The sequence below is a fragment of the Otolemur garnettii genome, unplaced genomic scaffold (genome assembly GCF_000181295.1).
Source record: "Otolemur garnettii isolate 467f Iridium unplaced genomic scaffold, OtoGar3 scaffold00019, whole genome shotgun sequence".
NCBI lineage: Eukaryota > Metazoa > Chordata > Mammalia > Primates > Galagidae > Otolemur > Otolemur garnettii.
Window position 1 is genome coordinate 8,081,250 of NW_003852414.1, and position 72,089 is coordinate 8,153,338.

A 72,089-nucleotide genomic window follows, 5' to 3' on the forward strand; every position below is an offset into this window, starting at 1 on the left:
ACAACTATGGCCCAGGATGAAGGAGGGAGGAGGGGGGATTGGAGGGGAGGGGGGGAGGTCAGATCAATGGAGGGGTGAATGGATCACACCCATGGTACATATTGCAAGGGTACATGTCAGATCTATTAAGTGTAGAGTATAAATATCTTAACATAATAATTAAGTAAACGAGATGAGGTATGTATTAACCAGTGTGATGTAAGCGTTCCTAAGTCTATATGAAATCAGCACATTGTACTCCATAAATGCATTAATGTATACATGATCTATGTGTTTATGATTTAATTAAAAAAAAGAAAAGGAGAAATTGATAAATGTAACATATGCTAGTGAGAGTATTCATTTTCAAGCATAAAGACTACTGTGGACAACCGGCCAGAAAAATGGCAGGAGAGAGTCACCTACAAGGGGAGAGAGGAAGGGGATTGGCCTTGCACAGACAATACTGCATGCCCGGAGACAGTGAAGCAATGTCTACAAAATTCTCTTAGAAAATAAAACTAGACATGTATCTTCACATACACAAAGGCAACGATAGGTAAGTCCTTTTTTTGAAAAATAAAATTTGGCAATTAAATCAGTTCAAGCAATAAATAAATCAAAATTAAGAACTCAGAAATTGAGGAGTCACAGTAAAAACTCCTGTAAAGGAGTTTACAGAAAGTATTGAATCCATTAAAACCACAGCTACAGACATAAATAGCTGCAACAATTTTGGCCACAGAATAGAAGATAAACTTAAGAAACTGTAACAATGTAAAAAACAATGGCACATTTTACCAAAACTAGAGGTTGAAGGGGAAAAGAAAAAGAAAGAAAATTCTCTCCTTTCAGGTTTAAAAGTCCAAAGTTGAATCATGACATAGATATCTAGATGTGTCATGGAAAATTCATTAATTGTTTTAAACAAGTATTTATTGGGTATCAAATATGTCCAGGTTTTCTTTATTCTAGATAGTGGTGATAGAAAATATAAACAGCTGGAGACTTAAAATTAAACATATCTGTCATGTCAGTAAATAGAAACAGAATAAACTTTTTTCAGGTAATAAAAATTCATTTTTAATACTGGGGGGGAAGAACAGTACAGAAAAATACAGAATCTGATAAAATACCCAACCCAATATTCAACACAGAAAACTAAGGTTAGACTATCAAAGGTTAATGTTTGTTTCAGTATTTATTTATTTATTTATCTGAGACAGAATCTCACTCTATTGCCCTTGGTAGAGTGCCATGGCATAGCTCAGAGCAACCTCAAACTCCTGGGCTCAAGTGATCCTCTTGCCTCAGCCTCCCAAGCAGCTGAGACTACAGGTGCCCTCCATGACTCCCAGCTAGTTTTTTGTAGTTTGAGTAGACATGGAGTCTCATTCTTGCTCAGACTGGTCTCTAACTCCTAAACTAAAGCAATCCACCACCACCACCCTTAGCCTCCCAGAGTGCTAGAATTACAGGTGTGAGCCACTGTACCCAGCCTGTTTCAACATTTTAAACAAAATAAGTAATACTAATGTAGAAGTCCTAATCATTCCTTTTCCCAGGCCCACTTTTCTCCTTTTCTCTTCATGAGAGGGAAAACACTGATGAAGTTGGTCCATCCCGTGTACATATTTTTGTATGTTCATTGTAGATGTATATATTATTGCATTCCCAATACATAGTTCATTTTTCATGTACATGAATAGTACCTATATTAGAATGTCTTTTACTTCAACCTTCTGTTTTCAAGATTTCTCTATGAAGACAATACAATTCCAACACACTCTTCTTAATTGTTCTTACGTATTCTGTCATATAAGTGTTCCATTTGCTTTTTTCCCACTAAAAATGACTTTATGTGGAAAGCAGGTTTTCAAAAAAAGCTTCTAAAATACCATGTTCATTTTCTGAGGTTGGAACATAATGGATGTTAAACAGAATAAATTATAAGAAGACAGTGATTCTTAGACTGAGTAAAAAGGGAATCAGAGTCTATGGGTCAAGATAACCTAGGCGATGCTATGGAAAAAGCAAACAAAATTTTGGCAGCCCAGCAAATATTCTTTCTTCATATAGTGCTTAGGCTGCTTTCTGTGCAACAGCTAAGAATTCCAGGGTGCCTCTTTATAGCACCTTCTTCTAACATGAAGTATTAGGTTAGAGCACAGAGAACTGCACACTGATTATGAAGTGTATCAGACTAAAAGGCACACATGAGCTTCATAACTCTTTAATCAGAACTTACATGACTCTCGGGGCTGGGAAATAGAATTTTTTCTTTGTGTTCAAAAAGAGGACAATAAGAAATATTGGTGAGCACAAGGAATCTGTACCTCAGTCCTCAGTGCTATACATAAAAAGTGCATCTGAAACAAAAGGGTAAAGAAATATGAAAGAAAATGTGATAAAAATATACAAGGCAAAGGAAAACCAAATAATGTACGTCTATATGTCTTGTTTTCTTTCTTTCCATTATTTTTAAATTATTTTTAGAATTTTTATCACCTGAAAAAAATTTTATTCTATTTCTATTTACTGACACGACAGATATGTTTAATTTTAAGTCTCCAACTGTTTATATTTTATATCTTCACTATCTAGAATAAAACCTGGACATATTAGAGATAGAATCTTGCTATGTTCTCCAGGCTGGATTTGGACTCTTGAACTCAAGGAATCTTCTACACAATTATGTAATGGTTTATAAAGGCCTTCTTCTTTTGCTGTTGTGGTTGAGACAGAGACTCACTATATTGCTCCAGGCTAGAGTGCTCTGGTGTCATCCTAGCTCATAGCAACCTCAAAATCCTGGGCTCAAGTGATCCTCCTGTCTCAGCCTCCCAAGCAGCGGGACTATAGGCACCCACCATGACAAAAGGCTAGTTTTTCTTTTTTTTTTTTTTAGAGAGACAGAGTCTCACTTTATTGCCCTCGGTAGAGTGCTGTCATGTCATAGCTCACAGCAACCTCCAATTCCCGGGCCTATGCAATTCTCCTGCCTCAGCCTCCTGAGTAGCTGGGACCACAGGTGCCTGCCACAACACCCAGCTATTTTTTGTTGCAGTTTGGCTGGGGCTGGGTCCAAACCTGCCACCCTCGGCACATAGGGCCAGCGCCCCACTCACTGAGCCACAGGCACCACCCTTTCTATTTTTTTTAAGTAAACAAAAGGATAAACAAATTGTGGTATGTGTATACCATGGTACACCATGCAGCTATAAAAAAGATGGAGACTTTGGTTTTCCTATTTTTAGTAGTGACGGGATCTCTCTCTCACCGCCTCACCTTCCCAAAGTGCTAGGATTACAGGTGTGAGCCACCACACCAGCCTATTTCTTTGTTTATAATCTCGACCTCATATTTGCCTTTACTCCCTGACTAAAACATCCAATAAAATATCGTTTAAAAAAATAAAAAGCTAAGAGCAGTCATTATTGCCTTTTCCCCAACTTTATAGGAAACATGCTCAATACTTCATCAATAAGAATAATGACTACCTGGAATTTTTTAATAGAGGTCTTTCATCACATCAAGGGAGCTTCTTTCTACTCCTAGTCCAACTCAGATGTTGTATCACAAGTAAGTATGAATTTGCAATAACTCTGATATCAAAAGCCAAGAAAGGTGTTACAAGAAAAGAGGGGAGTACTTGGAAGGCGATCATAGTGATATTCAACAATGAGGTATGTAGTACTTTTTCCAGGATGAGTTTGTGAACTTAATTGTCAGACCTCATCACTTCTTTGTTGTTTCCTCCTGAATTGGTAGAATTCTGCAGTGAATCCATCTGGGCCTGGAGTTTTCTTTCTGGAAATATTGTTTTTTCAGATTTTTTTAAAATACATATAAGGCTGTTCAGATATTTTATTTCTTCTTGGGTCAATTCTAGTATATTTTCTCCTGTAAGAAATTTGGTCATAGGTGTTGCCTGTGGCTCAGTGAGGAGGGTGTGGGCCCCATATACCAAGGATGGAGGGTTCAGACCTGGCCCCTGCCAAACTGTAATAAAAAAATAGCCAGGCCTTGTGGCAGGTGCCTGTGGTCCCAGCCACTCGGGAGGCTGAGGCAAGAGAATTGCCCAAGCCCAAGAGCTGGAGGTTGCTGTGAGCTATGATGCCACAGCACTCTACCAAGGGCAACAAAGTGAGATTCTGGAGGTTTCTGTGAGCTATGATGACATAGCACTCTACCGAGGGCAACAAAGTGAGACTCTATCTCCAAAAAAGAAAAAAAGAAATTTAGTCATTTCAACTATGTGGTCAATTAATTGTTTTCATATCATCATTTTAATGTCTTTAATAGTGTCTCTTCTTAATTTTATGATACACATAGTTTGCATCATATTACTTTTATTTCAATCAGTGTAGACAAAGGCTTGTCAAGTATATTAAATTTTTCAAAGAGTCAACTTTTGGTTTTATTGATTTTTTTCCACTGGATAATTCACTGATATGTGCTTGCGTATGTGTGTTTTGGTTTGGGGGTTTTGTGTTTATTTGAGACGAGGTCTTGCTCTTCTGTCTAGGGTGGAATGGTGCATAGCTCACTGCAGCCTTGAACTCCTGAGCTCAAGCAGTCCTCTACCCTCAGCCTCCCCAGCAGCTGGGACTAGAGGTGCTCACCACCACACCTGGCTAATATTTCTATTTTTATTTTTTAGAGGTTGGGGTCTCAATTTCCTGGGATTATCCTGAACCCCTGGGCTTAAGCAATCCTCTGCTTTGACCTCCCAAAGTGCTGGGACCACAGACGTGAGCCACTGCGCCCAGCTGCTCTTATGTTTATATCTTCCCATCTTGTACTTAACTTTGGATTTAGTTTTCTCTGCTTTTTTCTATCTTTATAGGGTGGTAGCTTAAATTACTGATTTTAAACCTTTCCACTTTTCTAAGATAGGTTTTAAAGCTATAAATTTCTTTCTAAGCATTGCTTTAGCTCCATCCCCAAATTTTGAAATAACAGGCATTCATTATTCATCTCAAAATACAGTAGAACCTCCACAGTTAGCTACCTCCCTACACTGACCACCTCATTAAGTTGACCTAATTTTCATAGATTGGACATGCACCACATGTACGTATCAGTGCAGTAGGCCTAATTCCTTATGTTGGCCACCTCTGTATGTTGACCAGTTTTTTATAGACCCTCAGGTGTTCAACTTACAGAGGTTCTACTGTACATATTTCTTATTTATTCTGTTATGAATATGTGTTTGTGTGTATATACTTGTAACAAAATAAGGCAAAAAATACTCCTAACAATTACAGTCTTAGTTTCTGCAACTAGTCATATGTTTGCAGGTGGTATTTATGATTACCTTCTTCCACTACCCATTCCATACCATGTTCCCTTTGCCCTCAGCAAGCACCTCAGCTAATTGTGGTTCTTTGCATGGTGGGATAATTCAACCCTTTATTCCAGAAGGGTTTGTTTGAGCCATTAGTAGTTTTGCCTGAATTGAGTTGTAGTTTTCCATTGTCTTTAATCACACAGCAGTACAGAACTAAGAAGCACCCTATAAGATCTGCTGTATTCTGGACATGCTCTTCCTTATCTCCCGATATACTGGCAGCCCAATTTCTCCTTGGTAATCAGGATCGAGCACTCCAGCCAGTACGATAACTTCCCTTTTTGCCTATTAATTCAGGTAGCTGCTATTGGAATCACCACCTGGTTAAGTTTGTACCCTAAGTAGAGGCAGTTCTGATGACTTTCACTTGGCCTTTCCATAATGCCCTCACTCCACAGGTCATGGAACCAATGTAGAGATTCTTCTAGTTGCTGAGTATATCTTTTCCAATTATGCATTCTGGAACTGGGGGAATAACCGTGGATGGGTCCTGTGACTGGGAGATGAATCTGAACTAAAACTCTATTTTTCACCTAACCTCCATAAGCCCCAGCTATGACTGGCAGACCACAGTGATATTTTGGGTCTCTGAAATTTGGGGTCCTATCAGCTCAGAGATAGTGTCCGGTTATGCCCCCTAAATATGATTTTTTTTTCCTTTTCTCAAATTCAGTCACCTTAATAAAAGACGTAAGTCTCTTCAGGGAAGGATATGGGAAAGAGTTACAGTACAAATTTCCAGCAGGATACTGAGGTCCTTCATTAAGGAGACTCAACCTCCTCTTCATCTAAAACAGCAGTTCTCAACCTGTGACAGGAACCATATTAAAGGGTCACGGCATTAGGAAGGTTGAGAACCACTGATCTAAAGGAATCCTAGGTCTGGAACCTGGCTCAAGGCCCGAAATAGTTACCAAGAACACATCTATTTTAATTATTCAAGTTAAACTTGTACACCTGAGTAGAATTTTTTTGCTATACAAGTCAAGTAAAAAGTTAGTGGACTGTCCATCTATTTAAAGCCATAGGTTTTAAGTCAGAATATTCTGATTATTGCTTTGATTCTGCTGTCCATTATGGTAACCACACTCATCTCATTTTGGCAATGACACCTGTAACCCCAGGATTCAATTGTCCCCATTGCATTTAGGATCCCAATTCAGTAGCAGAAGTTCCCATTTTGTTTTTGGCTTACAGACAGGGTAACCATAGAGCTTTTCAAGAATACTGGGCTTCCTTTGCAAATTTAATTCTCTAAGATTTGGTGAAAGATGCATCCTCTGAACCTTCTCAGGTGGATGAGCAAGTCTTGCATAATAAATCAACTCTAACATACCAATTTCCCTAAGACTTTGGATACCTTTTTCTACAGGATGACAAGGCAGTTCTAGCATTTCAGTTTCATTTAGTGTGAGCCATTTGGGGTTCATTTTCAGCCACTCAACCAACCTATTAAAGCCCTTTCTAACACTTTGAGCTGCAACATTAAACCTAGAATCTCTGTTTAGCAGATCCATGTCAGTAAATTCAGCTTTCTCCAACTTTATATTCTTTCTATCATTATCCTACACCCTTAATACCCATCCTCACAAACAGTCTATCTGTGTAAATTGAAATTTTTTCTATCTGTATAAATTGGAAAAATCATGTGACTCTTTTGGTGTATATAACATAATTCCTCATGGGTCACAGTTTGTACCGAAGCCATTAAGAATAGCTGGGACTTAGATCTAGGTATAAGTCTAGGGAAGCAAAGGGAGTGCCTGGGATAATATCTCAGGATAATCAGAGTATCTTTCAAGGCAACAGATTCTTTAGGAAAATCAGGGTTAACCTCCCCAGACAGGGTGAAAGGGCTGCTTACATTAGTAAAGAAAAAACTCAGCAGAATTTAGGGGTTTGAAGACTCCAGTGAACTTCATCACGATGTTCGCTTATGTCCTCATTCTAATTTTCAGGTCCTCATTCTTTCCCAACTTTAACTTTAATAGAAAACATCCTGCAATGTTGGAAATTCAACTTCCATCATAATTCGGCCATCACAGAATGAGACTTTGGATTTGGTTTTCAGAAATCTCAGTCTTATGCATACTGGAGACAAAGGTTTCCTTAAAGGCCGATATTGAAACATTCAGTTGATTTAGGCAGAACTTGAGCTGGGAATTTGAAGCTCTGAGGTCATCCTTTTCTTATTCCATTTTCTCCAGTGCAGTTAGGAACAACCAGTCAACTATATTTTTCTTTTTTTTCTTTATCTTACTTATACATGTGTATATTAGGTTTCCACTTTTGCCTTCACAGAATTAAAAAGGCTAAATTTAATGACAAGAACAATGCTTAACATAAGGCCTGAGAAGAAAAACCTCATAAAGAACAAATGAAGATAAATACATTCAGAAATCAGATGATTGCTGCAACAAAATATTAAGCAATAATAATAGTAATAATGCAAAGAAAGTAACATTCACATTGTCAGATGGGAGTATGTCTATTATAGAATACTTTGATCAGTTAACTTATTATTATTATTTTGTTTTTTCCAAAGTATCAAAAAAATAGACAACTAATATTTATAAATGAAAGTAAAAGATAATTTCAAAAAAACAGATCATGCCAAATCTTATAGACAATAGAAAAAGAAATACTTCAGAATCATTCTACTTAATTTGGATACACCTGATATTAAAATTGGAGAAAATATATTATTATAAAGGGGAAATTACAAATATATTTCACTTAGAAATGAGGATGCAATATGATAAATAACATATTAATATGTTGAATTAAAAATTAATGTTTAAGTAATGTACTTTGGTCAAAATTAAATACAATTTATAGGAGAATTAGTCACTATTTTCTTTCTTTTTCTTTTTTCCTTGCCCACACCCCCTCCTTCCTTCTCTGTCTGGGCTCCCCTTCCCCCATGCCCCACCATGTCATTAATTGTCATTAATTGTCTTCATATCAAAGTTCAATACATAGGATTCTTACTTCTTTATTCCTGTGATGCTTCACTAAGAATAATGTGTTCCACCTCCATCCAGGTTAGTACAAATGTTATAAAATCTCCATTATTTTTGATGGCTGAATAATATTCCATGGTATACATATATCACAGCTTGCCAATCCATTCCTGGGTTGAAGGACATTTAGGCTGTTTCCTCATCTTAGCAATTGTAAATTGGGCTGCAACAAACAGCCTAGTACAAGTATCTTTATAATAAAAGGGTTTTTTTCCTTCTGGATAGATGCCCAGTAATGGGATTGCAGGATCAAATGGGAGGTCTAGGTTGAGTTCTTTAAGGTTTCTCCATACTTCCTTCCAAAACAGTTGTATTAGTTTGCAGTCCCATCAGCAGTGCAAAGGCATTCCACACTCTCCACATCCGCGCCAGCATCTGCACTTTTGAGATTTTGTGATATAGGCCATTCTCACTGGGGTTAGATGATATCTCAGGGTGGTTTTAATTTGCATTTCTGTAATAATTAGGGATGATGAGCATTTTTTCATATGCTTAGTAGCCATTCGTCTTTAGAGAAGATTCTTTTCATCTCTCTAACCAGTCAACTATATTATAGTAGTTAGTTTAACTAGTATGTTAAATATATACTATATTTAGTCATAGTTAAATATATGACTACATCAAATATGTAGTCATCCAGAACCTCGCCTTAGTAAGTATGTGATGAAGGGTATCTGGTGGTGATAGTCTGTATATCTGCTGCCACATCACATCATGGTCTATCAGAGCCCTTCTTACTGAGTGATTTAAATATAATCAGACTAGAGAAGCAATTCCAGAAAACCTAGACTCAATTAATAAAACTCAACCTTAAGAATCCATTCCCCTAGGCTAGAATAACCCTTGGTTGCAAAATACATATCAACCAGGGTCTTGCAGAGAAACAGAACCAACAGCATGGTGCTCTATATTCTCTTTATATCTACTTATCTATCTATCATATTTCAAGGAATTGGCTTACACAGTTGTGGAGGCTAACAAGACCAGTATTTGGAAGGCAGGCCAGTAGGCTGGAAATTCTTGGTCAGAGCTGATGTCACAGTCTTAAGACAGAATGTTTTCTTTTTCTAAGAAACCCTGTGCTTTGCTCTTCAGTTATTTCAAATGACTGGATGAGGCCACCCACATTATGAAGCCGAAGTACTTTATTTAAACCAAACTGATTATAGATGTTAATAACATTTTCAGGATATCTTCACAGCAGCATCCAGATAAGTATTTGATTAAATGACTGAGTACCCAGCCAAACCGGCCCCCCAAAACAACCATCACACATGGATGCTATCTTCTTCACTTCATTCAGAGTATCATTCTTAGAGAAACATTTTATAAGAGGAAACTAATAAAGCAAGTCATTCTAGTTGATTATCTTGAGTGCTTTGCCAAATCAAAGGAGATGCTGCAAAATAATAGGTCTTTTCATTACATTTCATTCATTGCAGAATATAAATTTGTCCAGAAGAATGAGATTTTTAAAAAAACGTTAGAGGGCTTTTTTTCCATTCTACTTCTTTTCACAAGGAGAATGCATGTCCTGAACGTTAGTAGTCAGAGAACGAAAATAATAACCACGTCGAATTTAACAGGTTCACAAAAAGCCTTAAGTGAAACTGCTACTGGGTGAACCCAAGAAAGGTAAAGGCCGCCTCTCCGGATACGTGTATTTTGTCATTTGTGTGTATACCTGTGACCCAGCCAGATTCTCCGCAGAAATTTTGAGTCCTGAAGGCAAGCTCGAATTTGATGGCCTTGGTGAAGTGTTTCCTGCATTCACTGAACTCCTGGGAGGCACGCCACAGATTTCGGGCTAGTGAGACCGAGGGCCAAACCACGTGCTCCCCAACGATGCCTCGGGCCTGAGGGCGCGAGCAGCCGGAGCTCAAACAGACTTCCTCGGAATTTCTCCAGGAAACCGTCGGGTGGGGTGGACATGGAAGCTCCGTCCAGCCCCTACTTTTTATCCCAGCATCCCAAGTGAGAACGTCGCCTGTGCTTCCCAGAAATGAGCCTCAGTCCCTCCAAGGTTGAGCAGGCGGAGCTGGAGAGGCGGAAGGTGGCGGGGGGCCCCGAGTCTGAGGCGAAGTCTGAGTCAAAAGTGCGGGTTGGTGAGAGCGCCGCGTCCATGGCCGCGGTGCCGGATCTGAAACGGGAATCCGTGTTGAGTCGGGCTTTGGAGCAGCTCCCAGCACACCAGCTGCTGCTCGACCCAACAGCGCCGATGTCGCGGGCATCGCAGCTGTCCCAGCCGTCAGAGTCACCCGCGCAGCTGTCGCAGCCGTCAGAGCCACAGGTTCAGTCCTCCCAGCTGGAGCAGCCGTCCCAGCCACCCGCGCAGCCGTCGCAGCTATCGCAGCTGTTGCAGCCAGAGGCGCTGGTGTCGCAGCCCGCAGAAAGGAGCGTCTTACCCCTGCCCAGGCTGGAGGTCCCGCGCCGCAGGGGCCACTGGCCGAGCTCCAGCCGCTGGCACACTGACTGCCTGGAGGCGCCGCTCTCCCGAGCCTTCGGACGGCTGGGCTGGGAAGTGGGCGCGCACCCCTGGCTCTTCCTGCTGTTGCCCATGCTGCTGACGGCCGCGCTCGGCACCGGCTTGTACTACCTGCCGGTGGGAAAAGATGAAGATCTGGAGGAGCAGTACACGCCGATTGGGGGCCCGGCCAAGGCGGAGAGGAGCTTTGTACGGGAACATTTCACCACCAACGACTCGTACAGCTTCTTTCACTCCAGGATAAGCTCCGAGGCCAATTTCGCTTCCCTTCTGGTGGTCTCCGACTCCGACACGCTCCTGGAACAAGACATCTTGGAAGAAGTGACGAGGCTGGACGAACAGGTGCAGTCTCTGAGTGTGCAGGTGAACGGGAGCCGGTGCGGGTACGAGGACGTGTGCGCCAAGTACAAGAACTCGTGCGTGCCCCCCAACCCGCTCCTCTACGCCTGGCAGAACAACAAGGCGCTCAACCTGTCAGCTATCACCTTCCCCAACTACGACCACGAAGGCCACCCCCTCTTCCTGACCGGCTTCTTCGGAGGAAACGAGCTGGGGAAGAGGATAGGGAAGAACCACGTACTCCAGGAGGCCAAAGCCTTGCGGCTGCTGTACTTCCTCAAAACCGAGGTGCTGGAGGACCGGCTGAAGAGCAGGGAATGGCTGACTCATTTCCTGAACCAAATTAACACAATTAAGAAAAATCTGAACTTGAAGAAGACCGAGGTACTTGGCGGGTTAGGGTTTACAGGGAGGCCAAGAGAAGGGGGGGGGGGTAGGAATGCTCACGACGGCCCTCCCCGACTAGGTGGTGGTACTTAATCTGACTTTCTTAAATTAGCACCGAAGGCTGCCACACATCACGGACCCTCGGGAATATTCTAGTCCATAACACAAATCCTGTACCCACCAAGTTGATCTGTTCGGTACCAGATACTGATCTTAACGTTTAATTTTGGGGTTTGGTTTCCTAATCAGATTCTGGCACTTGGAAATTTTTACTTTTACTTAGTCTTCACTAGTTTTGGGGAGCCTCATAAAATTTGTTTGGAGTTCATTGGGATGAAAAAAACAAACTAGCTTAGCATTGTCAAGTGAGCTGTAGATAAAGCATCTAGCTGAGTGTGAGAAACATACTTCCTCTTCAGTAACCTTTGGGTAAGAATATTTACAAATACCAGCCTGGTGGAAGTTAAATGCCACCTGGAAAAGACCAGGCTTCCTTGAAATGATACTTACGCAATTAAACTAGTAAAAGAGATGCCAGGAGCAGTGGCTCATGCCTATAATCCTAGCACTCTGGGAGGCTGAGTCGTGTGGATTGCCTGAGCTAATGAGTTCAAGACCACCCTGAGCAAGAGCGAGACCCTTTCTCTAAAAAACCCGGGCTTTGTGGCAGGCACCTGTAGCCCCAGCTACTGGGGAGGCTAAGGCAAGAGAATCACTTGAGCCCAAGAGTTGGAGGTTGCTGTGAGCTGTGACACCAGGGTACTCCACCAAGGGCAATAAAGTGAGTCTGTCTCAAAAAAAGAAAAAAAAAAGTAAAATTTAGAGAAATTTAGAAATCTAATAAAAATTTAGAGAAAGCTACAATTTCTGCCATTATTAATGAGGACAAGATTTCATAGTTTTTTTAATATAAAATTCAGATTCTGCATATTCAGGAATTATAAACTTTGGATTTTGAGAGAAACTTTGGAAAGTGCACCATAGATTTGTGGGAAGAAGCATGTCTGCATTATCTTCTTTATTCTAAAATCATAATCCATGTATTTTGACCTTTTATTGAATTGTCATGTCTCAATAAGATAGTGTTTCAATAGCATTTGTACTCACACATGAATACTGGAATTATAAATTATTTACCTGAGTATATTTTCGTGGCAGGTGGTCTACTTTACATCACTTTCTAGACAACTGGAATTTCAGGCAACTTCTATGACAGTGATCCCTTTGTTTCACTTGGCATACGTTCTAATCATACTATTTGCAGTCATATCATGCTTCAGGTAAAATGATTTGATTAGTTGTTTAATCTCATACTTTGTAAGAAATATTGTGGTAAAATATATATTATTATGCAACATAAAACATGCCAGTATAGCCATTCTGAAGTATACAATTCAGTGACATTACATTCACATTCTGTACAACTATCACAAGTGGGTTTTTTTGTTTTGTTTTGTTTGAGACAGAGTCTCACTCTGTCACCCCTGGTAGACTGCCCCTGGCATCATAGCTCACAGCAACCTCAAACTCCTGGGCTCAAGCAATCTTCCTGCCTCAGCCTACCTAATAGCTGGGACTACAGGCACCTGCCATAACACCCATCTGTTTTCTTTCTTTCTTTCTTTCTTTTTTTTTTTTTTTTAGTGTCATAGGGTCTTGCTCTTGCTTAGGCTGCTGGTCTTGAACTCCTGAGCTCTAGTGATCCTCCTGCTTTGGCTTCCCAGAGTGCTAGGTTTACAGGCATGAGCCACCAGCCACAACTGTTTCCAAATATTTCCCATCACCCCAAATGGAAACTCTGTCACCACTTCACAATGGCTCCCCATTGCCCTCCCACAAGTCCCAGTTAACCTTTACTCCACTCCATGAATTTGCCTATTCTCCTGATGTCATATACGTAGAGTCATACATTTGTCCTTTTGTGATTAGCTTATTGCACTCAGCATAATGTTTTCAAGGCCTATGGCATATATCAGAACTTCATTCCTTTCTTACAGCTGAATAATACTGAGTCCTCCAACTTTGTTTTCTTTTCAAAACTATTTTGGTCATCCAAGATGCCTCAAAATTCCATATGAATTTAAATGTTGACTTCTCTCTTTCTGGGGGGGGGGGTAAGATTGTTGGAATTTTGACAGAAATTGTGCCAAAGTTGTAGAGAGTTTTGAGTAAGACTGGATGTTTTAGCAATACGTAGTATTGAATCTTCCTACCCATGAACTAAGGATCTTTCCATTTATTTAGGTCTTCTTTAGTTTCTTTTACCAATGTTTGGTAGTTTTCAGTGTGTAAGTCCTTCGCCATCTTGGTTAAATTCATTACTAGGCATTGTACTCTATCAGAGCTATTTAAACGGAATGGCTTTCTTAATTTCCTTTTTAGATAGTTCAGTGCACACCTATAGAAACAGCTGATTTTTGTGTGTTGGCCTCCTTTCCTGTAGCTTTGTGGAATTTGTGTATTAACTCTAGTCATTTCCTTGTGGATTTGGGAGGATTTTAATCTAGAGGTTCACATTATCCACGAAAGGGGATAGTTATGTTTCTTCCTTTCAAATTCAGATGCCTTTTGCTTCTGTTTCTTACTGCTCTGGCTGGCACTTCCAGTACAATGTTGAACATCAATGGTCAACATAGGCATCTTTGTCTTGTTCCTGATGTTAAAGGAAAAGCTTTCAGTATTTCACCTATGAGTATGATGATGATTTTATGATTTTCATAAATGCCCTTATCATTTTGAAGAATTTCCCTTTTTTGCTTAGTTTTTGAATTTTTATCATGAGCATCTATTGAGATGATCATGTGTTTCATTGCTGTCCTTTGTTCTGTTAATGTGGTGTGTTCCATTGATTGATTATCCCCCATTGAACCACAAGATTTTCCCTGTTATTTTTCTGGGATAAATCCCACTCAGCTATGGGATATAATCCTTTAATATGCTACTGAGTTGGATTTGCTAGTATTTGTTAAGGACTTTTCCCTCTATATTCATAAGAAATACTGGTTTGTCATTTCTTGCAGGTAGCGAGGACAGTTGTGTACTATCAGTAGAATAGACTGTTTCTTCCCTTTTTTCAGTTGATAACGTTTACCCACGTGTCAAATACTCATGCTCATTTGTCTCATCTCCAAGTGATAGGGAGATCTTTGGGCTTCAGGTTCTTGAATGCACATGGCTTTGCTGATTTGTCAATCAACAAGGGCTTTAGTTTCTATCCAGTTGAGCTAGGACAAAGAACTCTGAAACATTCTTTGGAAAGTTTTTCACATTCACATTTGTTACCCCATCAGTCATAGCCTTGAAAAAGAGTCTGCACCAGTCAAAGATAAAGATATTGTCATCTTTGAAGCCTCTGGTTAACTCTGGGAACTTTTTTTTTTTTTTTTTGCGGTAGTCTACCTCTGTCACTCTAGGTAGAGTACCGTGGTGTCATCATAGTTCACAGCAACCTCAAACTCCTAGGCTCAAGCGATCCTCTTGCCTTAGCCTCCAGAGCAGCTGGGACTACAGGCACCTGCCATCATGCCAGGCTAGTTTTGCTATTTTTAGTAGAGATGGGGTCTTACTCTTGCTCAGGCTGGTGTCCAACTCCAGAGCTCAAGCAATCCTCCTGCCTCAGCCTCCCAGAGTGCTAGGATTACAGACATAATCCACCACCGCCAGCCAAGTCTGGACCTTTTTAATGAACTCTTTCACAACTTCTACTGGAATTTCATTGGATTCACCACACAAGACTTTGTGGGCAATCTCATGCTGCAGTTAAATTTCTCAAGCCAACCACTTGTTGCTAGGAAATCTGCCATCCAAATTCCTGCATGCATTTCTTAGCAACTTCTTGAATCATCAGCCTGGAGATTCAGGTGTTAACTGCCCTCATTTGTTTGAACCAGCTCATTGTGTCTTCGTTGACATCACTGAGGGAAGTTTTCCTCCTTTCGTGCTATAGGTCTCTGCTTTCTTAACCATATCTCTCCAAGTACTCACGTTTATGTTTTTGGATGTTGCTAACTGTATCTTCTAACACCAAAATGTTCCATCATCTTCCTGTGGCTGTTACTTTCCAGAAGTGAAGATCAACTTTTTCTCAGCATCTTTGAGTTCTTTCCTTTGGGCCATCATGTCTCAATTAACTAGAAAATTTTTCAGTAACTGTAGGATGCACCTACAATTCAGACCAGTCCATCACATTGGAAAAGTCTTTCACATGATAAACAAAAAGACATTAAGCCTGATACAACACATGGTAGTAATAAAACATGATAAAAGGCTTGGTGCCTGTGGCTCAAGTGGCTAGGACACCAGCCACATACACTGGAGCTGGCAGGTTCAAATCCAGCCTGGGCCTGCCAAACAACAATGACAACTACAATCAAAAAACAGCAGGGCATTGAGGCAGGTGCTTGTAGTCCCAGCTACTTGGGAGGCTGAGGCAAGAGAATCGCTTAAGCCCAAGAGTCTAAGGTTATGGTGAGCTATGATGTCACAGCACTCTACCAAGGACAACATAGTGAGACGCTGTCTCAAAAAAAAAAAAACATGAAAAATGAATTTATACTAATACAACCAAGGGGCAAAGCCCAATCTTCCACCCCTTGGTGTAGAGTGAACTCAACTAGTCAAGTTATCAATGGTAAATTAATATATCTGGTCTGTGAAAATTAGGTCAGCTTATGGAGGTTGTCAATGTAGGGAGATGGATAACTATGGAGGTTCTACTATATTTTCTTAGTGAGAATTATGGACTGAGACACTTCTTTGAATTTTGTTTTCCTTCTTTTTTCTAGTTCCACAACATATTATTGATTTTAGATCTTTTTTCTTTTTAATGTACCTTTTACAGTTATAAATTTCCCTCCGAATACTGTTGTCACTGTTTCCCATAATTTCTGGTATGTTGTATGTTCATTTTCATTAGTCACTAAGTATTTTCTAATGTCCACTGTGATTTCTTCTTTGGCCATTGGTTAATAGCGTATTGTTTAATTTTGTGTTATGTTTCAATTTTCTAGTTTTCCTTCTAATATTAACTTCATTCTATTGTTTGAGTTCTCAAGATCAGAAACTAAAATGTGAAAGATATCAACAATCAATAGAATTTAGATGGAGAAGGAACCCCACAAATTATGTTATTATTCTAATTATTCTACAGTCACCCAGAGAGCCCTTGTCGGGGTCCCTTCATGGTCACCACTTACGGGACTAGCCAGGTCTCCGGCCCCCTGCTTATCTAGGTTCTAGACAAGGACTGCTATGCTGTCACCTGGCTCAGAAACAATTTCTCTTAGCTGCCTGAGGGCTATCTACTTTACTAGAAGGGAGAGAGAGAGAAAAAGTCTTTGAGGGAGTAAAGCAGTCTTTGTGCCTTACCTTGCAAGTAAGATGTAGAACTCTCACCAAACATTATACATCATTTTTTTTCAAGTGTAATAGTTTCTAATGCAGCCTATCTCTGCTAAGTAAATAGAATCCAGAAATTGCCCATTTTGCTACCAGTGATGCCCAAATCTGCCTGCACAGTGGGGTCATATGAGGACAGTTTAAGATATATATGTATGCAGTTTTTGCAGGTTCATTACAAACCTACTGAATCAGAACCTGCGTGTGCTGTGTCCCAGGTGACCTAAGGTTCTAAGACTCTCCATCAGTGATTCTGATAAACTGCTTAAACTGAAAGTCCTTTCTGAGGACTGGGATATCTGCAAATGTATTCATCAAATTTCTTACAGTGTTCTTTCAAGTCTTTCTTTCCCTTGTCTCTTGAACATTAATATGTTATTTAAAGAAAGTCAACATTACCTCCTTCATGTTTACATGGATGGAGCTGGAGAATATTCTTCTTAGCAAAGTGTCTCAAGAATGGAAGAAAAAGTATCCAATGTACTCAACCTTATTATGAAACAATTTTAGCCCAAAAATATAGGGAGAGGGAGGGGAGAGAAGGGAGGGCAATTGATGGGATTACATCTATGGTTTATCCTATGGGGGTACATGTGAGTCTTTCTAAATGTAGAATATAAATGTCTTAACACAATAACTAAGAAAATGACATGAAGGCTATCTTAACCAGTTAGATGAAAGTGTTCCAAACTGCATATAGAAACAACACACTGTACGTCATGATAGTATTAATGTACACAGCTATGATTTAATAAAAAATAATAAATAATAAAGTCAACACAGTAGCTAGTCAAAGTAAAGTTACCATAACCAATAAAATACTTCACTCCCTATCCCTTGAAAATTTCACCTAAAAAATCCAATAACTGAAAAAGAATGTCATATGTAGCTTTTTAATCTATTGAATTTTTTATTTCAAATTAACATGAAGGTACAAATGTTTACGTTACACTGCTTTCAGTTCTAAGGTAAAGTTCAAGTTGTAGTGGAGCTGTTCACTCAGGGGGTGTGCTGAACACCCTCACATTGTGCACATTAGGTGAGATCCTGCCAATTGCTCTCCCTCCTCCTCATTCCTCCTCCCTCCCGCTTGCTAGACTATATTTGTGTTTTATCTTTCATATGGGTATGTAGTTGTTTATACATTGGTTTCATGTTAGTACTGAATACACTGGATATCCTTGTTCCATTCTTGAGATGTCTTACTAAGAAGAATGTGTTTCAACTCCATCCAATAGATGAGCTTGAACTTCACTCATTTTTCTGGCTTCAAAATTCCATCCTTGTTACTTTCTTACCTTGAACTCTATAAATCATTATTGTTTTAAGAAAGTGTTACAATAAAACTGTATTATGTCAAAGGAATTTGCTTTCTCCCTGGAAAATGTGTTTGTGTGTTGCTTTGAGGCAGATCATCTTGCCTGCAGATCATATTCCTAGTGTTTTGAAATCAGTGACTCCAATTCTTCAGTTGTGTTTCCTAAACTCCACTTCCAAACTTAGTTTCTCTTTCCCAGTAAAGTATCCAGTCATTTGTTAGAAGCAATTTATAATGAATAAAATCTAGAACTAGAGGTTTGTTGCCAACATTTTAAAATGTAATCATCAAGCTTTGTGCAGTGGCAGTTTCGTACCCAATGAGGTTTATCCAAGGCGTGATTATTGCTAATTAAAATGTAATTGTCATGATTGTTGGAGAGGCAAAAACATGGAAAATTTTTAAATGTTTTGTACAAGCTGGGCATGGTGGCTCACACCTGTAATCCTAACACTCTAGTGACAATGAGGTGAGTGGATTTCTTGAGCTCAGGAGTTTGAGACCAGCCTGAGCAAGAGCAAGCCCCCATCTCCACTAAAAATAGAAAAACTAGCCAGGCACTGTGACAGGTCCCTGTAGTCCCAGCTACTTGGGAGGCTGAGGCAAGAGGATAGCCTGAGTCCAAGAGTTTGAGGTTGCTGTGAGCTACGATGACGCTATGGCATTCTACCCAGGGCAACAGAGTGAGACTATCTCAATAAATAAATAAATAAAATGTTTTGTATATATTCCCATTTCTGTTGGTCTCACAAGGAAACAATCATAGGTTGGGGCATTCAAATGTAATGTATTTCCTTGTTTTCTTTTCCAAGTTACTAGCGATTTCCACAGAACCCTCTCCACCAGTAGAAAGGAATCCTGAAAATTATTTTAAAGACTTTTCATAGTCTTTATGAACCATAGCACACATTGAACTAGCTTTGAAATACGGCAACTATTTGGTATTGTGTTGACGGCTATATGGAGTTCGGCATCAGTAAAACTTAACTAGATATGTTGTTATATTCCTTTTTTTTTGAGACAGAGCCTCAAGCTATCACCCTGGGTAGAGTGCCGTGGCATCATAGCTCACAGCAACCTCCAACTCCTGGGCTCAAGCGAGTCTCCTGCCTCAGCCTCCCAAGTAGCTGGGACTAAAGGCACCTGCCACAACACCTGGCCATTTTTTGGTTGCAGCCATCATTGTTGTTTGGTGGGCCTGGGCTGGGGATTCGAACCCGCCACCTTAGGTGTATGTGGCTGGCACCTTAGCCACTTGAGCCACAGGTGCTGAGCCATGTTGTTATATTCCATTCACATTATTCTGAAGATAAGAGTGGGCACAACCACCTGCAGTGTTTTAGTAATTCTTTGTGGTTCTGAAATGCTCATCAGGGAATTAGTGCTTGACTAGTTGCATGAGAATTACCTCAGAGTTTAGAGTTTTTCTAAGTAGATTCTCAACTTTTCTTTTTCTTTTTTTTTTTTTTAGAGACAGAGTCTCATTTTGTTGCCCTCACCCTTAGTAGAGTGCTGTGCTGTCACTCACAGCAATCTCCAGCTCTTGGTCTTAGGCGATTCTCTTGCCTCAGCCTCCCGAGTAGCTGGGACTATAGGCAACCACCACAACACCCGGCTATTTTTTTGTTGCAGGTTGGCTGGGGCCGGGGTCGAACCTGCCACCCTCTGTATATGGGGCTAGCACCCTATTCACTGAGCCACGGGCGCCGCCTCTAGATTCTCAACTTTTCCATTCCTCTTTTTTTTTTTTTTTTTTTTCAGTTGGTTTGGGATAGATAGTACTTGAGAATTAAAGATCTTCAACAGATAAGTGTGAAAATTATGGCTCCAGGGGTTTCTTAATAGGTGTACAAGGCAAGAATACTATGAACTGATGGACTTTCAGTCGAGACACTACCACCAAAAATTCCATGATTTTTCCCTCCAAATTTATAGGTTTAACTGTGCTCAAAACAAAATGTGGACTGCAATCTTTGGAGTGGTTTCTGCTTTCTTGGCAGTGGTGAGTGGCTTTGGCCTGCTGTTGCACATGGGGGTGCCATTTGTGATCATAGTTGCAAATTCACCATTTCTTATTCTAGGTAAGTAAAACAAAACCTAAATCTACATGTCATGCTTAAGGGAATGTGGGGTAAATAAAAGAAAGAATTATATTTAGGTGACTCTACAGAACCCAAATGGGGTGACTAAAAATTGGAAAATTATGTTTAATTGTGTATCTTTAGAGGTTGAAAACTCTAGTACCCCGTATTGAAAGACAGTGGATGTGAATAGCAGTTCACACAAAAAACAAAGTACAAGTCACTGAAAATGTGGTCATATATCAAGGGCTCTGAGAAATGCATAATTGGGCAATTTTGTCTTTGTGCAAACATTGTAGAATGTTCTTACACAAACCTAGATGTTATAGCCGACCATACATCTGGGCTATATGGGCTAGCCTGTTGCTCCCAGGCTATAAACTGGTACGGCATGTGCTCTAAGTGAGTGAATAGTGTGTGAATGTTAAGGCCTAGGAAATTAATGTATATTACTATAGACTTTATAATAAACACTATATACTTAGGCTACACTAAATTTATTTAATATCTTCCTTTCTTCAACAATAAATTAACCTTAGCATACTATAATGTTTTTACTTGATGAACTTTTTTTTTTTTTTCTGCAGTTTTTAGCCGGGGCTGGGTTTGATCTTGCCAACCTCTGGCATATGGGGCCCGCGCTCTACTCCTTTGAGCCACAAGCGCCAGCCTAAACTTTTTGACTCTTAGTTTAAAACACTTAGTTTAAAACACAAATACACTGGACAACTGTTCAAAAATACTTTCTTTATATCCTTGTGCTACAAGCTTTTCTCTACTTTTAATGGGTTTTTTTTAAAAAATAACTTTTTAAACTTTTTGTTAAAAACTGAGTCACAAACACACACATTAGCCTAGGCCTGCCCAGGGTCAAGATCACAAGAGTAATGAGTTGTGCTATGATGTTATAAGGGCTGTGACATCCATAGGTGATAGAAATTTTTCAGCTCCATCATATGGAACTACCAAAATATAGGTAGTCTATTATGGACCAGAACATGCTTATATGGTACATAACAATGTAAGAAAAAAAAGCTGACCTTCCAATTAATCAAGAGGTGTAAATTAAGTAAGAAGTGAGACATCTTTCTTAAGACTAGCAAGATTGAACATTTTTGGAAGGTTACATGCAAATGAATACTCATGGTCTGTTGTGGGAACATGTGAATTAATTAGTGCACACTTCTTTTTGCCCAAGTTTGCAAAAAATCAAGACTTAAAACTTTGTCCTAATAATTGGACAAGTACTCAAAAGTTGAATAAGTATGTTCATTTCAGTGTGATTTAGAATAGGAAAATATTGTCAACAACCTAATCCTACATCAATATGGGACTGGTCTAATCAAATAGAGCATATTAAAAGATGAGAATTATGTTAAAACTTTTAAAAGAGGTAGATATTCAATGTTATATGAGAATTTCTGGTTATAAAACAAGAATGTTTGAAATAGATTGTTATATGTGTATATTTGTTAGAACAAATTCTGGATGGATATACATCAAAATGTCACTGAGGATTATCCCTAAAAGGTAGAATCAGAGTTGTTTTCAATTGTTCTATTTTCAGTAATTTCAGATGTATCTTATAAATAAGCCTCAGAAAACAAAGGTGTTTGTATTTTAGAAAGTGAACACCTTGGAAGAAATAACATTTGGTTTTCTTGAGGAGATAGCATGTGAGTTGTGTGCTGGATATCAGTTTATTTATTCTAGCTTTTCGGGCATACCTCCTTCATTCACACTCACATGTAATCATTCAGTGACCCACAGCCACAAAAACTACAGTTAAAGTATACATAACTGATTTAATAAAACCTTTTTTGTATACCTTATGTATATGCAGGAGTATGGGTGTGTGCGTGTACGTCCATGCATATGTACAGTGTATGTATGTGTATATGTGATTTCAGCAACTTTAAGCAAGGAATGTGTGAAGACAATTTCTGAACAAAGTTCTATAAATATTAACATTAGTTTTTAAATACCCAAAAAATGTTGATGAGCTTATTCTTGGTCTCTTAGTACTTCTGATTCTGCCCTTTTGTCCAGCTGAACGTAAGTGGGATGCTCAGAGCTGGCAGCAATGGGGTGCCACAGTGCAGTTTTTGACAGGCTATCTAGATTTGTACTGATTGGGATCTTTCTACCTTGATCAGACCCACAAAACATGTGAACTAGAGGCAAGGTTGCAATTTCTAGTATTTGGCCAACTTGAGCATGTAATCTGTGGAGAAGAAATTGAAATTAAGATCAACATTTCAGTTCTAAGAACTGATTTCATATCAATATATGTAGAAACACAGGTGTAGATGGATGGAAGTAGTGTCAACTCTAGTACAAAGCTGGGAGGTGAAATTCATCAGCAACATGCTCATGCTACCCTTTCTAGTCTCCTTTTTTGTAACCCTCCTTTCCCACTCTACAATGACTTGAAAGTCCTCAAATGTTCTCTATTCCACACCAATCTGAAATGTCAGTAAGCAAAGAATTAATTACCTAGTAGGTACTGATATGTAAAGAACTCTTAAGATTTACTTTGGTACATATTTCTGATATTAGGAGTACTTGAATTGTAATGAAATAATGCCTTAACTTGGGCAAGTGAAGTTTCAATAATAGCATTCTAGGTATCAAAAACAGACTAGTAGAAAAATTTTTAGTAGAAAAACCACATTTGTGCATGCACCTGTGTGTATGTCTAAAAATATGTGTGCCTCTCCAATCATACCACATGGCCAGATGCTAAATGCAGAATACATAAATCCAGCTTATATTGTTACATGACAGAATGCTGGCTGGATGTGTGTGGACATTAGCATTAAATACCTTAGGAGAGAAAATGATCTCTCAAACAATCTAATGGAACAAAAGATACATTGCTAATGTTGCTTCAACTAATACCCAACTGGCCAGGTTCCCTGATCTCCTCATTAAAACACGGTCTAAGTCAGTGGTTCTCAACCTATGGGTCGCAACCCCTTTGGGGGTCGAATGACCCTTTCACAGGGGTCACCTATCAGATATTTACATTACGATTCAGAATAGTAGCAAACTTACAGTTATGAAGTAGCAGTGAAAATAATTTTATGGTTGGGGGTCACCACAACATGAGGAACTGTATTAAAAGGTCGCAGCATTAAGAAGGTTGAGAACCACTGGTTTAAGTGAAGACTAGGAGTATATTGTGCTACGTGCAAATAATAAGAATATATATATACAAAGCAAAAACTTATTATAGAGGAAGGAGTGATGACTTCTGTTGTGAATTCAGAGCCAACCAGAGAGCATCATGGAGAAGGTAGTATCTAAGCAGAGATTGGGCAAAATAAATAAGACCTTAATAGAAAAAAAAAATGGTTTGAATCAACTGTGTAATTGTTAATGGATATTAATGAGTAATGAAGAGTCTGTTTCTTTTTCACAGGTGTTGGAGTCGATGACATGTTTATCATGATTTCTGCCTGGCAGAAGACCAACCTCACGGAAAACATACGAGAGCGTATGTCCAATGTCTTCTCAAGGGTGGCAGTGTCCATTACAATCACCACACTCACCAACGTCCTGGCCTTCTATACAGGGATAATGAGCTCTTTCAGGTCCGTACAATACTTCTGCATCTATACAGGAACGACCCTATTATTTTGTTATTTCTATAACATCACCTGTTTTGGAGCATTTATGGCCCTGGATGGTATAAGAGAAGAAGTCTGCCTACGCTGGTTGAAAAAGTCAGAGACTCTTGACCAAAAATATTCCTTATTTAAAAAGTTCTGTTTCCCATTTGGTTCTTTTGTAGATGAAGACGGAACTGAAATCCATCCAATGAATTTGTTCTTTAGAGACTATTTTGGCCCTTTTCTCACAACCACTGAGTCCAAGTTTTTTGTAGTGCTGATATACATTTTGTACATCTCAAGTAGTATATATGGGTGTTTCCAAGTGCAGGAAGGTTTAGACCTTCGAAATCTGGCAAGTGATGATTCCTACATCACACCGTATTTTAATGTAGAGGAACAATATTTTTCAGAGTATGGTCCCAGGGTTATGGTTGTTGTTACTAAAAGTATTAACTACTGGGATAAACATGTTAGGCAAAAATTGGAAACATGCATGACAGATTTTGAGAGCAATGACTATGTAGATAGAGATCTTACAGAGTTTTGGTTAAACGCATATGTGCCATACTTAGAAGGTAACGGACAAGATCCTAATGATAAAAATGCTTTTATAAATGGTATTTCTGGTTTTTTAACAGCTTTTCCAGGTTTTACATATGATATTAATATTTCACCATCAAATGAAATCACTTCTTCCCGGGGCTTCATTCAGACTACGCATGTTTCTTCCTCAAACAATAAGAAGATAATGTTAGCCCAAATACGAGGCATAGCTGAAAAGTGTGAAGTTCCCCTAATAGTGTATAACCACGCATTCATATATTTTGATCAGTATGCTGCAATATTAGAAAACACTGTTCGAAATGTCATGGTTGCATCAACAGCTATGTTCATTGTTTCCTTATTGTTAATTCCTCATCCAATGTGTTCCTTGTGGGTAACTTTTGCTATTGCTTCTGTGATTGTAGGAGTAACAGGTTACATGGCATTCTGGAATGTCAATCTTGATTCCATATCCATGATTAATCTTGTCATTTGTATAGGGTTTTCTTTTGATTTTTCTGCACATATTTCTTATGCATTTGTTTCCAGTACCCAGCCCACGGCAAATGAAAAATCAATTGAGGCATTGTACCTGCTAGGCTACCCAGTGTTACAAAGTGCAGTTTCAACAATAATAGGGGTATGTGTTTTATCCGCAGCTAAAGCATACATCTTCAGGACATTTTTTAAGATTATGTTTCTCGTTATGGTATTTGGGGCTGCTCATGGCCTAATTTTTATTCCGGTATTCTTAACCCTTTTTTGAAGGTTTGTTGAATATACACAACAAATCAAAGATCAATTATAGAATTTCTGATTGCCCCAATCTAATATGATAAAAAAAATGCACATTAAGAATAGTCAATAAACTTAAAACAAAGGCATGACTTGGAAATCCCATTTTAAAATGTTATTCAAAATATCCTGAGAAAAATTAATTAGTCTTATATTAAAATATCTTTACTAAATTAGGAAGTGTCGTCATCTTTATTATAGTCTCTACAATCAAGTATAAAGTATACTCCAGTTATTTTTTACCCTTTAGTTCATTAGAAGTTTATGCCTGAGACTTAACTATTTTATATATTATTGATACTACAAATGGAATATTATTTTCTGTACTTCCTACATGCATTATTATGTGAAAATGCAACTTATTTATTCTCCCAGTCAGAGGCCTTCTATGCATTTTCTTAATAGTATATTTTGACAAACAGATGGTTTTAAAGTTTATAAATCTAGTCTCTCACTTTTTCTTTGTTTGTTTATGCTATGTTCTTTGAAGTATTTTGACTACTCCAATGTTTAAAAAAAAACCCATCTGTTTTCTTCTCAAAGCTAATAGTTTTAATTTTACATTTAGGTCTATGACCCACAGACCTATATTTGTTAGGAGGTATGGATAAAGGTTTATTTCCTTCCCGTAATAGCTACCCCACTGTCCCAAGCATCATTTGTGAAAAAGACTATACTTCAGCATAGAATTAATTTGGCACCTATGACAAAAATCAGTTGACAATTTATGATTGGCTGTATTTCTGTGCCATTGATCTCAGTCTACATTAAAGGCAATACCACACGGCCTTGATTACAACTGAAGCTTTTTATTAATTCTGGAAATCAGGTTGTATGAATTGTCTACCATTTTTCTTCTTTTCCAAATTATTTTGGATATCGTAAGTTCTTTGCATTTACATCTTCATTTTACAATCACTTGTCAATTTCTCAAAAATGCCTTCAGTGGTTTTTTGGGTTATGATGAATCTATAGATTAGTTTGGGGAACATCAAATCGTAGCAATTTTAGATCTTCCTGTCCATGACCATGATTTATCTCTCTATTTATGGAGGTCTCCTTTAATTTCTCTCAGGAATATCTTGTGGTTTTTCGGTAGATTCATTTACTCCCGAGTGTTTTAATTTTTAGGACATTGCAGTAATATTAGTTTTAAATTCCTTTTCATTTTTTTTTACTAATATATAAAAATACAATTAATTTTGGTATATATTACATTATGTAACTTATGTTCATTTACTGGTTCTCATATTTCTGTATAGTTTCTTTAGTACTTTTTATCTACATAATTATGTAATAGCTTATAAAGACCATTTTATTTTTCTTTACAATCACTATTTCTCAATTTTCTCCTACTTGCCTTAATACACTGGCTAAATCATTCAATAAAATATTGAATTTTAAAAAGTTGAGAGCAAACATCATTGCCTTGTTCCCAATTTTATAGGGAACACATTCACTGTTTCGACATTAAGTATGATGATTATCAGAAAGTTTTTCAGAGAGGTCTTCTATCAGATTAAGGAAGCTCCTTTCTACTCCCAATTCGCTTATGTTATGTAACAAATGGTCACTGAATTATGTCAAATATTTTCATCCATCTATTAAGATTGCCATATCATTTTTCCTCTTAATGTGTTAATCTGGCAATTTATTTTAAGTTATTTCTTTTACTATTACACCAACCTTGGATTCCTGGGATGTCACACATTTGGTCATGGTATATTATTATTTTTATATATTGTTGTCTGTGACTTGTTAATATTTTTGTCAATGATACCTTTCCCATGATCATGGGGGTTACTGGTTTGCAATTCCCTTTTCTTATAATGTCTTTTCAAGTTTTCTTCTTCTATTTTCTGAAATAGATGATGTATGGTTGATAATACTTCATTTTTTTTTTCCTGGTATGTTTAGTAGAATTCACCAGTAAAATCATCTGGGCCCAGAGTTTTTCTGAAAAGGTTATACACAGAGAGAGACAGACAGACAGACAGAGACAGAAACAGAATCTCACTCTGTTGCCCAAGTTAGAGTGCCATGGTACCAGCCTAGCTCACAGCAACCTCAAACTTCTGCTTCAGCCTCCTGAGTAGCAGAAGTTACAGACACCTGCCATGACACCCAGCTAATCTTCCTATTTCTAGTAGAGATATAGGGTCTGCTTGCTCAGGCTGGTCTTTAACTCCTGGGGATCGTCTTGCCCTGGCCTCCCAGAGTGTTCGGGGTACAGGCATGAACCACCATGCCCAGCCAGGTTATTATAGATATATTTCTCTTTTCAACAGTTTTGGTATGTTTTGTCTTATAAGGAATTACCCATGTCATCTAGGTGGTCAATTGATTATTTATAATTTCCACACTACCATTTACTATCTGTAGTGATGTTCCTATAGCTTTTTTTAATATATATTTTGGAAATAGGGTCTCATTCTTTTGACCCTGCTGGAGTGCAATGGCAACATCATAGCTCACAGCAACCTCAAAACTCCTGGGCTCAAGCAAGCCTCCTGCCTCAGCCTCCTGAGTAGCTTGGGACTATAAGCATGCACCACCACAGCTGGCCAGTTTTTCTATTTTTTGTAAAAGGAGATAAGGTCTTGCTCTCACTCAAGCTGGTCTTGAACTCCCGGACTCAATCGTTCCACCTCAACCTCCCAAAGTGTTAGGATTATACTGCACCTTGCCCCTACAGAATTCTTGATATTAATAATTTATATCTTTTATTTTCTTCCCAAATTGTATAAATTTTATTTAATTTTTTCAAAGAGACATCTTTTGACTTTTTCTGGTTTTCTCTATTATTTCTCTTCACTAATTTATTGATATTTGCTCTTTATTTATTTCTTATTGTTTGCTATCTACTTTGGGTTTAGTTTTCTCTTTCTCTAGCTGTTTACAGCAGTAGCTTTTAAATCATTGATTTTAAATCCTTATTCTCTTCTAGGGAAGCATTTAATGCTATAAATTTCCTTCTATACATGGAAGTGCAACCACAAATATTTATTTACAGATGGCCCCTGGCTTATATTGGTTTAACTTACAATTTTTCAAGTCTACAATGGTGCTAAAGTGATACTCGTTCAATCAAAACTGTACTTTGCATTTTGATCTTTCCCCCAAGCTAGTGGCATGTGCTACAATATTCTCTCATGATAGTTTGCAGTGGCAGCAAGCCACAGCTCCTAGTCAGCCATGGAGTCACAAGAGTAAACAATCCATACTGTATTCTACAGTACATTTTATTCCATACGTTACATGAGGTACTTTCATTTTTAAATAGGCTTTGTGGTGGATGATTTTTTTTTTTTTTAACTGTAGGCTAATATAAATGTTCTAAGCACATTTAAGGCAGGCTGAGCCAAGCTATGATGCTCAGTAAGTTAGGTATATTAAATCCATTTTGAGTTGGAATCTTTTCACCTTTGAATGAGGTTATCACTGGGGATATAACCCCCATTGTAATGCAATAAGCATCTGTATGGGTTTTCATTATCATTCATTTTGAAACAAATTTCTCTTATCATTTCTTCTTTGACCCACAGATCAAACAATGCATTTAATTTATTTTCTCTTTTTCTTTTTTTTTCTTTTTAAACAGAGTCTCACTTTGTCACTCTTGGTAGAGTGTGTAACAGCTCACAGCAACCTCAGACTCTTGGGCTTAAGCGATTCTCTTGCCTCAGCCTTCCAAGTAGCTGGGACTACAGGTGCCCGCCACAATGCCTGGCTATTTTTTGGTTTTAGTTGTCATTGTTGTTAGGCAGGCCTGGGCTGGATTCAAACCTGCCAGCTCCACTGTATGTGTGGTTGGCGCCCTAGCCGCTGAGCTACAGGCACCAAGCCTATTTTCTCATTTTTAAATAACACTCTAACTGGATACAGAATCCAGGGTGAGAAGGTTTTGTTCTTTCAACACTTTAAAGATGTCATTGCACTGTCGGCTTGATGCAATGCTTTCATTAGAACCAGTCTCATTCTTATACTGTTCCTCTTAAATGCCTTTTTTTCTACAGCTGCTTTTAAGATTTTCACTTTATTATTGGTTTTAAGCAATTTGACTATGATTTTTTTTCTAGTTAACCTTCCTTACTATCTTTAAACTGTAGAATCTGTGACTTGATAATTTTCATCACATTTGGAAATATTTCAGCCTTTATTTCTTTGAATGTTGTTCTGCCACATTCTCTCCTCTCCTTCTGGAACTCCATTACAAATATGTTCTTGTTATTTTTAGTTGGCTCATAAAATTGTAATATTCTACAAGATTGCATTATAAATTTGCAATCTTGCAAATTGCATTATAAAATTGCATTAATAAATTTGAATAGTTGACACTTTCTATTGAAATACCCTTTGCTGTCACCCATGTTTTATTGAAAAAATATTCTTTGTATACATAGTAAGATTCTTAATAAGCTTAAGAAAATTTTACTATGGGAAAGTTATTAATTATGCTTTTTGTGTTGAAATGTTTTAATATTTCAGTCCAAATATTTTCATCACTGGAGTCTTTTTTATTTCACTGAGATTATCATTTTAGAGAAATATTTTATAAGACAAAACTAATCAAATAAATGGTCCCTATTTATGAATATAATGAATGTCTTGCCAAACTAAATACAGATAGTACAAAATAATAGGTTTTCTATTTCTTTCTTCTAGTGCAGAACAGAAATTTATACCAAAAAAGGAAGCGCATCAAAAAATTCTTCTCACAAGTTGAGAAATTACACAATTATAGATATTTATATTTATATATATTTCAAATCTAAATCATGTACAGTGTTTGTGTTCTCCTATTTGTTCATTTCCGCTCTTGCTTTTGTAGCGACAATTCTTTATAATAACTTTGTTTTCAATAATTCCAATTTATTAAAGGCTTCAAAACTTACTTTGGTGTTGCCATCACCAAATACTTTGACTAAAGATTCAAAAGTGGTTTTGAACAAATTACAACAAAAATGAATAGAAGTCTCAGTAAGAAAAATGCTCAAATCCATTTTAAGATACAACTGATTTGCAAAGTAATTCTTCAAAATCTCAAGCATTTCTAATATTACTGATTACTGTTAGACAGCCTTAAAGTACATAATGCCATACTGGAATATTTTTTAATTCAACATCACCAAATATTTGTAGTTTGGTTCTCCAGGTATTTTATTAGCTTATATTCCTCTTTCTTTATGTATTCCTCAAATGTAATCTTTCATTATCTGCTCATATTTACAAATGAAGTGCTAGTCTGCTTAATTTAGGTCACTGATAAGTTTCTCATGCAATTGTTAACTATTTCCTGCAGCCAAAACGGTTTTCTCCTGTTGTCCTGGCAAACCACCTATTTTAAATTTTTCCTGGATGTCTTATTTTTGCTGAAGCATTATTATTGATAGTTGAATTAAAATAAGCCTGAATTGGTTTGATATACTTCTGCTTTTTACTCTCAGATTCTACTATGGTCTAATCTAGTAATGGAGACGACACAAGTACACTGAATAAAATTCTCACTTTAACAAGGGATAACTCTGAAAATCACCCACCGATAAACCATCTTTTTTCCCAGATCTTTTATAAGTACTGTGTAATCAACACCTCTCTTTCAATGTCAGTGGGCATAGTGCTTACCGAATGAGATGAAATGTGCTCAGATACAAATGGTTAGGGATAGCTATGTCTTCACTAGATTCCTTATGAGTAAAGCCATACTAGCTGCTTTAATAAATAAGCCTAACACTTTAGTGGCTTAGCACAATAGAAATGTAACAACCATATGGATCTTGCCAGTGAGTGAGTAAGTGAAAAGATAGCTATCTTGCCCATGATGATTCAGGAACCCAAGTTTCTGCCTACTTATGTGCCAAAGTATAAATAGGCTCTTCTGTTTTCTGTATCTAGGTGAGGCAATGGGACAGAGAATTTCTTAAAGGTCTTGGCCTGGAAGTAACACACATCACTTCCACTTATAATCTATAGCTTATTACTGCTTATACTGGTTACCTGGCCACACAAGGAAACAAAGGGGACTAGAAAATGTAACTCTTCATTCATTCATAGATTGGGCAGCCATGTTTCAATTGCAATCCCATGTCATGATGGAAAAGGCAGCACAATTTTTGATTAACAGCAAGCATTCATTGTTTTTGCATTACACTAAAATCCTAGCTGGATCAATTTTTAATGAAAAAAAGTATAATTATACAAACAAAAAAGGGAGAGTGTCTATTATGACCAGAAAACTCAAAACTCAAGAAAGAAAAGCATCATTTAATTCAACTACAAAAAATAAACCATGGCAACTAGCACATGGGTGGCGGGAGAAATTTTGTAACTCCAGTCACAGGAAAAGTGGTCATTTCTTTCATATATGAATGAGTCCTGTCAATCAAGACCAAAACCTCAATAGTCCAATAGGAAAGTTGGCAAAAAAATAAAAGATAATTCCTCCATTCCCCCAAAAAGAAAAGTCAATGATAAGAAGCAATGAAGTCAAAATTAAACCAATATAAGATACCAATGACACAAAACAAATATTTTACCAACACTGTGGGTTAGGCAGTGGCCAATTCACACACTGGTTATGGGTATGCAACTGATACCACTTCTATGGATATTAATTTCTTTCTCATCAGCTCTCAAAATTTTAAAGGACCTATCCTTTGGCCTACAGCATCCACTAGAGAAACAAATATCTCACAGACATAGTTTCTGTATATTGATTAAATAAAAGACATTCATTCACTCAGCACTGTTTAGAAGAGCAAACATTCTATAAACAACCTATGGGTTCCTCAGTAGGATTCTGCCTGAATTTATGTTTCATCCATGCAATGTTAAAGTAGAAAGCAGTTCAAAAGCACAGGATAAATCGATACACACTGATATGGTAAGATCTTCTGCCACAGGAGATGAAAAATGTAATCTGCATAACACAAACTGTACAAAAATTTATAAAAGATGTATTTGCATATAGATTTCATGCATATTAATGCTTAGAAAAGGGTTTGTATGTATAAAGACCCACTGTTTAACACTTCTTTTGAGAAAAGGAATGAGATTTTTAAAAAATAAGGTTAGAGGGTTTTTTTTTCATTCTATTTCCTTCTTTTTACAAGAAGAACGTATGTCCCTGTTACATTGGGAGTCAGAGAATGAAAATAATAACCAAGTCGAGTTTTATGGGTTCACAAAAGCCTTACCTGAAACTGCTACTGGGTGAACCGAACCCAAGAAAGGTAAAAGCCGCCACTCAGGATACGTGTAATTTGTGCCGTTTGTGTGTGTGCCTGTGACCCAGCCAGATTCTTCCCAGAAAATCTGAGTCCTGAAGGTCAGGCTCTTATTTGATGGCCTCGGGGAAGTGTTTCTTGCATTTACTGAACTCCAGAGACACCAGGTACGCCACAGATTTGGGGCTAGTTAGGAGGAGGGCTAAACCACATGCCCCCCAACGATGCCTCAGGCCTGAGTGCACAAGCAGCCCCAGCTCAAACAGACTTCCTTGGAATTTCTGCAGGAAACCGTCGGGTGGAGTGGACGTGGGAACTCCACCCAGCCCCTACACTTTATCCCATTGTTTCGAGTGACAATATCACCTGTACTTCCAGGAAATAAGCCTCAATCCCGCTAAGGTTGCATGGCAGGGTGAGCCCGAATCTGTAGCAATTTCTCAGCTGGAATCCCAGCTGGAGACTTTGTGTCACTCCCCTGTCCCCCTACCAACTGGAGCCGGAAGTCAGCGGCAAGAAGCCGGAAGTGGGCGGAGTCGAGGCAGGACCAGCGCATGGACACCAGAGGTCAGAACTGAGTGGCTCTGGAAAAGCAGAGGAAGCTGGGGGCCAAGCACTGGGTTGGGCCCTGACTGGAAGTGTTGTAGGTGTCCTTCCCCAGTCCGCAAGCTCAGCCAAGCAGCGAGTCAGATTCAGTTACTTGCGACCTACGGGATCTAGGCATAGATTTAGAAAGATGAGGCACCATTAGGTGAATGCACTTGGCCACAGTGGTCATTCTGGTTAGATCGCATCTCTTAGCTGGAGCACAATGCAGGGTGTATAGACTTTCCTGGAGAAAAAGGTTCTTGCTGGGCCCCTGTATCACTTTTTCTCTTCTGCTTTGCTAAGATGTTTCCTGGGTTGGAACATAAATCAGGAAGAAGAAAGAGAGCCAGAAAATGCTGAAGTCACAGATGCAGAGTGATGGTGTGATGTCCAACCTATCACCCACGGGCCTCATGTGATTTTGTGAGGGCTTTTTTGCTTATCTGGGTGTTGGATATCATGAAAATTATGCACAGATCTTTTTCTTTAATGCTCTTTATCAGCTTTCTTTAGTGTTTGTATATTTAATGGGTAACCCAAGACATCTCTTCTTCCAGAATGGCATAGAGGGGCCAAAATGTTGGACACTCCTGGATGCCGTCTCTGAGCTTGAATATAAAACTGATTCTCTCTTACGGGTGCTTTTGTAGGTCCTTGGAAATTCCTCTGTTCTTCTGTTATTCCCGGGGTTCTCTTATCTCTATTCTGGCTAGAGTTTCTTAATCTCTAAGACATCACCATTTTCCCCATTTCATACTTACATGAATGTGTTAAGTCCTGCATATATGCACTGCCCTTATACAGAAACTTTATTCAAACACTTTTTAAGGTTGTATGTTTATTGTCTTCAGAAAAATTCTTTTGAATAACAGTGAAACCTTTTAGGAAGTTTATGCTCCAAATTGAACCTGATTCTGTAATGAGTAGTGGTATATTGATCTTCCAGAGTATTTCAATGTTGTCTGATTTTCTGGACATGACAAAACTTATGCCAAACATTAGACCTGGCAATCTTTCCTTTTTCAAATATGCTGTAAACTTTTCTTTACTTGTGATAAAGACCAATTACCTTTCGAGTAAAACGTGGATTCCTCACCCAGCAGGTCAGGAACCTATGGCCATCTGTTTTTAAGATTATTCTTTTTTTAAGCATCAAAGGAGGAAGAAAAGCTTTATCTTTCTCTGTTGCACCCCTTTTAATAAAAGGATTTGTTCTATAAAATTTGGATTCAATCAAAACACAATCCTCATGGATCTAGAGGCCACACCCTAAGGCTCCAGGTTCCTCAACCCACAGAAACTTATTTCTCACAGTTCTAGAAGCTGGAAGTCTGAGAATAGGATGCCAGCAAGATTTGGTACTAGTGAGGACCCTCTTCCAGGTAACCAACCATGGACTTCTGGTTGTATTCTCCCATGGTGGGAAGAATGAGAGAGCTTGGTGGGATCTTTTTTATTTAATAAGAGCACTAATCTCAATCATGAGGGCTCTACCCTTATGATTTTATTACCTCCCAAAAGCTCCACTTCCTAATCCCATCACACTGGGAGTTATGAATTCAATATATGAATTTTGAGGGTACACAAACATTTATCCATAAGGGAAATAGTGTTTAATTTAGCCATCCCTTGCCAAGTGATAATAGAATTCAGAAAATTAGCAATCATACTACCAGTGATATTCAAATCTGCCTTATTATTGGAATAATCTGAGAAAAATCTTAAATATATCAGTGCTGCAGCTTTGCTACCACCTTACTACATCAGAATCTGCAAGGCTAGTCCCACAAAACCTAAAGTTCTGAGACTCTCCCTAGGTGGTTCTAATGAACTGCTTAAACCAAGGTCTTTGTTTGGGATTGGAATATCTTCAGGTGTTTTACTTTCAAATTGTTTCTTCCATTAATCACTAAACTTTAAAGGAAAGATCATTTAGAGAAAATTAACAACTAATCAAAATAAAGTTACTATAGCCAATAATAGTGTTAATAGAAATAGTGGAATAGAAATTAACATATCATAAGTAACTCTTATCCCTAGGAATGTTTCTGATTTTGACACTTATCTTTGTTACTTTTTTATCTTAAACTCTACAAACTATTATTGTTGTTTTAAGAAGAACTTCATAATAAAATTTTATTGTAACAAAGCAAATTACTTTTTCCCTAGAATTTATTGGTTTGGAGTCTTCAATTTAACTGAAATTTAGCAATGGTGTCAAACTTTTATTAATAATCAGAAAGTTTAGCTATTTAAATGTGATTTTGCTAAAGGGCTTTAGTCAGGTTCCTCTGTTTTGGAATGCGTGGCTATGGTTCCTTAGTTTTCTCTCCTAGAATTTAATTCCAAATTTTTTGTTTTCCTTATGAAAAATATGTGGGGTGACATCAGTACAAGTGGGGGAGTAGAACTAACAGCCAACAGAAATATATATTTTTAAAAAGCAAAAACTATCAGAATAAACTCTAATGGAACTCCAAAGTCCAAGATTTACAGCAACCAAGTGGACACTGATTCAGGAAAAACTGATTAAACTGTTAATATAGGAAAATATAGGAACACTTTGCGGCATTTTAATTTGCTCTTATCTTACCCCCACCCTGTTCTGATGGGGGTAATGGTCCTAAATAAGGTAGTCAGCATTCCTATAATACCAAGTGTGGGACCTTGGTCCCTGGTTCCAGAGGAAAAACAGATCTTATTCACAAGTAGTCTTATTCACAAACTCAGAATATGTCTGAGAGCAATCAGAAGACTGACACAAGGGCCTTGTCCTTACTTCACCTAAACCAGAACCCACCCATGGTGAAAAAGCAGCAAGAATTCCACAAAAACACTGTAAGGTAAATGAACAACCAACAGCTACTGGAGGTAAAAACATTACTGTTGAGGTATAGAATAGTGTGCTATAAGTCTGGAAGGAAAAGCTAGGGAGAGAGTTTCTTTGTCAGATTAAAGCATTCAAAAGCACCCTTGTACACTGAAAATTTCAAAGCCATGCACAGGCTCAGGGTAGGACACATACTCAGAAAAGAGTATGAGAAAATCTTAAGCTTCAGCCTCTAGCTGATCACTCAGTGCGAGCAGGAAGTGAAGGCTAAGACGGAGTTGTAATAGTTTGGCTAAGCATGGAAGGAGTGCTCCAGGACAGAGGAAGAGGCAGTCTGTAAAGGCCTAAATAGAATGAGTTTCCCACCCTTCCCCCTCTTCTTGCTGTCTTCATTATTTTGGCTTCTAGTGTTCAAGGAAATATATGTCAAAAACTAGTTTTAAATCATCTTCAGAGATCACACATGATGAAGAATACAGACTTACAAAATAGAAGTCACTGAAAGACAGAAATAAGAACTATAAGCAAAGGGAACCATGATGAGAGAGGAGAATCTGATTTACAGAGTTACCACATTATCATATCTAGATATCCAGTTTTCAATGAAAGATTACAAAGCATGCAAGAACAAAATAAAACAAACTGAGTATGGCCCATTCACAGAAAATTAACAGCTGTTTTCTCCGCAGAAGCACACACATTGAAATTACTAGTCAGAGTAAATCATGTGTTTTTAAAATGCCAAAGTAGTTAAAGGAAATCAGAAGATGATATATGAGCAGAAAGACAATGTCAATAAAGAGATAGAAATTATAAAAAGTAACCAGGCAGAAATTCTGGTTCCAGGACCTGAAAAATACAAGGATTAAAATTTAAAACTCACTACTTGATTTTAAATAGCATGTCTGAGTAAGCAGAAGGAAATATAAGTAAACTGGAAGATCAATCAACTGAAATTGTTTGATTTGCGGAGCAAAAAGGAAAAAGAGTGAAGAAGAATAAACAAACCTGAAGACACCTGCAGAGTATCATCCAGCATGCTGGAATACTCCTAACAGGAATTCCAAAAGAAGCAAGCTAGAAAATCGGTAACCAGTACAGAGTGAAGCTTATTTACAAAACTGGCACAGTGAGAATGGACATGCAGCTGGATATTTTATGGGAGGGAAGGGCAGGTGGAACATAAGGCACCCCTCCCCACCAGATGTGAACAAACTGGCTGCACGGATTGAGGCAGAGAGAAAAGAATGTAGACACAGGGGAGCAAGGAGCATGATCCCCTGGTTGTTGAGTAAGTACTTGATCACTCATTTCTAAGACTAAAGAGCCCAGGAAGAGGGTATTCAGATGGCCCCTGAGACATTTGAGAGAGAGAGAGAAAGAGGCACTCACATAGTTCCTAAGGAATCTGAGAGGGAACCCACCCAGGGGATCTGGGCCTCCACAGAAAGGGAGACTCACCATCTAAGGGACATGACATAAAGAATGGCCAGGGAATCCTTCTCAAGCCTGGTTGGCTTATTTGTTTGATAAAGGGACATTATAGATCAATTGTACTTCAATCAACATTGTAGCCCAAGGTCTTGGGCTGAGTGGTGCAATTAGGAATAGAGCCAAGGTCTCTGGATCCCCACCAGAGGCCTATGGCCCTATAGTTCTTTCAAGATAAAAGGGGAAAGAAAGGGAATTCAGACATTTCTGGGGTTCTTGGATAGAGGAGCCCTTTTTTTATATGTATATAATTTTTAAAAAACCCAAAGGGGCGCCTGGAAACAGAGACGACGCCACTGTTCGGCCTCAGGCACCTGGGGAAACAACCCGGTGCGCTCCGGGGGCACCTCAAAGGGCCAGATGGACCCAAACCGCTCACGCGCCAACAAGGGCGCGCGACGGGCCTCGGGTGCGCCCTGGGGCAGGGCCGCCCACAAGACGACCACCGGGCAGAAAGCAAGCCAGCAGTGCTCGCCACGTCAGGAAGGACCCAGCCCAGCCCAGCCCCACGGGACCGGGGAAGGCGGTCAGTGCCCCAGGTGCCACATCCCCCCACACCTCCCCCACACGCCGCCCGCGGGCGGGGAGGAAAGGCGGAGAGGCCTCAGGCAGAACCAAAAGAGCTGGCCCATTCGCTAAGGAATGCCCCATCCCTGGCCTGGTGCGCATGGCTTAGGGGCCCGGGAGAGCGTGACATCACCACATGGATCAGAGCCCTCCTTTTTAACCACAGTAACAGTAAGTTTCCTTCCTAGTGCTAAACGGCCTAGCATTAAACGCCTGGTGGTAAAAGTGTATGATACATCCATACCTTGTACAAGTATTTCTTGTGCATTTGCATTGGGACAGCCACTGTTCCAAGCACTAATAATAAAACAATGAATAGTACACCAAAGTTTCTGCCCCCGTGGAAATTAACATTCTAGTGCCTGAGGAAGAGAACATACAAGACAAGTAAATATATATATATTAGGATGTGACACCTATCATGGAGAAACTAACAGCAATTACCGTGAAAGCCAGCAAGCTCATGTAAATCCTTATCACTAAATAGAAAGTGTGTGCGCAGAAATATGTGCCAACGTCCATGTACCCCCACAAGGTGTGTTGATGGAAGGGCAAGACATTGCCCTACAGTATATGAACAAACTAGGAAGAAATGAAAATGTATAAGCATATTAACATACATTAACCTGGAAAATGAATTAGGGTAAAGGAAGTACAGTACTCCTACGTATTATCAGTCATGATTATTGTTTTACTCTCTTTCCTACAATGGCTTGGGGTCAGCAGCGACTTTCTGGGCATCAACAAGGAAATTGATTTTGAATTATAAAGTATAAACTTAATTATTTTAACAGCATTTATTATATCTAAGGGTTCACTGTAAAGTTTTTAGTAAGTAGAAAAACAATAAAGAGAGCTGATATTCCAGGGGGATTTCGTAATAAAAAGCCCACACCTCATTATTTTGCCATAACAGAAGTCTTCACTCACCGGACACTACAGTCAAGCCCTCCAGATCTTAGGAATACTCTGGTGTGCTGGATAATATTAGTGTATATGCAGGAGTCGTTAAACTTGTTTTATGGAGAACTATCTTTCTGAAAGGAGACAGAGGAGAAAAATAAAGGAATTCAAAAATGTGACACCAAAATCCAACCAAAGAGTCAATTTTCTCAACGCCAGTGTAATATCTGCCCTATAAACCTTTATGAAGAATCAATGTGCCAGACACTGCAAAGCACTTGAAAGTAGACTGACTTTTGGGATATGTAAAATCTAATATCTAGCAACAGAGAATATAGTAAAAACCACGGGAGTATGCTTTGAGGGAAAATAGGTAATTATGCTTGGTCCAGGTATGCCAGATGTCCAGAGGCTCCCTTAAGGGATTCAGAATGATATAATTTATTTCTTCCTCTGTCGTAATGTTGGTCCAACAAAATGAAACACACTTAAAAGTTTCAGGTTGAGTAAACCCATGCGACTGTCAAATCACTCAGAGAATAACGGTCATCCATGACGTGATGAGGAAAATCGTCAAGGTCATGATTTTAAAAACTCTTCAAAAAAAAAAATAAATAAAATGAAATAAATAAATATCCTCTTCTTCCAAAACAAGAACTACATTCCAGGTGTTAAACTGCTATGGAAATCATAAAAGAAATGTTAATAGGAAAAACATACAACTAGTCAATAAAAACCTAAAGCCAACTAAATCTTGAGCCAAGAATGAATTGCAGGCCATGATGAAGCTATTGAGTTTTCTTTAAAAAATCATTTATCGAAGAAACAGACATTTGAAAGAAAGCTAACAGAGCTGAAGATAACTCTTAGTAGGGATGCATAATTTTTAATAGATGTTACCAATAGAGGTAGCAGCCATTATTCATACAAATACACACAGACACACACACACATGCATACACGCAGAGACTGGAATATCAAACCACATCCCCCAAATTGTGCAGACTTTCTGCCGTGGCACACTGGTGTGCCCATGACAGGTTCCTAAGTGTACCACGAAAATTTTTTAAGATCATTAATTAAATTATTTTTTAAAGTCCAACATGCAGTAAGAACATTCTTTTTTTACTCTTCTTTTGGATCAACATAATTTAAGTGTGCCACAAAACTTTAACTATAGGTTCAATTGTGCCGTGAGATTTTTTTAAAAGGTTGAAAAACACTGCTTTAAAGTTTGACTTTCCATTTTTCTTTTTTCTTTCTTTTTTTTTTTTTTTTTTTTTTGCAGAGTGTTTTGCCATATCGAGCTTCTCCATAAAAATTTTAATTCTCTGAATTAGGTAACTAATAAAATCATACAAACAAACACACACAAGGCTTTTCTTTCTCAGTTTTGTGTTCTCTCCATACCGATTATGTCTCTTAAGTAGTCTTTAATAATGTTATTCAAATAACAGGCCACCAGATATTGTTCTGCTCCCTCTAAAAGCGCACCTGTATCTTTCATCAGCTTTCACGGAAATTATGTGTGAGCAAACTCCTACCACTAGTTCAAGAGTCAAAGAGGGGACACAGTATTATGAATTTTTCAGATTGCTGACCAAGAAATAGGGCTCATTTCATATCACTATTATCTAAAATGAAAGTCACAATCTTTCTGAAGCAGAAATATGGTGACTTGAAAAAAAAAAACACAAGAGCCTACTTTTATTTCACAAATTTTGGGGGGTGATATTTAAAAGGAAACACAACACTGAGACCTTTTGCCAACTATTTTTTAACAATAAAAGTAAAAGCTGATGCATTACAGAATTCCTTTGTGAGTATGTAATGACTAAGTATAATCTATAATCTCAATACCCTTTTAAATAATATTTGCATATTTTCCACCCAATTAATAGCTTATTTTATCTTCACATATATTTTCAAGACAAGCCATAGTTCAACAGGCTTTTCTTATTTTCTTGATGAAATGTGATGAAATGCATATTGTTTCAGGTTAACTTCAGGAATGTTGAAAAACACTCTGTCGCCCTATGAAAAAGCTTCGATATTTCCTTCATACACATTCTGCTCCCAATTAATTCACTCTTGTAATAGTATTTTTAAGAGCAAAAACCTTTCAGCAGATTGTTTTTCCAGGGTAAAGCTCTGCTCAACACATATTGTTTTTCTCGCTCTCTCCCCACTGGCACTGATTAGTAGGAAAGGGTGAGTTTCGAAAGTTATACTAATCAGCCATGGCTATTTGGCTTAGTTTGGCTAAATTGTCTTCAACCGACCACAGGAAGACATCTGCAAATCACTGATAATTGGCAGTGTAAAAGGGCGTGTGCGTAAGATCCAAGAACAACTTAGGATATGCCGTACGGCATATTGCTTTACCACGTTTATTCTGGGTTTAGCTGTGCTATGAGCAGCTAGGTATATATTCTCACAAATGAATTTTGCGAGTGCCTAGATTTACATCTACACATTCAGAGGAGCAGAGCCAACCACCCTGTCTGTGCCTTTAGAGAAGAACAGATGGAGTCAACCCATGTAAGGATGGTCATAGAGGCTTTCCCCCCTTTTGGTCACCTCTCTTGGTCATCTCCAGCCACAGACCTGCACAGACCAATGCCACTTTATTCAGAGACAGTATCCATTGATAAGAGAAAAATGATTTTACCTATTGCCACAGTGAACCCATTCTAGTAGTTCCTGGAAATCAGAGACCAGTTTACCATTGGAATAGTGCAACAAATCCTAGGACAAAGTGACAAAATCCAAGGTGAATGGCCATATAATTCTTAGTTCTTATTCATAACTGTAAGACCCAAGCCTTGGCTTTTTTTTTCCTCCCTTCCTCTCTTCCTTCTTTCATTTATTCCTTTCCTCCTTCCTTCATTTGTTCTCTTTTTCTTTCCAACCTTCTTTTTCTTCTTTCTTTCTTTTTTTCATTCCTTCTTTCTTTTTCTTCTTTCCGTCCTTTTTCTCTCTTTCTCTCTACTTCTTTCTTTTTTCTTTCCTTGCTTCCTTCCTCACTCCCTTCCTTTTCCTTTCTTGATTTCTCTCTCTTTCTTTCTTTTTTCTGTGTGTGGTTATGTCCCACACACAAAAGGTGTGCCAAACACCCCTGCCCCATGTCCATTCAGTAAGAGTCCCCCAACCCCTCCTCCTCCCTTGGTACTCCTCCCCTAACTTGAATCAAATGAGTTTTTCTCCTATGTGGACATGGATCAGATCATCTACTGGCTTCATGTTAGTATTAAGTAAATTGGATAATTGCTTTTCCATTCTCATGATACTTTGCTAAGAAGAATGTGTTTCAACTCCATCCAGGATTTTCTTCCTTTTTAATGTTGAATAATATTTCATTGTTTGTATATACCACATCTTCTTTATCCATTCATCTATCCAAGGATAGTTAGGTTGTTTTTACTTATTTATTTATTTATTTATTTATTTTTGAGACAGAGTCTCACTTTATCACCCTTGGTAGAGTACTGTCATGTCACAGCTCACAGCAACCTCCACCTCCTGGGCTTAGGTACTTCTCTTGCCTCAGCCTCCCAAGTAGCGGGGACTACAGGTGCCCACCACAATGCCTGGCTATTTTTTTGTTGCATTTTGGCCGGGATCAGGTTTGAACCCGCCACCCTCGGTATATGGGGCCAGTGCCCTACTCACTGAGCCACAGGTGCCGCCTCATTATGTTATTTTTATATCTCAGCTTTTGTGACTAATGTTACAGTGAACATGGGAGTGCAGATATCTTTTCAAGATTCTGATTTCAGGCTTGCCACCCATAGCTCATTGGTTAGGGCACTAGCCATATGCACTGGGGCTGGTGGGTTTGAACCTGGCCCAGGTCTGCTAAACAAAAATGACAACAACAACAACAAAAAATAACTGGGTGTTGTGGCAGGCACCTATAGTCTCAACTACTTGGGAGACTGAGGCAAGAGAATTGCTTAAGCCCAAGAGTTTGAGGTTGCTGGGAGCTGTGATAACAACAGCACTCTACTGAGGGCGACATAGGGAGACTTTGTCTCATAAGAAAAAAAAAAGATCCTCATTTCAGTCTTTCTGGACATACCCAGAAATGGAATTGCTGAATCATACGGTAGTTCTATTTTTAATTTTAGAGGAACTTCCATACAGTTTTCTATAGCAGTTGCACCATTTTACATTCCCACCAACAGTGTACAAGGGTTCCAATTTCACCACAATCTGGCCAAGACTAGTTATATAGTGTGGTTTTTTTTGTTTGTTTGTTTGTGGATAATAGCCATCCTAACAAGTGTGAGGTGATATGTCACTGTGGATTTGCTTTGCATTTCCCTGATGATTAGCAATGTTGAACATCTTTTCATATACCTGTTAGCCATTTGTATGCCTTCTTTGGAGTAATGTCTATTCAAGTTCTTTCTCCATTTTTTAAACATTGGGTTTTATATATATATATGTATTATATATATAATATATATATTTGCTATATACTTGTAGGAATTACTTCAATATTTTGGGAATAAACCACTCATTAGATAAATGGTCTGTTGCAAATATTTTCTCTCATTCCCTTGGTTTTTTCTCTCATTCCCTCAGTTTTTTCTCTCATTCCCTCATTCCCTTTTCACTCTATTAATTATTTTATTTGCTATGAAGAAGCCATTTCGTTTGATGTAGTCTCACTGTCTACTTTTGCTTTCTTTGCCTGTGCTTTTGATATCATATCCAAAATTGTTGCTGAGACCAATGCCAAGAAGCTTTTCCCCAGTGTTTTCATCTCGTAGTTTTATGGTTTCAAATCTTAGGTTTAAGCATTTGATCTATTTTGAGTTCATTTTCATGTATGGTATTAAATTAAACACAAAGTTACCATATGGCTCAGCAATTCAACTCCTAGGTACATATCCAAGATAAAGGAAAACATTTTGTCCACAGAGAAACTTGTGCAGGTTTATTCACAGCAGCATTATTCATAGTAGCCCAAAAGGGGAAAGTGTTTATCCTAATGAATGGATAAACAAAAAGTGGTTTATCTGTACAATGGAATATTATTCAGCCATAAAAAGAAATGGAGTACTATTAAATGCTATGAATAAATGAAACTTGAAAATATAAGTGAAAGAAGCCAATCATAAAGAACAACAAATTGTATTTTTCCATTTACAGGAAATGTCCAGAATAGGCAAATTCATATGGATAGACAGTAGATTGGTGGCCACTAAGGGCTGGGGGTGGGGGAGGTTGGAGGAAATTAGGAGTGACTGCTAATGGCTTTGTGGTTTCTTTTGGGGTGAGAGAAATGCTGTTTATGATTGACTGCGGTAATGGATGATTACACAACTCTTTGAATATACTAGAAACAATTGAATTGTACTTTTAAAAAATTGAGACAAGATGTCACTCTGTTACCCAGGTTAGAGTATAGTGGTACCATCATAGTTCACTGTAACTTCAAACCCCTGGGCTCAAGCAATTTTCCTGCTTCAGCCTCCTGAATAGCTAGGACTACAGGTATGTGCCACCATGCCTGGCTGATTTTTCTCATATCTTTGTAGAGATGGTATACTGTGTTGTTCAGGTTGGTCCTGAACTCTGAGCTCAAGCATCCCTGCCACGTCAGCCTCCCAAAGTATTTTATAGGCACAAGCCACCATACGGACCAAATTGTACATTTGTAAATGGGTGAAATGTAAAGCTGTTTAAGACTAAAAAAAAAAAAAAAAAAAAGCCAATAAGCCTGCCAGACTGCCATAGGAGACATGTGTCATGGAGTAAAATGACACCTTAGCATAGCAGGGGAGCAAAGTACTAGGCCAACACTGTGGAGACTACCAACCACTGGTGGACACCAGGAAAAAAAGGAGAGAGAGAAAGAAAAAAGAAGGAAAGGGAGGGGAAGGGAAAGGAAAAGAAAAGAACAGCTGCGCAGTGGCTCACACCTGGCACTCTGGGACATGGAGGTTTGAAGATCTCTAGAGGTCAGGAATTCAAAACCAGCTTGAGCAAGAGCAAGACCCAAGTATTTACTAAAAATAGAAAAGAAATAGCCAGGCATGGTGGCAAGCCCTGTAGTCCCAGCTACCTGGGACACTGAGGCACAAGGATCACTTGTTCCCAGAAGTTGGAGGTTGCTATGAGCTATGATGATACCACTGCACTCTAGCCTGGGCAACAGAGCAAGGCTGTGTCAAAATAAATAGAAAAAAGAAAAGGCCTTTACTATCTGAAATGATAGTCACTAGTCATATTTGGTTTTACATTTAAAGTAATTTAAATTAAATATAACTAAATATTTAACTCCTTGGTCTCACCAGCCACAGTTGAGTATAAGTACTCCATTGCTACAAGTGCCTAGTGACTACCATACTGGACAGAGCAGATACAGAATGTTTCTATCCTCACAGAAAGTTCTATCAGACAATACTGTTCTGGAATAATCTCTCGTCCTCCGTTTTTTACCTTTGTTTCTTGTTTCTGGAAGAACAAGTCTCTTTCCTATTTAGGCCCTAGGTTTGTTCATCCTTTGGGTTTAGTTTTGATTTGTTTTGTTTCACAACTACAGCGATATCACTGAGGTCACCTTTGTCTCATCTATATGGCTGATACATATAAAACAGGCCCTCCAGCAATAGGAATTAATTTCTGTCCCTGCCATGGGGGAAAATGCATGGACTTGGGAGCTTTACTGACGTATACTCATATTCTGGCTTTACCATTTGCTAACTTATGGCCTTGGGAAAATTATTGAACTGTACATTCCTCATTTCCAAACTGTGGAAAATCCATACCACACAGGTGAAAGAAGTGGTAACAACAAATATTAGGACCTAATTCAGTTCCTGCTACACAGACAGCATAAAGAGTTCTACTTACCTTCGGTTTCCCATCATATTCCTTTTCAACAGGTACAGCCAAGTTGGAGAGGGCATGGAATTACAGAAGAAGCATTCACTGGTCTCTCTGGACATTCTGAAGTTTAGAGGCAGAGAGGAACAGCTAATCAATAGGCGAAGGCTAATGTAACGGTTAAAGGATGGACATTTTCTTTGCCTGGAAATCACAGGCCATGGTTTAAGATTGCCAAGCAAAATAACATAGGTCCTTAGGATGCTCAATTGCTTAGGAAAACAGGTAGAGCCTCCTAGATGGGTCGAAGACTAGAAGATGCTTAAGGAAAGTATGGTGAACGCCTGCTGAACCAGGAGGTTGGGAAACAAAGTGAGCTATCAGGTGAATGCAATTCTTCAGGAAGCTCCCTCTTGGGATAAGCAGTATTTCTATTTTTCTAGACTCATAAGACCTCATTACAGGCTAAGAAACTTTTCAATGCTTGTCACATCACAATGCTTCTTTCACCCAGAAAGAGGCAAAGTTGAAAAACTCTCACTCTTATTCCTGAAGCCCAACACTAAAAGACTCTAACCATTTCATGACAGAGACCGTGTTTCATGAAGGAGATAATGTATACAGGTTATAACAAAGTAAAGAAAGGAAAGCACGTGGTAGATCGAAAAATTCTTTTCTGCATGTGTTCGCACATATGTATAGCAAGTTGTGCATGCCTACCAAGCTATGTCCTTAAAGACCCAAAAGTTTTCTATCTTCCCTCTCTGCCATATCACATGTTTCTCATTTCTCATGCTCAGGAAAGCTATCATTATTGCAAGCTGGCTGTAGAGGTTTCAAAATCACACTTAGGCACAACAACATCAAACAGAAGATGAGAGAGTTATTCCAAGTTCCTCTTTTTAAAAAAAAAATTTTTTTTTGAGGCAGATTCTCACTTCTTTTTCAGGCTAGAGTACTGGGGTGTCAGCCTAGCTTACAGCAACCTCAAACCCCTGTGCTCAAGTGATGCCTCAGCCTCCCAACTAGCTGGGACTCAGCTTCCTAACTAGCTGGGACTACAGGATCCTGCCACAATGCCTGGCTTATTTTTCTATTTTTAGTAGAGACAGGGTCTCACTCTTGCTCAGACTGGTCTCAAACTCCTGAGCTCAAGCAATCCTCCTGCCTCAACCTCCCAGAATGCTAGGCTTATAGGTGTGAGCCACCACACCCAGGTCCCTTTTAAAAAGAGCCCATCTCAAAGAGCCCTGAAAGACTTCTCACATCTCACTGACCAGAATTACAAGGCATGCCCACATGGACTTTGATAAGTAACAAGGAAAATTAGATCACAATGACTGACTTAGATCAATTAGAATTTATTCCTAGGTCATGGAGAGTGTGGCCTTTCTCAAGTCATGGGTTTGGACCCAGTGGTTCTCAACCTTCCTAATGCTGTGATCCTTTAATACAGTTCCTGTGGATTGTGACCCACAGGTTGAGAACCGCTGGACTAGGCACTGAAACAAAATATAAAGACTTCATGCCAGGAGAAAAGGTAGGAATGACTCAGGCAAACAACCAGACTTTTTCTGGTAACACTTTTTGAATCTTCTGTATGTTTCCCAGTGACCAGGGAATGGTACCAACTCCTTTCATCCACAGTTAATCTTTTTTATTTTTAAGACAGACTCACTCAGTTGCCTTGGGTAGAGTGACATAGAATCATCATAAGTCATAGGAACCTCAATCTCTTGGGCTTGAGTGATCCTCTTGCCTCAACCTCCCTAGTAGCTGGGACTACAGCTGCCTGCCACAATGTCCAGCTAGTTTTTCTGTTTTTAACATATTTTTTTTAATGTTTTTGATTGTTTGGGATTCATTGAGGGTACAAAGAATTAGGTTACACTGATTGCACTTATTAGATAAAACCCTCTTATAATTGCATCCCATTCCCAAGAGGTGTGTCCTACACTGTGATCTCCATCCCTCTCCTTCCTCCTCTCTTCCTGCTCCCTCATTCCCATACCCCACCTCTTGTATTAGCTTATCTATGGCCTTCATATTAGAATTGAGTACATTGAATTCTTGCTTCTCCATTCTTGTGATGTACATTTTTTAATATATATATTTTTTGAGACAGAGTCTTACTTTGTCACCCTCAGTAGAGTGTCATGGCATCATAGCTCACAGTGACCTCAAACTCTTAGGCTCAAGTGATCCACTTGCCTCAGCCTCCCGAATAGGCAGCCACCACTACACCCGGCTAATTTTAGAGACAGAGTCTCACTCTAGCTCGGACTGGTCTCCAGCTCCTGAGCTCAGGCAATCCACCTGCCTCAGCTCCCAGAGTTCTGGGATTACATAGTTTTTTTATTTTTAGTTGAGATGGGGGCTGGGGCAGGGGGCCATTGCTCTTTCTCAGGCGGGTCTCAAACTCCTGAGTTCAAGGCATCCACCTTCCTCAGCCTCCTAGATTACTAGGATTATAGGCATGAGCCACTGCACCTGGCCAGTCCATGGTTAATCTTGATCTTAACCATCCTATACCTCTATATTTGCTCCAGGAATAGTGTGAGATGCCATCTGACACTGTCCTAAATTAATTTACTCCATTTAACCTGCTTTTTATTTGGCTATAGAAGAAGTGAAGTAGAAGCCATGATCTTCTGGGAAATTAGGTTATGGCATCCAAAACCTCCTTTAATAGCACACATTTGTGGCCCACTACATTCCCTCCTCATATGCCAGGAAAGTTTCTGCCAACCACTTCCCATCGATTCGCAAGATACCTCAAATCTAGCAGTCCCTGTGAATACCATTTTCCTTTAGATTGGAAAATATACTTACAAAAGCATATGATGAATCTTTCATTTGAAAAGTTAAGTGTATCTATTGCATTCCTATTAGGTTCCTCTACCTGGCACTGAAGTTTAATGATTAGTAAAAACAGACATAACTCATAACCTCATGGAGCTCAGAGTCTAGTAGGGAAGATAGACATTAGCCAATAAAAACAAAAGCAACTATAGATTTAGAATAGTGATAGGTGCCAAGAAGAGGGACTCAAGGGAGGTCAGGGAAGGCTCACCTGAAGATGCGACACTTGGGAGTTGAGGAGTGAATTTTAGAATTGCTGAGCTTAAGGTAACTCTGAGAGAGCCATGTAGTAATATCAAGAAAGTAACCAGATCTCAGGACTAAAGGAGATGTATATTTGTGAGTTATCTTAACATAGGCAATAATTAAAACTTTGAGCACAGGTAAGACAAACCAGGGGTAGAGGAAACTCAGTGACTAGGAAGTGCAAATTCCAGGGCTAAGTAGGAAGACAGATCTGCAAATGAGACCAGGAAGTAGCCAGAGAGAAAGGAAGGAAGCAAAGGAGAGTTAGGTCAGAAGTCAAGGACAAAGAGAATGGCTCCAAGGGGAGCAAGTGACCCACAACATTGAAAGATGCTAAGAGCTCAAGAGGAATGAGGCAGGGACAGTGCATGGGATTGAACCACCCAGAGGGAGCCAGTGGCTTCAGTGAGAGGTGCAGAGAACAGGCAGAGGCCAAGTGGGAATGGATTGGGCAGTAAGTGGAAGGTGAGGAAATGGTGCTGAGTCCAGATAATTCCTAAAAGAGTTTAGATATGGAGGAAATAGAGAAGGGTAACTGGGGCCGTGCATGAGAGCCCGAGAATCATATTTTTTAATGGGAGGGTCTTGAACATGTTTAAAAGCTAATGGAGGGATCTGGTCAGAGACTAAAGTTACAAAACCGAGAAATGATTAGTAATGGTATGAGGTAGGGGATTCCTTACCATGAGGAAGGAATCCGGTCAAGAGGTTCAAAATACAATGTAAGGATTAGCCAGGGAGGAAAAGGGAAATGTCTGGTGAGAATTGAAAACAAAGGCAAGGCCCAATGCGCGTGCGAGAAGGGAGGTGACTGTGAGGGGCCATCAACACCAGCAGGGCTGAGAATGGTGGGCAGTGATAGCCATGCGGTCTGGGAGGAGGGCAGAAGCAGTCAAAGGGGAGAAGGCTTACTTTTGTGACCATGGAGGTGAGGTTCTGCATGCTGGCAAGATGCAAGGTGCAGCCTTAAGAGTGACTACAAGATGGTGTGGAGGACACTATGCATGACAGAGCTAGTGGTGGGGAACCCATGGCCTCCTGATTTCAAGATTGTTCTTGTCTAAGCACCCAAAGAAGCAGGGAGAGCTTCATCTTTCTCTTCTGTACCTCTTTTAATAAAATGATTTGTTCTGTAAAATTTAGATTTAGTCAAAAGGCCGCACTTAAGCACCTAGAAGTAGCCTAAAGGCCTCAGGTTTCCCCTAGGATTTAAAGCGGCTGGCATTTTTAATTTTACCAATAATCAGTGTTGAAACATCAAATAACACTAAGATAACATCTCTGATTTAAAGATGCCTATTCTTTAAAGAATATTTCTTTTTCTAATGCCCATAGTTGTTTTTGTAATGGTCTGTCCTATTTTCTAATTGCATGGGATGGAAACTTAAATTTCCAAGGATATTGCTAACTTTTCAGATACTTTCCTCTTCACCCCATGAGGAATGGATTACTTTCTATCTCATTTCTCCACAAAAGAATTAACAGGGTAGAAATTATCCCTTAAAGCCAGGTTTCTTACCTGGTATGTGGTGCATTTCTACTTAATCAGATAGAAACTTTTCTTTCCACAGCTTTGCTGCCAAAGTAAATGTCAAATATTCTTGAGAATGCTGCCCAAAAATAGGGGAGGAAAGGCCAAAGTCAGGCTATAATAAACCAGACTGGATTTTCTTAAAATTAAAGCTAATGCAATTTTATTAGTCCAGTTCCCAAGTTTCCCGAAAGAAAAGTACGATCAATAGCTATGATGATATAATGGGTTTGATCTTTTTAAAAAATCATTTGAAAATTCTAATATATATTCCTATAGAAGTGAACTTCATAATATGCTGTTGAGCTCTGTAATAGCTTCCAAGACCCAACATCAATAATGTTCTACCTAGAGCTCCTTTCTTTTATACACTTCTCCACATTTGGGGAGAGCCATCTCCTAGGCCCCCACTATAGAACACTTGTTATTCTTGGTGAGATGGATGTTGATGAAAGGCAAGAATAAAGTAGCTCTGTTTGCACAGGACATGGTCTTATATATAAAAAACCCTAAAGGTTATAGCAAAAACAAAGTTACAACTAATAAGTCCACCCAGTAAGGTCGCAGATCAAAAAAATCAACATGTAAAAGTCATTTGCATTTCTACACACCAATGATTTGTTTTAAATTTCAAATTAATATGAGGGTACAATGATTAGGTTACAGTGTTAGGTAAGGTCCCTGTTGTAGTTGTGCCCCTCACCCAGAAAGTGTGCCACATTATGCCAACTAGTTGAGAGCACACCGATCTCCCTCCCTCTCATTAGGATTTTACTTCTCCATTTCTGATTTGAATGCATTTTATTCTTACCTAATTGCTTGGGCTCAACCTTTCAATACTATGTTGAATAAAATGGTCAGACTTCTCTTCCAATAACCCCATGTAGATTGCCTACTAGCCTGTTTGCTGGTAGGCTATCTATCCCACCCTTGTAACAATAGACCTTTTATATGCTGCAGCATTAGTCTTTACAGTATACTCTTTCTCACACACTCAAGGAGCTAAAAAAATTTGATGACCCGTGGACACTTTCAGGCAACATATCTCCTCTCTAAACCCTTTTGGATAAATTGTAGATAATATTGGATATTATTATCCTCAACCAGACATGTTCTAAAATAATCCAGATACCTCATTAATCCAATCACACTTAGTTTAGTAATGTTGACCCCAACTAGCTCTTTTTTCTTTCTTTTTTTTTTTTTTTTTCTGAGACAGAGTCTCACTTTGTTGCCCTCAGTAGAGTGCCCTGGTGTCATAGCTCCCTGCAACCTCAAACTCTTGGGCTCAAGTGATCCTCTTGTCTCAGCATGTTGAGTAGCTGGGAATACAGGCGCCCACCACAATACTCAGCTATTTTTAGCGTTTTGGTCTTGCTCATGCTTCAGGCTGGTCTCAAACTCCTGAGCTCAGGCAATCTACCCATCTCAGCCTCCCAGAGTGCTAGGATTGCAGGTGTGAGTTATGATGCCCAGCTCCCAACTAGTTCTAAAAAATGAACAGAAGGATAGAAAAAACTTAACATGAATCAGACAAGTAAATACAACTTGAAAAGCACCAAAGTAATACTTTCAGTTCTCTTAGAGGGGCTATACACAGTACTAGCCTTAAACACCATGTGTGACCATATCTTAAAAGCTAGGCAAGTGGGTTAGGAATTCTTTGTCAGAATAGGCAAACGTTTACAAACTCTAAAAAGCACAGATTGCTAGAGTCATTGGCCTTCAGTTCTAAGCCTTTATTATTCACTCATTCATCCTACCCATAGTTATTGAGAGTTAAGCACCAAAGATAGAGATGAATAAAACACATTCCTTGGACTCAGTAAGTTCATAGCATAATGAGTAATATGGGCATACACAGAATTAATGAGCATTATTGGTGATTCTTTGAATTAAAGCACTAAAAATCCAGTAGGTAATATCAAGCATTTAAATTATTGTAAACACAGAATAGTATTTGGAAAGGTAAGTGTTGATAGTAAAAAAGTTCTAGAATATACATGGAGGCTGGAGAAGAACTAGTACTTCAATCATCAGAGCAGAGAAAGGAAAGGTTATCTGTCTTTTGGGAGAGAGGGGTTACCAAAGAAAATTCTGCCTATATAATTTCACCACCATTTTCCCTAAATCAGACTGCAAGCAGATGACCCAGTCACAAATCTGTTAGCATTGTCATTTTCCAAAGCTTTTAAAAATGGTGATTCAAAAAATACTATGTTCATAAGTATAGAGAGCCCCTGTAAACCCAATATTCTTTATCCTTAGCCTCCGTGCCATGCCAGGTCCCATAAAGTTCATGTGCAATTTTAAATACTGTACAACTTAAAATTGCACATGAACTTTACAGCCACCCTGTATAATAGTTTTCTAGAGTAGGATCCTTTTGCCACATCCATTCTCATAACAAGTTGAATCTCCTATTTCAACTTGGAGATTTCTCCTCCTTCCATCTAGTCCATGTGTTCCAGGGGGCTCTATCACTGCTCCAAGGGTGGACCACAGTCAACAAGGACATCACATTCCCTTGGCCTCAGTGCTTAGTTCTTGGCCAGGAGGGACTTTATCCTAACTCTGTAAGTAAAAAGGACTCAGAGTTGACACCTGGACTCATCCGGGCCCCGACTTGCTTCAGACATCTTATCATAAAGCGCAGAAAGCCAAAAACTTCCAGAAGTGAAGATGGGGGGCTCGTTGCTTGGAAGAATCATAAGCAAGAAAAAAGAAAAAAATAATGATAATAATAAATTTTTTAAAAAATAAGATGGGGAGCTTGCATGTGAAGCCAATCCACTGGGAGGTGGATAGGGGAAAAAAGGAAAAAAAATCAAGCCCTGATGATATTGTTGATCCCAGAATCCAGTCATTCTGGATGCCAGACTACCTGTAGACTTTCTCAGTTAAATGAGAAAATAAATTCCATCTTTGCCTCAAGTCCATTGGAGCAGATGTTCTAACACTTGTAGACTAATACACCAGAAAATATATATTATAACAGACATGTTTAATCTGGTGCCATCTCATCATTTCCAGGCCCTGTTCCAAGCTCACCAGGAGCTGGAGTCTCAGAGCTATTAAACTGACACAGAAGGACTTCATAATTTCAAGTCGCTTTAAAACCAACAGCACAGAAAATGCAATCATAGACTATTTGGCCAAGTTCTATTCTGTAAGCATTTTGAGAAATGCAAATTCCATCAATAGGATAATCAAAAAAGTAGCAGGAGAGTTCACGAGATGCAATCTGACCCATCAGTGTTGGCCACCAAAACTCATAAATGCATTAGAAACCATGTAACAAAGATAAGATATGCAGCATGATCCTGAAGTATGCAAACAGATACCGTAAGTTATTTAGTGCTTTTTACTGGCTGGGTTGTGAATAGTTATAGTCACGTTGCTCTTCCCTTTTCAAGAAAAAAAATCTGATGAGTCTGCATGAGAGAATCCTCATGAAATTGCCAATATGTGACTTTAGGTTTGAAATTCACTATGTAACTTAACATTTGTGAACAAAATTGCTAAGCACTCCACCTTATTCATTCGTCATTCCCTCCACGTTAAAGTCATCATACAAGCAATGCAAATTACACATTATGCCACCTATGAATTCTTATTTAATTCAGAGACCCTAGTTTTATAGTCCATGAGTCCATACTTGAGGAAGGCTTTAACTAAACCTTATATTGGATTAAGTTTGTTATCTTGAAAAAAAAAATGTAAAAAATGAAAAACAGCAACGTGTCAAACCTTTGAAATGGGACACTGGTGCCATCTTGTGGTTATGAAGATATAAAAATAAACCTTTTTTTCATAAATTAAAGAATCATTTTCAAAATCAGGCCCACCTTAACCAATCATTTTCTATAGTGTTCTGAGCCACTCAAATAAGTCCTGTTTATTCTACCTTTAAAATACCACTAAACATCTTCCCTTAACAGTTAGGTTCACTGTGGTTTGAGTTAGGAAATCCCAATTTCCTGAAAAAGAAGGGTCTATGATTATATGTTGCTTTTTGGATCAGAGGGAGGTCTTAATTCTGAACACTAGGGTGATGCATTCCTGGTTAAAAAGGAAAAAAGAACCTCAAAACATTTTTGGGCATTACCATGGTGATCAGCAAATGTCTTTGGGAGATGGTCCAGAACATAGCAGCAACAGGTAACTTGACTTTTAAGAGTTCATGAGAGCACAGGTTGACTTCCAAAAATCACAATGCTCTGAAAAGAGAGGTGTCAATGACCCTCTTCCCAGAAATTGGTGGACTGATTTTTTTTTAAAAAGCCAAGTGAGTATGAGCCAAGATGTTATCCAAAATGCCTCATATTTTGTAGAATTTCTACATAAAATGCAAATGGGATCAGACTGGAGAAAAATGCAAAGAGCTGACACATATGTATCTAACTCTGAGTGCCAAATGGTACCATGGAAAAGCAGAAGCAGGGCTTCCTCTGCATTGTAGAGGCAGTCTGGTAAGTCCATGGGCAGATCATTTCCTGAAAATTAAAGGACCAAGCAATAGTGTTTGGGTGGCTTGCATTTATTAGCAGATAGAGCCTCTTAGTGAGACCTGATCTAATAATTTAAATAATTTATATTTTCACACCTGTAATCCCAGCACTCTAGGAGGCCAAGGTGGGTGAATTGCTTAAGCTTGGGAGTTGAGATCAGCCTGAGAAAAAGCAAGATCCCTTCTCTACTAAAAGTAGAAAAACTAGCCAGGCATTGTGGCGTGTGGCTGTAGTCATGGCTACTTGGGAGAATGAGGCAAGAGCCTCGCTTGAGCCCAAGAGTTTGAGGTTGCTGTGAGCTGTGATGCAACAGCACTCTATACAGGGCAATAGAGTGATACTCAGTCTCAAAAATAAATAATAAATAATATTTAAAATTAATAACATACTTCAATATTTAATAGGAAATAATGTCTTTCTTACTTTGTAAGAATTTAAATAAATATACAAATTTGAAATACTTGCCTGGCAGAGTTGTTGGTAGAAAAGATAGAAATAAAAATAGTACAGGACTCAGGGAATGATTGTGAAGTTGGCTACAAAGAAGAATGAAAGAGTGTGAAGAGGGGAGAGAGAGCAAGTGACGAGAGAGAGAGCAAGAAGATATTACATGTGCACAGGTGAAATCACATGTCTTAGATTGTACCAGGCTGTGCAGAATAAAAGAGTGATAGCAATAAAAACTAACATTTGTTAGACACTTACCATATGCCTGGTAGAATACTAAGCTCTGCTTATGCAACATTTCATTTTAATCCTTTTGGAAAAATGGAAAAATATATAATTTTCCCAACATTAATAGAATTTTATAGCTAGATGAGATTTTTTCATAGGATTTTTGCCCCATGTTAAAAATCTAGAGATCACTTTTAATAATTATGTCATTCTTCTACATCAACATCTACCATGGGGCCTTTTCATTAAACAAATGAGTATGTCAGACTTTTTTTTAAAGGAAAGGATGAAACATTTTTAAAACTAGATAGTATAGGATAAAATTTCCATGTAATTGCACATTCTTGAAATCTTTTTCCCTAAAGTAAGTTAAATGAATCTAAAACGTAAAGAGAATGAGGAATGTGTCTTGCACACTGAAGCTAGAAACAGGTTGAACCTTATACCACAACCTTGCACTAAATAAGATAAAATATCTAAAATGGAAACATGAGCAATGGGGAGCGCTGTAAATACAGATGAAGCTTTACTCATTCACCTGTGCAGCTCACCTCCTGCTGTGCATCCTGGTTCCTAAAAGGTGATGGACTGGTACTGGTCCACAGCCCATGAGTTGGAGACCACAGCTCAGGAGTTAAATAGTAGTGACACTGGCTAGGCACAGTGGCTCAGATGGCTGTAATCCTAGCAATCTGGAAAGCTAAGATGGGTGGATTGCTTGAGCTCAGGAGTTAAAGACCAGCCTAAGCAGTCTTGATGAGTTCAAGAACCCATCTCTACCAAAAATAGTAAATCTAGCCAGGCATTGTGGTAGGTGCCTGTAGTCCCAGCTACTCTGGAGGCTAAGGCAAGAGGATCACTTAAACTCAGGAGTTTGAGTTTGCTGTGAGCTATGATGATGCCAGGGCAACAGAGTGAGACTCTGTCTCAAAAATAATAATAATAACAAATAAAAGGCTAGGCGCAGTGGCTCATGCCTCTAATCCTAGCACTCTGGGAGGCTGAGACAGGTGGATTGCTTGAGCTCAGGAGTTCAAGACCACCCTCAGAAAGAGCAAGACCCTATCTCTACTAAAAGTAGAAAAACTAGCCAGGTGTTGTGGCAGATGACTGTAGTCCCAACTACTTGGGAGGCTAAAGCAAGAGAATTGCTCAAATCTAAGAGTCTGAGGCTGCTATGAGCATAGCTCCATGGTACTTTACCCAGGGTGACAAGAGAGACGCTGTCAAAAAAAAGAAAGAAAGAAAGAAAGAAAGAAAACAAAAGAAAAGAAAAGAAAAAGAAAAAAAGTCACTTCATACTGGTTAAGGGAGGACAATACAACAAGAGAACATTTTAGTTCTAAATACTTAAGCACCCAACTTAAATGCTCCCAGATTTATGAAACAGATATTAATTGGTGTGAGCAATATGATATCCTATAACACCATAATATCTAGGGACTTTAACACCCCTCTGACAGACCTGGACAGATCCTCTACACAGAAACTGAACAAAGATACAAGGAACACATAAATTTGATTCGATTTTGACTAAAGTACATTACTTAAACACTAATTTTTATTTCAACTTGTTAATATGTTGTTTAGGATACAAGATACTGCCTCCTTATTTAAAAATGAATTATGTTTGTAAGTTCCCCTTTATAATAATGTATTTTTTCCAATTTTAATATCAGGTGTATCCAAATTAAGCAGAATGATTTTGAAGTATTTCTTCTTTTTCTATTGTCTATAAGATTTGGCATGATCTGTTTTTTGAAATTGTCTTTTATTTTTATTTATAAATATTAGTTGTCTAGTTTTTGAGTCTGTGGGGAAAAAAAATAGGAAGTTAATTGATGACTCTATTCTGAACCTTAGAGTCAAAGCATTTTATAATAGTCATACTCTTATTTGACAATGTGTTACTTTCTTAGCATCACTATTATTATTATTGCTTAATACTTCATTGCAGCAATCATCTGATTTCTTTTCCGAATGTACTTATCTTCATTCATTTTTTATAAAGTTTTTGTTTCTAGTCCTTATCTTAAACATTGTTATTGTTGTTAAATTTTAAGCCTTTTTAATTCTGTAAAGGCAAAAAGTGGAAACCTAATAATAACATGTATATATAAAAATAAAAATAATAAAAATACTTAAGAAGGCAAATTTTACATAATATGCATATATCACAATATGAAATAAAAGAAAAACAAAACAGAACATGTTTGATTATAATAATGAAAATGACCATGACAATGAGAAAATACAGAGTGTAACCCAATGAACGCAAAATGAATATTTCTACTTCTTATTTTCTTTGTGGGTTTCAGAAAATCATCTGTACCATTATCTTGAATGCTAATAAACAGCTCTACATCAGCCAAAAAAAAAAAAGATGCAAGGAACATAAATGTCACCCTAGAACAAATGGGCTTAATAGACATAAACAGAACACACCATCCAAAAGATGAAGAATATACATTCTTCTCATTGGCCCAAAGAACATACTCCAAAATAGATCATATAGTAGGATACAAATCAAACCTCAACAAAATCTAAAAAATTGAAATTACACCTTGTATCTTCTCAGATCAAAAGGCAACAAAGGTGGAACTCAACTCTAACAAAAATTTTCATCCCTACACAAAGGCATGGAAATTAAACAACTGTATACCAAATGATAGTTGGGTGAAGAAAGAGATAAAGGTGGAAATTATTAAATTCCTCGATCATAACAATGAAGACATAAGCCACCAAAACCGGTAGGATACTGCAAAAGGAGAGCTAAGTGAGAAATTTATCACTTTAGATGCCTACATCTGAAAAACAGAAAGAAAGCACATCACCTCATGAATCATCTTAAGGAAATGGAAAAGGAAGAGCAATCCAATCCCAAACCTAGCGGAAGAAAAGAAACAACCAAAACTAAATCATAAATAAATGAAATTGAAAACAAAAGAATCATTCATAAAATTAATTAAACAAAAAGTTGGTTCTTTGAAAAGATAAATAAAATAGATAAACCTTTGGCCAGATTAACTAGAAACAGAAAAGTAAAGTCTATAATAAACTCAATTAGAAATGAAAAAGGAGAAATAACAACAGATACCACAGAGATATAAGAGATTATCCCTGACTACTATAGGAAACGCTATGCCCAGAAATTTGACAATGTGGAAGAAATGGACCACTACCTGGAATCATAGCATCACCCTAGATTTAATCACAAAGAAATACATCTCTTGAACAGACCAGTATCAAGCACTGAGATCAAAGAAACAATAAAAAATATTTCAACAACAAAAAAACCCTGAACCAGATGGCTTCACGTCAGAATTCTATCAAACCTTCAAAGGTGAACTTTTACTTATACAGCAGAACCTATTCCAAAACATCAAGAAGGAAGGAACCTTCCCCAACATGTTCTATGAAGCAAACATCACCCTGATACCAAAACCAGTAAAGGACACAACTAAAAAGCAGACAAATCCATTCCCTTAATTAGTATTAATGCTAAAAATACTCAATAAAATCTTAGCTAATACATTACAGCTACATATACATCACAATCAAATAGGCTTCATCCCAGGGATGTAAGGCTGGTTTAACATACACAAGTCCATAAACATAATTCACCATATCAATAGGAGGAAAAAGAAGGACCATATGATCCTCTCAATACATTGAGAAAAAGCATTAGACCAAATTCAGCAACATTTTCTAACAAGAATCCTTAGGAATATATGCATGGGGGCACATTTCTTAAACTGATTGAAGCTATCTATTGCAAACCCACAGCTAATATCATACTGAATGGAATAAAACTGAAAGATTTTCCACTTAGAATGGGAATCAGGTGAAGATGTCCTCTATCACCCCTACTATTCAACATAGTTCTGAATGCTCTAGCCAATGCAATCAGGCAAGAAAAGAATATAAAGGGCATCCAAATGGGGGCAGAGAAGGTCACACTCTTTGGAGTTATTCTTTGCCAAAAATATGCTCTTATCCTTAGAGAATCCCAGAGACTCAACCACAAAACTCCTGAAAGTGATCAGGAAATACAGTAACATCTCAGGGTATAAAATCAATGTCCACAGTAGCCTCTGTATATGCCAATAACAGCCAAGTTGAGAAGCTAATAAAAGACACAATTTGCTTCACAGTAGCTTCAAAGAAAATGAAATACCTAGGAATATACCTGACAAAAGAGGTGAAGGACCTCTACAAAGAGAACTATGAAACCATAAGAAAAGAAATGGCAGAAGACATTAACAAATGGAAGAACATGCCATTCTCCTGGCTGGGAAGAATCAACATTGTTAAAATGTCTATACTACCCAAAGCAATCTACAGATTCAACGCAATCCCCATTAAAATACCAACATCATACTTCAAAGAACTAGGAAAAATAGTTCTTTGTTTCATATGGAACCAGAAAAAAACCCATATAGTCAAGGCAATTCTTAGTAATAAAAACAAAGTCAGAGGCATCACTCTATGAGACTTTAGGTTATATTACAACTCCACAGTGATCAAAACAGCATGGAATTGGCACAAAAATAGACATATGGAACCAAATAGAAAACCAAGAGATGAAACCAGTCTCTTATAGCCATCTGATCTTTGAATGAACCAAACAAGATGTTACACGGGGGAAAAAGATTTCCTATTCAACAAATGGTATTAGGAGAACTGCATAACCACATGTTAAAGACTAAAACTGGACCCATACCTTTTACCACTTACAAAAATTGACTCAATATCAATAGAAGATTTAAATCTAAGACACAAAACAATAAAAATCCTAGAAGAAAGTGTGAGAAAAACTCTTGAGGATGTCAGCCTGGGGCAAGATTTTATGAAGACTTCAGCAGCAATTGCAGCAACAACCAGAATAAACAAATGGGACTTAATTAAACTTAAAATCTTAATTAAGCTTTTAATTAAGCTTAATTAAATTCTGCACAGCTAAGGACACAATAATTAGTCAACCTTCAGAATGGGAAGATATTTGCTTGTTACAAATTTGAAAAAGGCTTGATAACTAGAATCTATAGAGAACTCAAATTAATCAACAAAAAAAGAGCAGACAATTCCATCTATGATCAGAGAAATAAAAATGATAACCACCCTGAGATATCACCTTACCCCAGTGAGAATAGCCCACATTACAAAGTCCTACAAAGACAGATGCTGGCATGGATGTGGAGAGAGGGAAACACTTTTACCCGGTTGGTGGGATTGCAAACTCATATACCCTCTTTAGAACAAAGTATGGAGAATCCTTAAAGAACTTAAACTAGACCTCCAATTTGATCCTGAATGCCCATGACTAGGCATCTACACAGAAGAAAAAAAAATCATTCTATCACAGGCACATTAGCACTAGATTGTTTATCACAACTCAATGTATAATTGCCAAGATGTGGAAACAACCTAAATGCCCATCAACCCAGGAATGGATTAACAAACTGTGGTATTTGTATACCATGGAATACTATTCAGCCATAAAAAAGATAACACATCTTTTGTATTAACCTGGATGGAGTTGAAACACATTCTCCTTAGTAAAGTATCACAAGAACGGTAAAGCAAATATTCAACTTACTCAATACTAATATGAAGCCAGTAGACGATCTAATACATGCCCACGTAAGAGAAAAACTCAAATCAATTCAAGGTGGGAAGGAGGGAGCAGGGAAAGGGGACTGGTGTGCTCTCACTTAATGGACACCATGTAAGGGTATATGGCATACCTTTTGGATACAGTACACAACTACAAGAGGGACTCTACCTACCGTAAAGAATGCAAATATTGTAACCTAGTTGTTTGTACCCTCACATTAACCTGAAATTTTTAGAAAAGGAAAAAAATAATAAATAAATATAGTGTGATGGTTGTACAACATAGATAATATATTTTTCAAAATCACTGAATTATATATTTTGGACAGTTAATTTTGTTATATAAATCATTTTGTAACAACAAACAAATCACTCAGGATAAGAGGTTAAATTGACTCTGTGAGATTTATCATAACTGTGGGACCAGAGCTGAGATTCACTTATCTCCTTTCCTGGTTTTTGTCATTTGAGATATTCCTGGGGTTTTTTCTCTCTAAAATTTGCAGTGGGAGCATCTGCCAGACATCAGGTCTGAAAAAAGAAGCTCTTCCCATTCAGTATTTAGTTTCACAGCCTTCCCAGCCTCTTAGTTTCAAGTTCCCCTTTGAAACCCGCCTTCCCAGCATTTGGAGCTGCACTAAGTGGGCACCATCTGCCCGTGTACCCTCCACTGTCTCCCATGGTATTTTGGTCCTGAGCCACAATGGCTGCTGCCACTCTCTGTAGTATTGCTTAGACTTGTGAAATCTGCACCCCAGAGAAGATTCTACCATCCCCAAGTCTCTACAACTGTTCCATCTGTAGTACCACCTTCAGCAAGTTCCTGAAATAAATAAAACTCCCACTGGTGAAATGCACCCCTACAAATCCCTCCTTCCATCACTGCCTAGGATGCTACACGCTGGGATGTCACTTCTGTCTGCTCCACCCTGTAGGCTATATGCCTCTATGTTTTAGTTTTCTCTACTAGTGTAAGGAAGACTTAGCTGATTAATCTACCTCAGAGGATTCTTTCCCTCTCAGCCAAGTAGGACCCTGATGTTGGCAGCATTTGAGCACTTTCTTTGTACTTTCCTGTTGCTCTCTGGCCTGACCTTTTTTCAAATGTATTGTGCTAGATTGTGAGTTTTATGGAGTTGTCCATGGTGAGATATGTGAAAACAGCAGATTCTGGGTCTGCCAAAACTATCTGCTGTTTAAACAAATTTTGTCCACAGTCAAGCTTCCTGGGTAGGAGAATCTCTCCCAGACAATCTGCTTCTACCAGCCCAACATTTATAACAGGCTCAAAAGCAAATTGTACAGGTAGTCCTGCCTTCTATTCCCCTCCAACCTATCTCATCTTCTCTGTGCCTTCCCCTCAAGCCCTAACAATAAATTTCTTGGGCATGTTTTCCTAGGGTACAGCATCTAAGAAGAAATCACCTAAAAAGTGACCCGCTATTTTTCTGAGTTTTTGCACTGATCTATCCAGTGCAATCCACCCACCTCAGCCTCCCAGAGTGTGAGGATTACAGGTGTGAACCACCACAGCCAGCCAGGAGGCCTTTTTATAATGAAAAATATAAATGGAAATATAGATGTAGAGAAAAGAATAAGAGACCAGGCTTGGTGACTCACACCTACAATCCCAGCACCCTGGGAGGCTGAGGGGGGAGAATTGTTTGAGGTCAGAAGTTTGAGGTTGCTGTGAACTATGATGCCACCGCACTCTAACCTGGGTGAGAGGGCAAGACTCTGTCTCACAAAAAAAAAAAAAAGAAGAGAGAGAAAGAAAGAAAAAGAAAAGGAAATAAAATGTGGACAGTGGATCTTTATGGGGTGTGGGATTTCCAAGTGACCTTTGCTTTCTTCTTTATCCATTTCTCAGTTTATTTTTCACAATGGCAAGTAGAACTTTTACATACAAACTGAGCACGGTGGCTCATGACTGTAATCCTACCCCTCTGGAAGGCAGAGGCAGATGGATTGTTCAAGCTCAGGAGTTTGAGATCAGCCTGAGCAAAAGGGAGTACCCAACTCCATCAAAGAATAGAAAAACTAGCCAGGCATAGCAGCCAGCACCTGTAGTCCCAGCTATTCAAGAGGTTGAGGCAAGAGGATTGCTCAAGCCCAAGAAATTTGAGGCTGCTGTGAGCTATGACTCCATGGCACCCTACCAGGGTGACAGAGTGAGACTCTGTCTTAAAAAAATAGAAAACACAAAAAAGTAAAAGAAGGGAGTGGAGGAAAAAAGATTTAAAAAGCGTTGTTCATTGTTGTTGTCATCTTCTATGACACTCACCAGCAGTTCAGGACAGCAACACCAAAGCTGAAGATACTTTGACTAAACGTTCACCCTCACTGCACCCAACATCCTGTCAAAACAATAAAAGAAAAAAGCTGAATTTATTGCTTGCAAAGCAAGGGTGAGCAAAGCAGAGAGGTGATGTTATGAAGTGTTTTGGAGTATGGAGTTCTACTTTCAGCAGAGTAAGCATTTGGGAATAGGGTGGGCTTTAGCTATGAAAGAGTAGTTACTGGAGTTGTGTTGGTTGACTGACTTTCAGAGGCTGGGGGCTGCCACTGATCAGCTAGCTCCCAGAAGTTTGTTTACTGACGCAAAATTGCCATTAATCAGTGGGGATAGGTATAAGACTAGTTCTAGTGGTTACTTTCTGCTATAGCCAAATCAAACAATTCTTGCCTAGAAAACCAGAAATATTTTATTCTCCCCACTTCCTTTCAGACCCCTTGTTAACCAGAGTTATAGGGATTGTCCACATTACATCTCCATTAACTGCATTTGCAGTGAAGTTTTGTTTACAGAAGCTATCTTAATTGCTTTGTGCTGCACAACAAAATACCCGAGGGCTGGATGATTTAAGAACAGAAATCTACTTCATACAATTCTGGAGGCTGAGAAGTCCAAGATCAAGGTGCTAGCAGGTTCTGTTGTCTAGTGAGGGCCACATCCTCTGGAGGAGAGAAACGCTGTGCCCTCATATGGACGATGGGCAAGAGGGAAGGACAAACTCCCACCATCAAGCCCTTTTAGTAAACTCACCCAATTGCATTCACAAGGGAGGAGTCCTCATGGCCTGATCTTCTCTTAAAGGTCTTGCCTCTTTCTACCAGTGCACAAATTTCAACATCCAAAGTTTGGAAAGGAGTCCTTCAAACCTTCAAAGTCCTAGTGCTCAGCCTGTGCATCAATTAGCATGATTTCATCCTATTTTTGCCTTTGTGTCATTTGTTGAATCATTTGTCAGGACAGTGGCTGTGCAGAAGCATTTAAGATTCTGGACAGCAGACATTGATTATGAAACAAATTGAAACAACTAAAAGTATTGTAAGAGGGAACTTGGAGGCACTCCAGAACTATGACCCAGTATTTTCCAGCCTTGACCAATAAAACAAGTCCCCAACTGCCTGCATCTATCTCTGTAGCCAAGTTGCTTTTTCTTTCAGTATAGACATAAATTTTTCCATCTCGCCTGGGAGATCAACAATCCAAGTACAACAAAGTATGTTAGCAATGTCAGGGACAACTTTCAGTTTAAAAAATGTTAAAGGCTATCCCATTATCTGTAACATCTTTGGCCACAGATGCTAACCTGGTTTATGTACCTCCAAAATGTGAGCCGTATTATTATGTCAGTCAATGTGAGGGACAAGTATTTGATGGCCACTTCAAGTTATTCAATTACTATGGATGGGATCACTGTACTCAGGAGTTTTTCCTTCTACTTCCAAGAAAGATTTTGCCCTTGGAAATTCTTCGTAAGGAGATACAGTTCTCTGAGGATGTTGAGACTCACACACTTGAAATGATCTAACAGAACCATTGGGCTTGGCTCTGGTTAGCATGGAAGAGCTTTGTTTCTGTATAGGGAAAGATCTTAGGAGATGTTTGAGAGAGTGATCTTTTGGGGAGCTATAGGGATATCACCTCAGTGTTGCGATAAAATCACTGCTATAACCAAGAACATGTACTTACATCTCCTCCTTCCCACAGAAGAATATTTACCTTTTTTTAATGTGTTGGTGAGTTCAATGCAATGTGCATTTACACAGTGCTCAATTTGTTGTATGCCTGGATATTTTTAACTTTTGATCATTCAGTGGGAATAATTCATGGTTTCAAATGTTTCATACTCTTTTGATACTTGATTTGTAGTATTTTTACAAGAAAATTAGTAACAATGATTAGAAATTGGGCCAATGTTATCAATTTGAGTCATGGTGTTTACATAAATATAGTTGTAACTCCACCTTGAATATTCATCAATAGATATCTAACATTTCTTAAGGTTTATGTTGATATCCTTGAGTGAAAATGATTAGTAGCAGATTCAGTTATTATTAAATGATTAGTAGCAGATTCCGTTATTATCTGGGCTTTTTAGGACATGGTATGGGAAGCTATATCCATTATTTCACATGAGATATGCTAGCTATAGGTTTGGATGAGATTGATTACAGAATTACATTAGAGATTATCTTTAGTAAGGTCTAGTAAGTTATTTGTGATAACAGAAAAATAAGCTAATACAGAAGTGTATAATCATAAACTATTAAAGAGGAAAACTATTACCAAAAGAACTAAGAGCAAAATATATGCAGAGTATGACAATCAATGGGTAACACATCTAGGAGAATCTCGTTTTGATGGTCTTGGGTGGAAATTCCAAGGATTCTACTTCCAAAGATTTTTTTAGTCGCTGTTTGACTTCCAAGGACTTCTGGAGGTTTTCTGAAGAACATAGATGTAATCTTGTCATTTGATGACTGGGTAATGATAATTTTAATTAGGAACATGTTTTCAAGGATCAATTCTTTGTGATTTGATTTCTGTACTGAAAGCCAAGAGTATCTGAAAAGAAACTTTCCCACAAGGTTCAAAGGCAGAATTTCTCAGATATCTATTGCCAAACATCAAATTACTCTTTTTATGCCCTACATAATTAATTAGATAATTAGCTAGGAAAGGAAATCTATAACTGTGATGAAAGGACTGATTTATACAGTCTGACAATATTCATCTGTATCAGCTTATGAAGGATTAAAAACAAGTACAATAGAAATATTACCAGTCCTGAGGGCATGCCCATGACCATTTTATAGGGAAACAATTCATGACTTCCCAAGGGAAGATTAGGCTAAAGGTGGTTGATAGTTTAGGTAGTTTTAGCTTGACTATTCTTATTTGTTCCTTTTACTTTTCCAGTGAATTGATGATGATAAGGACAGTGAAGTTTCTAAGTAAGAGGTAAAGCCTTGCATAATTCACAAATAACTGGCCCAGTAAAATGTGACTATCATGGGATAAATTAGAATTCTCTAGGGAGGGGAGACATAAAATTTGATAGTTTTTTAGCCAGAGCAAGTTCTATGGCTTTTTTTTTTTTTTTTTTTTTGCAGTTTTTGGCCAGGGCTGGGTTTGAACCTGCCACCTCCAGCATATGGGGCCAGCAACCCTACTCCGTTGAGCCACAGACGCCACCTTATACTTTTTATTCTATTTTTGCAGAGTTCTGTGGCTTTTTGACAGAAAAAAGGTTCTACTTATTTTCTTCACTGTCCCCTAGTCCCCCGCCAAATGTGTATACTATTACTCACATATGTTTAAAACCCATCAAGGTTTCTCCCCTATGGAGAACACCTTAGGAAATCCATTTGGAGATGTTCAATGGAATTCTTAGGATGTGATTCTAGTCCACGATTCTCGTTTCCTGTTTTTCCATGTTTATACTGATTCCAAGTATAACATGAGATGTTCATATCCTCTGCTCTCCTAGAAAAGTGTCTTCATCAGTATTTGTTACATATCGTGGATACATTTTACCCCTACCAAGATGGGTTGTCTATTGGAGAACTTTGATAAGTATGGATTTGCAGTTATCTGATACTATCAGGTGGTGACCATAGCTTTAACAAATTATGTCTTCATAAACACTGCAATCCAATTGTTTGCAGCATGGATGTTCAGAATTGCAGGTCATTTTTTGTGCATCTTGATGAAAACCCTTTAACATCTTCATGATTTTTTCTTTCTGTTCTTCAGAAATCTTTGCATCAGGACCTTCATCAGAACAGCCCATATAGTATAATGATCTTAAGAGCGTTTCTTCTACATTTTATTTTATTATTTATTTATTTATTATTTTTTGCAGTTTTTGGCTAGGGCTGGGTTTGAACCCGCCACTTCCAGCATATGGGACCAATGCCCTACCCTTTTGAGCCACAGGTGCCGCCCTCTTCTACATTTTAGTCTCTTGTCTTGCTGCGGTCTTCTTCCTTTCAGACAGCAATTTCTTTAGATGGCATGAAAACATCCAACAATTCATATCACATAGTAACCAGTTGCATAGAGGTACATGAGGATAAGAAAGTTTTTTGTTTCCATAGCATTATAATGTCATGAATATTCCAAATATACATTACCTATAGGTGTGTATGTTAACCCTTTTAATTTTCAGCAACTTGACATGCCTACAGAGGGCTAAATTTTTGGCCACTTGATAACAGAGTCCCATTTAACAACAAAATAGTGTGGCAACTGTTTTTTGTTTGTTAGGGTTTTTTTGTTTGTTTTTTTGAGACAAGAGTCTCACTTTGTCACCCTAGGTAGAGGGCCCTGCTGTCACAGCTCACAGCAACCTCAAACTCTTGGGCTTAAGCGATTCTCTAGTCTCAGCCTTCCAAGTAGCTAGGACTACAGGCACCCGCCACAACGCCCAGCTATTTTTTAGAGATGGGGTCTCGCTCTTTCTCAGGCTAGCCTTAAACTCCTGAGGTCAAGCAATCCACCTACTTCAGCCTCCCAAGTGCTGAGATTATAGGCGTGAACCACCGTGTCCAGCCCCCCAAATAATTTCAAAATATATGTCACACAACAGTTTCCTGTGGTTGAGAGACTATTCTAAGTTCTCCTGTGAAGTCTAATATATCCTTGGCCTCTGGACCCACAATGCCTTTGTGGACCCTAGAAAATTCATTAACTAGTAGACAGATGCTCACAAATTTATAGAACTGACTCATATTATTGCACAGGGCTCTTGTGAAGTTTGCTAAAATTTAATATAGTGCCTGTCACAGAGTAAGCCCTTAACTGACATTAGGTGTGGTGCTGTGTAGTAGTGAAGAACTTTAGAACCATTCAGTGATGTTTATAAGGATTTACATGAGCCATTATTTTTCTGTCACTTAAAAATCCATATATGGTAATTACCTGCAATCGTATTTGCCTCAGAATACTAGCCCAAAACAACAAAAAACAATAGGAATGAGAATCTCTGCTAACTAAACTAATTCCCTTCCTTTCCTTATAAAATCAATTGAGCAAATTCTTCAGAAACTTTTTTGGGTTTTAGGAATAACTGCTACTACTAATTTATTTTTAATGGTATTTTTGTACAGATGCCCCAGATAAGGAATTGACAATGACCAAATTAATTGGGAAAGTGCTAAATTTAACAAACCTTACTTTTTGATCAGCAAAGACTTTTTTAATTAAGGATTTTAGACTTAGCTTTGGATAATAAAATTAGGTGCCATAGGGAATATTAACATTGTAAATGCAAATAAACAATTTAGAATGTCAATTTAATATTGATCAAAGTTGCCTACAATTTTCAGGAAAAAAATAAATAATTCTAGGTAAGTATAAGAGAAGTTGGATTGCATCCTATTTATAATCTTGTACTTCTTTTTTCACTCTGCTTCAGTATGCTACGTGGATAAAAAAGAAAATTCAGGTGGATAGTGGCCTTTCCTCCCCTTCTCCAAGTTTTATTGGATTGTTCTTCCAGAAACAATTTTAAGGTTTGCAGAGTTGCATCTAGATCAAGCAGTGGGATTAGAAGAATCTGAAGGTTTTGATCATGAAAAAGCTTACCTTGAATTATCACAGGTGACAGCCAGTCTTTGCCTAATGATGTAAGCAACGTGGACACTGTAATGTCTTTGAATTACTTACAAATTCACCAGCTAAAGAAGTGATGTTGATATCTGACATGAACAATGAGTAAAAGCCATATAAGAATCTTCTAGTAAGTTGACTTTATCTCGGAATTGTTTAGAGAAATAATTCTGAGAGATGAAACTTGAGGCAAGTTTTCCTGTAATTTCCTGAAATCAAATTTGGCTACAGCTTGTTGAGAATTTTAAGCATATTTCAAGATACTCTTGAATCTTGGATATTTGAAGTATTCCTCTGGTGGCCAAGACACTTTGAAAATAGGTTTTGTTTAACAGTAATCCAAGATTTAAGGCTCTTCAGCTAACTGCTTGTCCAGTGAGACCACAGTTCCTGTGACAGTGGCAGAAAATGTCCAGAAAAGAGTTGGCAGCAGCAGTTGGCTTGTGTTTCACTCCCAAAAAGGCAGAAACTGATGAATAGCACAAAAAATAATCAGTTTCCCACCCTCTTATCACAGGTGAAGATTTATTGCTCTAGGGACTTTAGGCTTCACATGTTCTCAAAATGAGCGATGTTGAGAGCTTCAAGGGTCCCATCATCTAAGCCTGCAGCACTGTGAAATTCACTTTTAATTTTACTCTTTCAAAAGATATTTCCTATTAAATTTATTTCACTTCAGAATAAAAACTAACATTACATAGTAGGCTGATAAGCCTGTGTCCCTCATTTTGATTTTCCAGAAATTGCATTTCTTCCAGCTGCTCAAAAGCTAGATTTCTCCATGAAAGAATCACAACAAAACCACCTCATTCTGTACAACAAACTTCACAGTTTCAAATCCAAGCCAGAACGCACCCCTGACACAACACACGTGCTATATACCTTCAAGAGTTTCCTCTTTTCTCTACATATAGATAATTGCAAACATTAATGTTCTGGAACAAGAATGACAGTCCCAAATGTGAAATATGAAGGCAGAGCAAGATTTACCAATCCATTTTGTTGAAAAAAAGAACAAGCCAAATTTAAATTATTTTCCAAACTCTCTGATTTTAGCCAGTTATCTATAGGATGCTACAGAGTAGAATTTTTATAAAACCTGGCTGAGATTTAGAATGTGGACCTGGATGTAAGTGTAACATTATGCAGAAATTGCTATAAAAATTCAGGTTGGTGTTGGCCACATAGGAATACATCATCTCAGAGGCAGAGAAGATCAAAGAGTGTTTCTTTAAAGAGTTCCTCTAAGATGGCAGTGAAATAATTGCCTGGCACCCTTCTACTTTTGCAGGAGACTAGCAGAGAGTGATTTGGGCAAGGTGGGGCAGGGGGAGCTGTAAAATATATCATTAAGACAACTGGAAAACTCTGAACAAGATCTGAAGAGTATACATTAAGAGTGAATCAATTTTCATTTCCTGCTTTTGGTAATTATACTACAGTTATGTAAGAGAATTCCACGTTTTTGGAATAACAATGATTTCAAATCATGTTATTCCAAATATAATAATGTATTTGGAAATAAAAATTAAATTATTTAGGCCAGGCGCAGTGGCTCACGCCTCTAATCCAAGCACTCTGGGAGGCCAAGGCAGGTAGACTGCTTGAGCTCACAAATTCAAGACCAACCTGAGCAAAAGGGTGACCCCATCTCTACTAAAAGTAGAAAAACTGAGGCAAAGGTGGCACCTATGGCTCAAAGGGGTAGGGCGCTGGCCCCATATGCCAGAGGCGGTGGGTTCAAATCCAGCCCCAGCCAAAAAAAAAAAGAAAAACTGAGGCAAGAGGATCATTTGAACCCAAGAATTTGAGGTTGCTGTGAGCTATGACGCCATGGCACTTTACCATGACAGTGTGAGACTCTGTCTCAAAAAAAGAAAAAAAATTAAAGTATTTAAAAATAAAGAGCCATAATGTCTGTAACTCAGAAACAATTCAGGAAAAACATTCTATATTTTGTGTCTATTTATATTTATCTAGAAAGAAAGAAAAAGGGGGATAAAGGAAATATAGCAGCATCTTTAACATCTGGGGATAGTAACCAGAAATTCTTTGTACTATTACAATTTTTCTGTAAGTTTGAAATTATCAAAATAGAATATTTCTAAAAAGAAATATAAATTTCTAAAAATATTAATAAATTATAACACATAGTATAAAATAAACCATGAACCTATACTGATAGGAGTAAATAAAACAAATGTGGTTCCACAAAGAACAGAGATATTTACATAGTCTTAAATTATTTCCCCATAGGCAACTAGCTACAAGGTGAAAAAGTAACTTCACAAACAGAGAAACCCAGTAGATATCACCATTAATAACCAATACTATCATCACCAGTAATCTGAAAAATCAAAGCTTAGATCACATGGTAGGATGCAATGAGAAGATCACAGGGTCATAGCTGTGATATTCTCGCCAAGAAATGTATAGGTCTACATCTAATCATACTAGAACATCAGAAAAACTCAGTTGAGGAACATTCTACTTAATCTGGCTCTAATGTCCAAAAGATTCAGGTCATGAAGGTCAAGGAAACACAGAGGAACTAGTCTAGACTGAGTCTAAGAGACACAGTTAAATGCCATGGCTCTGAACGGGATCTTTTTGCTATAAAGGACATTATAAAGCTTAAAAAGACTATGAGAATTAAATGATAGTATTAATGTTAACTTTCCAATCAGAAAGGTTATACTGTAATTATATAGAATGTCCTGACTTGTAGGAATACCCGCTAAAGAAATCAGGAATGATTTCAAATGGTTTGGGGTAAAAGTTTTATACCTAAATTTGAAGGTTTTCTATAATTTTAAGATTTTCCAAAAAAATTAATTAAAAATAAATAAATTAACAGGAAAGGTATAAAGCCTAAGGTAAACCTTATTTTTCCACGAGGAAAGATCTATAAAAATCAGTGCTTAAAACTGAAATTAGTTCAAAGGCATTATAACAATTGTAATACATGTAGACATCTACAATT

The 72,089-nt window shown here is 38.2% G+C and overlaps 1 protein-coding gene and 1 pseudogene across 1 annotated transcript; both read left to right on the forward strand.

The window, feature by feature from the left end:
* The first annotated feature begins 10,357 nt into the window (after positions 1 to 10,357).
* PTCHD3 (patched domain containing 3) lies at positions 10,358 to 24,728 on the forward strand. Its single transcript, XM_023511478.1, has 5 exons — positions 10,358 to 11,563; positions 12,725 to 12,846; positions 20,217 to 20,362; positions 23,787 to 23,957; positions 24,679 to 24,728. Exons 1-5 carry the CDS (start codon positions 10,358 to 10,360, stop codon positions 24,726 to 24,728), a joined length of 1,695 nt encoding a protein of 564 aa, XP_023367246.1.
* On the forward strand, positions 18,572 to 18,701 carry LOC111724138 (annotated as a pseudogene).
* Positions 24,729 to 72,089: the final 47,361 nt, after the last annotated feature.

What these genes read in the sequence shown, in the direction of transcription:
- PTCHD3 (XM_023511478.1), top strand. Translation starts at nt 10,358, where the DNA reads ATGAGCCTCAGTCCCTCCAAGGTTGAGCAGGCGGAGCTGGAGAGGCGG. An exon ending in TGAACTTGAAGAAGACCGAG is followed by an intron (nt 11,564 to 12,724) that starts GTACTTGGCGGG and finishes TTTTCGTGGCAG; the next exon opens with GTGGTCTACTTTACATCACT. An exon ending in AGGGATAATGAGCTCTTTCA is followed by an intron (nt 23,958 to 24,678) that starts GGTCCGTACAAT and finishes CACTTCTTCCCG; the next exon opens with GGGCTTCATTCAGACTACGC.